Source organism: Zea mays, chromosome 7 (assembly GCF_902167145.1).
Source record: "Zea mays cultivar B73 chromosome 7, Zm-B73-REFERENCE-NAM-5.0, whole genome shotgun sequence".
NCBI lineage: Eukaryota > Viridiplantae > Streptophyta > Magnoliopsida > Poales > Poaceae > Zea > Zea mays.
Window position 1 is genome coordinate 103506144 of NC_050102.1, and position 72089 is coordinate 103578232.

Sequence of the window (72089 nt, forward strand, 5' to 3'; positions counted from 1 at the left end):
CAGGTAGAAGTTCTACAACGGTGAAAACAATCCCGGAGATAAGAACTCAAAGCGACGGCTAAAACGACGGAACAAAAGGTGAAGGTCTACGGAGTCCGAGTGTCAAGGAGACGTGGACACTCGCGATTTAGTTAGGTCTTTTATTCTCTTTTAGCCGTACTATAAAGAGGGGTTGTCGATGAGTAGTTTGACCAAGAGAGTTCTAGTGTAGTGTTGGTGCACAATCACACTCATATACAGTGCTAGGTGTCACTCTAGAACTCACACACAAGTTAGAGCGAAAACCGATTTGAAAATCAGCTGAAAAACAAGAGTTAGTGTTTCTGGCTTTGGGGCACCGGACTATCCGGTGTGCACCGGACTGTCCGGTGCACCCTCTGCCAGGTGGGGCCAGGCTGGTCCACGGCAGAGGCTTTCCCCTTTACAGAAACCCGAGAGCGCAGCTTTCAGAGTTGAATTTTAGTGGCACACCGGACACCGCACCGGACTGTCCGGTGTGCACCGGACAGTGGACTGTTCACTGTCCGGTGCGCCATGAGTCCAACGGCTCTCTGTCAGAACTAGCCGTTGGAAACGACCGTTGGCGCACCGGTGGCGCACCGGATCGTCCGGTGCGCCATCACGCAGTGAAATGCCTGTAACGGCTAGTTGGTGGGTGAGGGCTATTTATACCCCCTCCACCCACCATATTCAATGTCTTGCACTCCACATTTATTCCAGCACATTGCTAGAGCATTGCAAGCACCAAAAGCCTAGTGAGGAGATTAGAGAATCATAATCCGCGTTTGTTCCTCATTAGCGCTAGTGAGAGCCACCTAGAGCACACACCACTTGCATTAGGCTTCTCTTGGTCAAGCGAAAGTCTACGGCTTGTTACTCTTGGTGATCGGCATCACCTAGACGGCTTGGTGGCGTTGGGAGCTCGGTGATCACCGTGAAGATCTTGTTGGTGACCCGACTCAAGTTTGTAAGCGGTCTCGAGGGATCCACCGCGCCGGAGTGGCAAAGGATCATCTCGTAGTGAGCACTTGGTTCTTGCGAGGACCAAGGGGGAGCGATACCCTTGCGCGGGTGCTCCAACGAGGACTAGTGGAGAGTGCCGACTCTTTGATACCTCGGGAAAAATTGGAGGAGTCTTCTAAACTTTGCTTTACATTCCGCACTTAATTCAAGCACTTTACATTGTGTATTTGTTTAGCAAGTATTTGAAATATTGTCTTAGCTTTGTTGCATTTCTAGTATTATATTCTTAGTGCTAGTTGTTGGGGTGAAGTTGGGCTCTTGCTTAGCTCTTGCTTAGCTCTTGCTTAGGTTTTAATTAGTGTTGATTTTTAGAAAAGCCCAATTCACACCCCTCTTGGGCATCGTGATCCTTTCAATTGGTATCAGAGCCTTGTTGCTCATAGATTAGCTTAACCGCTAGAGTTACGATGTCCGGTGGGGATGGACCTCCTCCCGTTTTTGATGGTGACGATTTTCCTTATTGGAAAATTCGTATGGAAGCATACTTAGAGGCTATAGACATTGGTGTCTATAAAGCCGCCACACAAGGGTTCCCCGAACCTAGAGATCCCACAAATCTTGTAGGTGATGAGCTCAATTATGAGAAATGGAATGCTAAGGCCAAAATCACCCTTTTTAGAGGCCTTTGCAAAGATGTGTTCAATAGAGTAAGGAATCATAAAAATGCTCATGATTTGTGGATGGATATTTGTGCTCTACACGAAGGAACTAGAAGTGAACGTGAGGAAAGATACCACATAGCCATGCGAAAGTTAAATTCTTTTGAAATGCTTACTAATGAAAATGCAAATGCTATGTACTCACGACTTAATATTCTTGTAGAGGAAGTTAATGGATTGGGTCTTACTCAAATCTCACAACCGGATGTTGTGAGGAAGATTCTCAGTGTCCTCCCAATAGACAAATATGGACACATTGTCACTGTGCTACATCAAATGGATCTTTCAGTTACCACACCTACACAAATTTTGGGAAAGATCAATGCCCATGAAATGTACATGCACATCAACGACAAAGAAGAATCATCTTCCAAAAGAAAGGATTTGGCTCTCAAAGCAAATCATGAAAGAAAAGGAAAAGCAAAAATACAAGTTGAGGAAGAATCCTCAAGTGATGATGACCTTGATGCAAACATTGCCTTGATGGTAAGGAAGACCACCAAGATGTTGAAGAAGCTAAATAGAGAAGGCATCAAATTTGATTCAAGAAAGAAGAAGTTCTTTTCCAACAAAAGAAAGCCCATTTCTGAGATGGACTGCTACAACTGTGGTGAGCTTGGTCATCTTGCTCATCAATGCAACAAGCCCAAGAAGAACAAGTTCAAGGGCAAGAAAGAAGATGACAGCGATGATGAAAAGAAGGAAAAGAAATTCTTCAAGAGGAAGGATGGAAAGCAGAAGAGGTTTCACAAGAAGAAGAATGGAAAGGCATATATTGTTGGCGACTAGCTCACTGACATCGAATCATCAAGTGGGTCTTCTTCAAGTGAAGAAGAGAATGATGAAAAAGTTGCCGCCATCGCCGGGGATTTCTCCTCACCACCACCATCGCCATCATCCACTTCTCACCTATGCCTCATGGCTAGGGGTGAACGGAAGGTACAAAATGATATTAATATTGCTAATGATAGTGATAGTGATAGTGATGATGAATTTGCTTCACCTTCATATGATGAGCTAGCTGACTTGCTTAAAGAATATACTCAAATCATTAGAAAGTCAAAAGCTAAATGTGATAGGTTGAAAAATGAAAATGAATCTTTAATGCCAAATATGACATAGTTATAAAGGCTAGTGATGAAATAAAAGAAGAGAATAAAACTATGTCATCAACTATAAATGAGTTCACAAACTCCCTAAAAGATGCTAAGGAAAAATATGACAAATTAAATGAAGCTAATAGGGAGTTGCAAAATAGACTAGTAAAGATCAAGGAAGACTATACTCAAATTAAATTTGATCATGACAATCTTCTTGTTGAAAATGAACTTTTATCTTGCAAAACACATGAGGCTATTAACCCTGTTGTTAAGTTTGATGTAGCAACCTCATGTGATGATTTGATTCAAGAAGAGCAAACTAGTCTACATGCTGAATTGACTGAAAAAGTTGAAGTCCTGACTTTAGACAACCAAAAATTGAAGAATTACTTGACTGATGCAACTACTAGAGGAAAAGTTGCTATTGAGAACAATGATTTCAACAATGAGTTGGCAGTGGATAATCAAAGGCTTAAGAATGAGGTCAAGAAACTAAAAAGTGAAAATGAACATCTTGCAACAAGTGTGCAAAAGTTCAACAAGGGTCAATACCTCCAAAATGAGCTGCTTATGAACACTGTTATGAAAAATAACAAGAGTGGTATTGGATACAATGCTTTTGTGCAAAAGAAAGCTATCACTCAATACAAGCCAAAGCAGACTCACAAGCCTATCAAATGCTTTGAGTGTGGAAATGAAGGTCATTTTGCCCACAACTGCAAAGCTAAACCACCAACTCCCTTGCCTAAGCACTCAAGACCATTTGCTTTCAATGCTCACTATGTTCTAAGAAAGGTTGCAAATGGAAAGGTTAAGGTTACATTCCTAGGTCCACCAAATAAGAGTAGACCTAGACAAATCTGGGTGGCAAAGTCCTTAATTGAGAGAGTCACTGGTCCTATGCAATATAGGGCCCTCAAAACTCAAGCTTGAATTGTCTGTGAATGTAGGTGAACTACAAGACTGGTGGGAGTCATTGGGTTATTGACAGTGGATGCACACAACATATGACAGGCAACCCACAGATGTTCACCTCACTAGATGAGAATGTTGATGGTCAAGATAAAATCACATTTGGAGACAATTCAAAAGGAAAAGTACAAGGACTTGGCAAGGTGGCAATCTCAAATGATTTATCAATATCAAATGTTCTCTTAGTTGCACCTTTGAGCTTCAATTTATTATCAGTGGGTCAACTTTGTGATCTTGGACTTCAATGCTTATTCACTCCATCAGAGGTTATTGTAACAAAAATGGATGATGAATCAATGGTATTCAAGGGATTTAGATACAACAACCTCTACTTAGTGGATTTCACTTCAGAAGATGCAGACTTAAGAACTTGCCTCTTCACCAAAGCTTCTCTTGGATGGCTTTGGCATAGGAGGCTTGCACATGTTGGGATGAGCACACTCAAGATGGTATTAAAGAAAGATATGGTTAGAGGATTAAAGGATGTGGTGTTTGAAAAAGACAAGCCATGCAGTGCATGTCAAGCTGGAAAGCAAGTTGCTAATACACATCCCACTAAAGCTTTCATGTCAACATCAAGGCCACTAGAACTACTTCATATGGATTTATTTGGTCCTACAAATTATGTCAGTGCCGGTGGCAACCTCTACTGTCTAGTGATTGTTGATGACTTCTCAAGATACACTTGGGTGTTCTTTCTCCATGACAAATCTGAAGTTGCATCTATATTCAAGAAGTTTGCCAAGAAAGCACAAAATGAATTTGATTGCAAGATTAAGAAGATTAGAAGTGACAATGGCAAAGAATTTGACAACACCAACATTCATGAGTACTGTGATGAAATTGGGATCAAGCATGAAGTATCTGCCACATATACACCTCAACAAAATGGAGTTGTTGAAAGGAAAAATAGGACCTTGATCACCCTTGCAAGAACAATGATTGATGAGTATAACACACCGGAGAGGTTTTGGGCCGAAGCTGTCAACACTGCTTGTTATGCATCAAACAGGCTATTTCCTCACCGGCTACTTGCGAAGACTCCTTATGAACTGCTAAATGGGAAAAAGCCAGACGTCTCTTTCTTCCGGGTGTTTGGGTGCAAATGCTACATCTACAAGAAACGCCATCACCTAGGGAAGTTTCAAAGACGTTGTGATATTGGTTTTCTTTTGGGTTATTCATTAAAGTCCAAAGCATATCGAGTATTCAACCATGCCACTAGCGTGGTATAAGAAACATATGATGTGGAATTTGATGAAACTAATGGCTCCCAAGGAGCACTTGAAAATCTTGATGATGTAGGTGATGAGCCACTTAGGGAAGCAATGAAGAACATGCCTATTGGAGCTATCAAACCAAAAGAAGATGAAGAAGAGGTGCAAATCATTGACATGCCTTCTTCATCAAATGTACCACAAGATGATGAAAAAGATGAGAGGCATGCAAATGAAGATACATTTGTCTCTCATGAACAAGCAAGGGTACAAGCCGAAGATGTTGATGCTCCAGGATCTTCTTCCCAAGTGGTTGACAGGAGAAACTCATCACTACTTCAAGCTCATCCTCAAAACCAAATCATCGGGAGTCCTTCACAAGGGGTTATTACTCGATCACATAGACATGCTACTTTTATTGAACATCACTCTTTTGTTTCTTGTGTTGAGCCTACTTGTATAGATGAGGCGCTACAGGATCCGGACTGGGTGAATGCCATGCATGAAGAACTTAACAACTTCACCCGTAACGAAGTTTGGACCCTGGAGAAGCCCCCACAAGATGCAAGAATCATTGGAACAAAGTGGGTGTTCAGAAACAAACAAGATGATCACGGTGTGATTGTAAGAAACAAGGCAAGACTTGTCGCAAAGGGATTCTCTCAAGTTGAAGGCTTAGATTTTGGAGAGACCTTTGCACCGGTTGCTCGACTGGAAGCCATCCGTATCCTACTTGCATATGCATCATGCTATGATATAAAACTTTATCAAATGGATGTAAAAAGTGCATTTTTAAATGGCTTCATAAATGAACTTGTATATGTTGAGCAACCGCCTGGATTTGAAGACCCTAGATATCCTAACCATGCTTACAGGTTGTCCAAGGCGCTTTATGGGCTAAAGCAAGCTCCAAGGGCTTGGTATGAGCGTCTTCGCGACTTCCTCATCGAAAAGGGCTTTAAGATCGGGACCGTCGACACAACTCTCTTCACAAAGAAACATAACGGTGATATTTTCATTTGTCAAGTATATGTTGATGATATAATCTTTGGCTCGACAAATGACTATCATTGCAAGGAATTTGGTGAGTTGATGTCGAAGGAGTTCGAGATGTCAATGATTGGTGAGCTAACATACTTCCTCGGCTTTCAAGTCAAGCAAATGAAAGATGGTAACTTTCTCTCACAAGAGAAGTATACCAAAGACTTGTTTAAAAGGTTCAACATGGAGAAGTGCAAACCAATCAAGACCCCCATGCCTACAAATGGACATCTCGACTTAGATGAGGGAGGTAACCCGGTTAATCAAACTCTCTACCGTTCTATGATTGGTAGTTTACTGTACCTTACCGCATCTAGGCCCGATATTATGTTCAGTGTTTGCATGTGTGCTAGATTCCAATCTAATCCTAAGAAAGCTCATCTTAGCGCTGTTAAGAGAATTCTTAGGTATCTCAGGCACACCACAAGCGTTGGTCTGTGGTATCCCAAAGGAGCTACTTTTGATTTAATTGGCTATTCCGATTCGGATTATGCTGGTTGCAAAATTGATAGGAAAAGTACTTCTGGGGGATGCCATCTGCTTGGTAGATCACTAGTTTCATGGACATCCAAAAAGCAAAATAGTGTTGCCTTGTCAACTGCCGAAGAGGAATACATTGCCGCAGGTGCTTGTTGCACACAAATTTTATATATGAAACAAACTCTTCTAGACTATGGCGTAGTTCTAGAAAAGGTACCTTTGTTGTGTGATAATGAGAGTGCTGTTAAAATTGCTAATAATCCTATACAACACTCTCGCACCAAGCACATTGATATCCGTCATCACTTCCTTAGAGATCATGTTGCTAAAGGAGATATCATTTTAGAAGGAGTGAGGTCGGAAGATCAATTAGCGGATATTTTCACTAAGCCACTTGATAAGACCCGCTTTTGCATGTTGAGGAATGAACTAAATATTCTTGATCTCAGAAATTTTATGTAAAATGTCAAATGGTGTTGTCAAGCTTGCATTGCATGTTTAAATTCCTTGTATTGCATCTAGGACTTGTCTAACCTAGTTGAGATAACCGCCAACAAAGCGAGTGAAAAAGCTTAACTCGGGTCAAACCTGACAAGTCTTAGTTTTTAAGCTTTTAGCACTTAAATTCTTACTTTTTATGCAATTATTGGTTCTTGAAATATGCATGAGGTACTGCACTTAGGGGGAGTATTCAAAACTCAAATCACTCTTGAAAACCCCTAGTGCAAGCCAAAATGCAAATTTCACCATTTGCCTATTTTCTCTAAAAATTATCTAGCCTATGGCAAAATATTTTGAAAAGTATATGAGGGTGCCAATACCTGTCCCAACAAGTGTTATTTTGTGTGATTATAAGTTGGGATTTGGTTTGGTTGGGAGTTAGATAGAAAAATTCAAAATTTTCCAAACTCTCCTCTGTCTGGGCTCACCGGACAGTCCGGTGTGCACCGGACACTGCACTGTGGAATGTCCGGTGCACCGGCAGCCGCGCGCTAAATCCTTTTTCCTGTGCGCTGTCCGGTGTGCACCGGACAGGCACTGTAGACTGTCCGGTGCGCCCATATCGCGTTTGAAAAAAAGGCCTCCAGCCCGACCGAGCCAGAGGCTCAGTCTTTCTCCCTGCCAGCGCCCGTTTCCTCTCTGTCTCTGGCGACTCCTCCCCGTCGCCGGCGATCTCCCCCACCGGCGACCACCGTGCTCCGGCGATCGTGTGCCTGGGCTCGCCTTCTTCCTCTTGGTGAGCAGCCCATTCATCTGTCTCTTTCCCTCTGTCTCTTTCCCTGCTGTGTTACAGTAAGCACCTTTTTCCACCTCTTGCAAATTCTTCAAATTCTTGACAAATCCAATGAATCTAGTTGGTGGAATGTGTTCAATTGTCCCCATTGTGTATCCCTGCAGGTTCTTGGCTCCTTCGGGAGGGTTTTCACTCCTCATATGGCCATTTCTCCGAAACCCTAATTTCCCGCACGCCACGTGCTCGGTGAAATGCCCAAACCAGCCAAAAATGCTCCAATTTAACCCAAATTTTTCAGGAACCTTCACAACACTTCCAGCAACATCCTTGCCAAATTTCACGCCAATCCGAGATTCCAGGCTTAAATTTCACCAAATTTCCCGTTTTGAGCGATCGTTTCCGAGCCGAGTGCCCAAATCCCTTTTTCTTCGCCTAAATTCAAACCAAGCACACACTTCACTCATATTCACCTATATAAACCTATTCGTGAAGTATCGGCTCAATTCCATATCGTTTCGTGCCTCAATTCGAATTCCAAACATCCTATGACACTATTTATCCTTCAAACGTCGTTTTCACGTCATTTGACTTCTTGATCGTCTCGTCTCGTGCCATATCTCTCTGTGTATGTATTTATTCACATTTCATATGCTTATGACTATGTGACTAATACGTGCTCACCTCTTCTGTCATTTCAGTGACCTTGATTGACCGTGTGCCGTCTCCCGTCCTGCCTGGATCGTCACCTCTCGTGTGAGCTTTCCAGGTAGTCATCTCATCTTTTGCTAATCTATCGGTCATTGTTGCACTGTGCTTAGACACTCTCTCTCATTTGCAGACATCAGTTCAGGATGCCGCGTACGAAGAATGCGTCGGCGCCAGGGGGAGGCGATGATGAGGATCCTCGTCGCCCCTTCAGGCAGGTCAAGGGCAAGACTGTTTACTTGGAGCAGCAGGAAGGCCGCAAGAAGCGGCGTACGGACAGAGAAGCCCGTGCAGCGGCAGCAGCTGCAGCAGCCGCTGCGCAGGCCGAGCTTGGAGATCAGCCGCAGATTCCATCCGATCAGATTGCATTCCGTGTTCGTCGTCTCACCTCCCGGCCTCGCTCCTCCACTCACACCTCCGCTTCCACTCCGCCACCCACTCTGCCTGCTCCCGTCACTCCTATTGCTCCATCCACCTCCACAGCCATACCCGCTACCTCCACTACGCCAGCTTCCACTGCTCCTCCTCCTCCCGCTCCCGCTTCAGCTCCTCCTGTCCCTCCACCTCGATTCCGGGAGCGTGATGAGACTGAGGTTCGTCCTCTGGTTTCGGATCCTCGACTGTTTGACCTTCAGCGTGCTACCGCGGCACGGGTACGTAGGTTCAGATACGTACCCGTGGAGTCTTGGCTACCAGCTCAGAGAGACCCTACAGCAGGTGAGCTTTTCAGCACTCGTATTCAGGAGTCGTTTTTCAGAGCTCAGATGTCTGCTCAGATAGCTCTGCGAGTGCACCGGCTTTTGGATCTTCCAGCCTTTCTGCTTGCAGCCGGTGCTGACTCTGAGGCGCACCTCACCTATCTGCCTGGCCTTCAGACCCTTCTGACTATCAGCGGCAGGTATGTTGAGGAGTGGGTCCGTGTCTTTTACGCCTCTGTTTGGATAGACCCGGATCATCACTGGATGAGGTTCCGCTTTGAGCGTGAGGATGTCACAATTACTGCCAGTCAGATCCGACAGCTATTTGGATTCCCTGAGTCGACGACTCGCCTTCACAGTCTCTGCTACGGCACTTCTGACCCTCCTCGTCGCCCTCACGGCGGTGTGGCTCCGGGTACAGCTCATGTCGCGGCTCTCTTCCGCCCGCCCTTCTCAGATGGGTCACGACGTTCACCGACAGATTTTACTACAGCAGCAAAGTACTTATATGAGCTCATCAGACGGACTCTTCTGCCGAGGATGGGATACAGGGAGGCTACCACTCATATTCAGCTTTGGCTCCTTGGTGCCCTGGTCTCCCACTCTGAGTTTGACGTTGTGGACTTCCTAATTTGTGAGATCGAGGACACCGTTCTGGATGGGATTCGTGCTCGTCGGCAGTTGCCTTATGCTCACTACTTGTGCCACATCTTTGCGCAGCTGATTCAGCCCCCTCGATTTCAGAGCACCCTTGAGGCCTCACGCCTCGTTTTTGGATCCTACCGTCCCGCGCCTGAGATTCCTGTGCCAGCTTCTGCTTCTGTGTTTGACTCTCAGGCCGAGGATGCAGCTCTTCGACAGTTTGACACTCAGGGTACATCAGCTGATGATGATGATGATGATGATGATGATTTTGGGGTTCCTCCTCCGCCTCCTATGCCTCCACGCTCACATGATCATGAGGCTAGGAGTTCTAGTGCTGCCCCTGCTCCTCCTCAGGCTATGGACCCTGCTCTTGCTTCGATTCTGGCCAACCTGGCGGCCGAGCAGGCCCGGTTATCCGAGAGGATGCTCTCAATGTTTCAGAACATGCAGGACAGGCAGGATGCCCTTCAGCAGCAGCTACTTCAGGATCGGGCTGAGACTAGGGCATTCATGACTCTTATGCTTCAGCATTCTGGTATCTCAGTACCTCCGGTTCAGTCTGCTCCACCTCCTCCGCTTCATGCTCCAGTGGTGCCATCGATTTTATCTGGACCCCCTGTTGGTACCTCTCCGCTCCGGCCGGTCACTTTGGCGTTCACCTCTCTGGTTCTCAGCTCTGTCTGCCCGCAGCCGCCAGTGCCACCAGCATCTGCTGTTACCACTACCGCTGTGGCAGTATCTGTGACCGCTTCTGTTCCGATAGCTCCTGCAACGCGGCCTCAGTCCGAGTCAGTACCAGCTCCAGCTTCTACCGCAGATCCTGGATCCGAGACTGACTCTGACTCTCCGCCGGCGTTTGCTCTGCTACCTCGACCACGACCGGATGCGTCCCCGTCGCCTCCTCCCGCTTCCGATGTTTAGGTTCAGGTCCCTTTTGGTGTTTGACGCCAAAGGGGGAGAGATATGAGTTGTGAGAGCTAGGGGGAGTTAGAGAGTTAGTAGAGAGTCATTTTGATGTAATATATGTGCTTGCTACTCTCTGTACTAGCTTGATGTTTTTGGCTCACAAACTCGACATATACTCTCGTTGCTTATGTTTGACTGTGTGTATTATGTTTTCACCTTATATTTTATCACCAGTCTTCTAGCTCTTGTTTCATTGATTTAAATTCACTTTTATATGAACAAGAATCTTATGATGTGTATGCGCTCACTCTTATTATTATGGTACACGTTCTTTCTGTCAAAGATTACTGAGTATAACTAACCATTCTTTCTATTGACAGAAACTTCAAAACAAACTACTCTCACAAAACTTGTAGAGTTGTCATCAATCACCAAAAAGGGGGAGATTGAAAGCATCTAGGCCCCTGGTTGGTTTTAGTGATTAATGACAACGTAATATTATATGTGACTAACGTGTGTTTTGCAGAGACAAATGGTAAGTTAGGTCGCATGACAGGTAGAAGTTCTACAACGGTGAAAACAATCCCGGAGATAAGAACTCAAAGCGACGGCTAAAACGACGAAACAAAAGGTGAAGGTCTACGGAGTCCGAGTGTCAAGGAGATGTGGACACTCGTGATTTAGTTAGGTCTTTTATTCTCTTTTAGCCGTACTATAAAGAGGGATTGTCGATGAGTAGTTTGACCAAGAGAGTTCTAGTGTAGTGTTGGTGCACAATCACACTCATATACAGTGCTAGGTGTCACTCTAGAACTCACACACAAGTTAGAGCGAAAACCGATTTGAAAATCAGCTGAAAAACAAGAGTTAGTGTTTCTGGCTTTGGGGCACCGGACTGTCCGGTGCACCCTCTGCCAGGTGGGGCCAGGCTGGTCCACGGCAGAGGCTTTCCCCTTTACAGAAACCCGAGAGCGCAGCTTTCAGAGTTGAATTTTAGTGGCACACCGGACACCGCACCGGACTGTCCGGTGTGCACCGGACAGTGGACTGTTCACTGTCCGGTGCGCCATGAGTCCAACGGCTCTCTGTCAGAACTAGCCGTTGGAAACGACCGTTGGCGCACCGGTGGCGCACCGTTGGCGCACCGGACTGTCCGGTGCGCCATCACGCAGTGAAATGCCTGTAACAGCTAGTTGGTGGGTGAGGGCTATTTATACCCCCTCCACCCACCATATTCAATGTCTTGCACTCCACATTTATTCCAGCACATTGCTAGAGCATTGCAAGCACCAAAAGCCTAGTGAGGAGATTAGAGAATCATAATCCGCGTTTGTTCCTCATTAGCGCTAGTGAGAGCCACCTAGAGCACACACCACTTGCATTAGGCTTCTCTTGGTCAAGCGAAAGTCTACGGCTTGTTACTCTTGGTGATCGGCATCACCTAGACGGCTTGGTGGCGTTGGGAGCTCGGTGATCACCGTGAAGATCTTGTTGGTGACCCGACTCAAGTTTGTAAGCGGTCTCGAGGGATCCACCGCGCCGGAGTGGCAAAGGATCATCTCGTAGTGAGCACTTGGTTCTTGCGAGGACCAAGGGGGAGCGATACCCTTGCGCGGGTGCTCCAACGAGGACTAGTGGAGAGTGCCGACTCTCACGCAGGGCCAAGGGCCCTAGCCGCAAAGGTGATCCGTTAAGGTTTCTACTGGCCCGCATTGATCTACGCCGCAAATCGGGTCACAAGGTCCTGCGAAGCTTGCCAGAAGTTCTCCCCTCGATCAGGCAGCCCTTCGCAATTCACGAAACTAATCGCCCACACATGGCCTCTCCAGCGCTGGGGCCTGGACATTGTCGGGCCCCTACCCACGGCTCAGGGGAACCTCAAGTTCACCTTCGTCACTGTCGAGTATTTTACCAAATGGATCGAGGCGAGGGCTGTATCCACAATAACATCAAAGACTGCGCAGAAATTCTTCTGGCAAAACATCGTGTGCCGCTTCGGAGTACCGTCCGAACTCACAGTTGATAATGGCAAGAAGTTTGACAGCCAAGACTTCAAGGACTTCTGCTTCTCCATTGGCACCAAGCTCGCCTTCGCCTCAGTATACCACCCGCAGTCCAACGGAGTTGTGGAGCGCGCAAACGGAAAAATTTTCACAGCTGTCAAGAAGATGCTCCTCGACGAGAAAAAGGGCAAGTGGTCCGATTTGTTACCTGAAGCGGTCTGGGCGCTAAACACGACTGAGTGCAGGGCGACTGGGTTCACCCCCTTCCGCCTTCTATATGGATCGGAGGCCATGACCCCGCAAGAAATAAAACATGGGTCCCCACGGACAGTCTCGTCAGCTGTCCCCGACGTGGACGAACCCACTTCGAAAGAACTCATCGATGGAGACCGCGTCTTCGCCCTACAGACTCTAAATAAATACCAAGCCCAAACAAAAGCATGGCGTGACCACGCAGTCATCCCGATGGAATTTAGCGAAGGGGACCTCGTACTCGTCCGAACAGCTCGGACAGAGTCGAGGGGCAAGCTGGAGCCCAAGTGGGAGGGCCCTTTCATTGTCAAGACGAAGGCATCCCCCAGCGCATACAGGCTCGCAACGCCAAACAGCAAAGACTTGGAGCATTCCTGGAACATTGATAATCTCCGCAAATTTTTTGTTTGACTCATCAGGGTCAGCTCGCCCTTGTAATTCGCAAAAACAATTTTATTCTGGCCCGCACTCTTTTCCTCCTAGGGGGTGAGGTTTTTAACGAGGCGGAGTCATGTAATACACAAGTGAAAAATCCCCCGCAAAAATCTACGTCGAAAAAAGACCGCACCGACGGTCTTCGACATTCGACCAATACAAAGTCACCGCGAGGTCCAGCGCTAGCTACCCTCGCGTGCGACACTCCGCGCAAAAGTCGCCCAAGGGTGCAGCCGGACTAGCACAACAAGTGCGAAAAATCGAAGTCTTCCTCAAAAAGACTATTCGTGCAAAAGTCGCCTAAGGGTGCAGCCGGACTAGCACAACAAGTGCGAAAAATCGAAGTCTTCCTCAAAAAGACTATCCGTGCAAAAGTCGCCTAAGGGTGCAGCCGGACTAGCACAACAAGTGTGAAAAATCGAAGTCTTCCTCAAAAAGACTATCCGTGCAAAAGTCGCCTAAGGGTGCAGCCGGATTAGCACAACAAGTGCGAAAATTCGAAGTCTTCCTCAAAAAGACTATCCGTGCAAAAGTCGCCTAAGGGTGTAGCCGGACCAAGCATGACAAGTGCGAAAATTTGAAGTCTTCCTCCAAAAACTACACCAAACTGTCCGCGCAAAGACCGACTACATGCGCGTCGGACAGACATAACGACTACACCAGACCAAGTGCGCAACGCCTTTGTGAGGATAGCCGAATGTGCGAAGGCACACAACATCATCATACAAGCCATTACATAGGTACAACGAGGGCATCACACCTTACATCGGTTCAACCTTCGGAATAATTCCCATCTTCCTATAGTTAAATAGCATTATCCTCAGCTCCTCACCCTCAAAAAGACTTCGCAGCTCCCCCTCACCTACACTCGCAACGGCCGGCGAGGACAACAGTTCTCGCCTTCCAGCCCTGCCCACGCGAAGCCGACCACCGTCCGCCTCACTCACTCTACGCTTCGCAACCGCCCTTCGCCGCCTACGCCCAGCACTCGGACCAGGCACAACTTCAGCATCCGCAGCACGCGGCGAAGCCTCCGCCGCTGCCACATCCAAGGCCGCAAAATAATCCAAGTCCTCATCCAACGACTCTTCCGTCCACTCAACCGAACTCCCAGAGTCACCAAAATCAGTAAACTTAGACGCAGACTCATCTGATTCATTCCCAGCATCCACGGTCGAAGCCGGCAAAACATTAGCAGTAGCGGTTGCGTGCACAGGCCCAAAATCTTGAAACTGCGCAGCAACCAAGGTTCAGCAACATATACAAAATTTCCTAACTACCCACACCCACTAAGCCACCTGTGAAGACCCAGCCGCCGTGGGATCCTCCGCTGCCAGCTCCGTCGCCGTCTTCGGGGGATCCTCAGCCCTCGGCAGAGCGGTTGGCGATATACCACCACCGGTCGCGGTGGCCGCGGGGGCAGCGAGGGAGCCTTCGACGGTTTCTGGGGGCGCCGCCGGGGCGACCTCAGACACAGCCGCCACCGGGTTCGACTCCGCCTCAGGCTGCACGCTGTTCAAAGCCCCGAAGTCCTCCACTTTCTCGTTACGCGCCGCCTGAGACACAACACACAGATTCAGCAAGCCCACATATAACCCACATTCAACAACACTAAACAAAAGTCAAACATTACCTGACCCCTCGTCGTGTCGGACCGCTCCCTGACCACCTCCCGACCGTGGGGGCCCCACATCCGGTCGAAGAGGGCTCCCGCAGATTCCTTCACCACAGGGTCCTCAACCTTGTAAATCTCGCGCTCGAAATCCTCATCAGATCGGTCGAAGACCTCATAGTGACGGCACCCTTCGCGGGACAGCGCGTTCATCGCCCCTTCGCAGGTGACCAGGGAGGCATAAGACATAAACCCCTCCATAATGGCGGGGAGCGCCAGCAACTCCTCCTGCAGCCACTCGAGACAGCGAAGTCCGGGCTCTTGGTCTGGCACTTCGAAGTCAGCGGTTCGCGCGCCCAGCTCGTGGTATGAGTCCATAAGCTGTTTGCGCGTCCGCTCAGCCTCCGAGCGCGTCGAAGCCTCGGCCCTCTCCACACGGGTCTGCAGAGCGTTGAACCGCTCCTCCCATTCCTCGGCGCGCTGTCTGGCAAGGCTACCCTCCACCCGCGCCAAATTGGCCTCCGCCTGCGCAGACTACGCCTTGGCGAGGGCCTCATTAGCCTCCCTTCTCTCCTCCACCAGTTGGCGCCGGAGGTCAGTCCTCTCGCCCTCCAGCGCGGCCACCTTCTCCGCCAGCTTGCGGCACTTGCTGTCGGCGGCCGACTTTTCCCGGACGGCGTCAGCATGTTGCGCCCGAAGTCTCTCGACTTCGGTAGACACAACCGCCGTAAGGGCCCCCGACGCCACGCGGTCAGCGAAGTCAGCCGCCTACAAAACACACATAAGACCACAATCCCAACGAAACTGATAAAAACCGAAGTCTAGCTCAACTAACCTAACTTAATGCCTCCTTCAGCCGGCGGGACACAACGCCCGCCTCGTCCTTGACGGCAGTGAGCACCGGAATCTCACCACCGACGCTGAGAGCGCTACCCTTCGCCATAGGCACCACGGAAGCCGCCGCGGCCGCCACCGTGGGCGGAACAACAACAAGTTGCCCCTCGCCCGACCCTGCAATGTATCAACAGTAAAAAAAAACATCGGGCTAACGACTTACCAACGAGATAATCGTCCACGCTAATATCGGTGACGAAGTCGGCTACGCGCTTGCCTGGCGGAGGCAATTCTCGGGCCTTCGCGACTCCGGCCGGGGCAGACTTGGTTCCGCCGGTGCCAGCCGCCTTCACAGCCTCCGGCACCCTGCTGGACCCAGGGGCGGCCGACTTCGCCACCAGCGTCGGCTGGATGCCGCCGGGGGCAGCAGCCTTCGCAGTCCCCCGCGACCTCTTCGGACTAGCCTCAGGCAGCCTGATGACCGCCTGGCGCTTCTGCGCAGCTCCCTGACGATCCTTGTCCATCACTGCCGACACAACAGCAACAATATTCCGTCCATAAGGAAACACTCTCAAGTCGCAAACCATGCGAGATGTAAAAAAGTTTTCGCCGGCCGCGTGGGGGATAGGAACGTTCTTAGGCCACCAACCCCCGGTAGCCTTCAGCATCCGCGCCGAAGACTCTCGGAGCTCGGGCGAAGACATCCTTCCCCCGAGGGCCGCGCATGTCCCCATCAATTCCATAGCAAAACCATCGGAAACCCCCAGTCCTCCCGTAGCAATACCTAGCTTCCTCTTCTTAGAGGATGGGGCGGCCGTCGGCGCCGGGTCGTCTCTAGTCTCTGCCGCCGGCTTCTTCCCGCGACGATCCACATCGTCTTGCCCGGGATAACCGCCATACGGCAGACGGTTCAACTCGAAGACCCTGTTCAAGCGATCGTTGGACCCGCGTATATCCCAGCTACGCTGGCCCTCCGTCTTCGGCACGTACCGACAAACGATCCGCACCGCCCCATCCTCCGCCTCACACACGAATGCAGCGGGATCGCGGCTATGCAAATCCAGTGCGAAGGCGGGACTTCGCACCAGCATCCCACCACAGGAAGGCATCTGGCGAGGGCATACTTTGCCCAGCGCCCAGCCATGCGCCAAGGGCCACACCCCATACGCGACAAACTCCTCAACCAAATCGCGCCCGCTACTCAGTCCGGCCGCGCACCGCAGGGCCCCTTCGTCTGCATCCTCCTCCTCCACTTCAAACCGCGGGTATGCTGAGTAATAATGCAAGCACATCTCGGCCACGGGGAGCCCCGGATGGTCTTCGACTGTGCCCTCCGCAACGTAGAATCAAAACTCATACCAGTTGCCCCATTTATTGCGGGCGCAAGGAACCAACTCAACGACCTCCATCGAAGTCTTGCTGGTCTTCGGCGTAAATGTACAAGATCCAAACTGAGCAATCTTATTTCCGATCATCCTTTTCTGCCAGTGCAGACAATAATACTTTGCGAAGACTTCGACCGATGGCTGCCCGTCGTACAAAGTCGTTGCCTAGACATATTTTGACAGGGCCGCCACGGCATTCGGCGTCAGCTGGTGGACCTGGACGTTGAATCTGCGCAGGACTTCTCCCACGAATCGATGCACGGGCAGGCGAAGACCAGCGGCGAAGAATGCCTCGAAGACAACCAACTCACCTTCTGGCTCGAGGACCTCCTCCGCCCCCGGGACACGAGCCACTCCGCCGCCAAAATAACCAAGCTGCTGCATGTCTTGCACGCGAACCGAGGACATCCATGATACGCCAAAATCCACCGAGTCGCCGGCGCGCAACTCCTCCGCCGCCACAGTGCTCAGCGTCTCCTCAGACGACGCGCCGGCCGGCGGCGTAGCGACAGCAGAAGAAGAAGAGGACGACATCGCTACGTACCGTCGGCGGCGGCGGGCGGTCTGCTTCACACGGGCCAGATCTCCGACGAGCTCGAGCAAGGAGGGTAGACGAGCAGCGAGCGGTTTGAGAAGGCAGTTAGGGTTTTCGCGGAGCGCGGAAAGATAAAGTTCAAAACGCGCCGCCCCCCGTCCCCTTTTATACATAGGGCGTGGCGCTTCGGGAAACCTGCAATCCAACAGTACGACGTCAATCAACGGTCATGTCAAAAACCCCCGCGGAACCACTTCGAGCGATGGCAGCGTCTCCGCCATCTAGCGACGTCTTCGGCACCAGATGACTTAGTCGAACTGGTCCCTCGAAGGGCAAATGTTGGGGCGAAGGCGAAGACGCCACCCTTCGCTCGATGCCCTCGCCGTCCTCGCTGCACCAACGGAGACAAGGCAACGGGCAGACTTACCCTTCGTCCCATACGGCACTGGATGAAGACCTGTGACGAGGTCGTCTCATCTTGCGACCTCGTTCGGCATTGAGGCCCACGTGTGATCCGGCCCGTTGTAACAGGCCCTGCGTGGCCGCTGCGCGTTACGGGCTTAATTTGTAAAGGCCTCCCTGTAATTACGGTCTGTAACCCCGCATTATGGGAATATTCCGGGGATAACCTAGGTGTCTGAGGGCACATGCATCCTTAACACAGGACGTTGGGCACTCAGATACCTATAAATACCCCCGCACAGTGCCCTTGAGAGGCTAGATTAACAGAGCTATTGCCATCTCGTGCAAAAACCCTGTCTACGTCGCTACACTCCCCCGTTAGATCAACTTGCACCGGAGAGCAAGTTCCAACAGGAAACACACGTTTATTCGGACTACACGCTATCGTCGTCATGCTGCATCCATTTAAGACAGGATAGTAATCATTGTTTTCAAGTCATCCGATCAATCGAGATTGGTCATGATTAATCGTCAAAGTCGGTCAGCCAAAATGACCGACAACTCGTCCGACTTGAAAACAATGATAGTAATTACCATTGTTGTTGATCTTTGCATTCATATGGGGTTGTGTCCAATCATCCCCTTCCCCAGCGTCACTGATAGTATCCTCAGTCGCAGTAGCCATGTTCCTTGAAATGGATGCTTCAAATTGCCGATTTCGACGGGCTAAGATAGCTTGTCTTCCACCACGTGGCACATGTTGTTTACGTCTTAGTGGTCCAGTAGACATATGCAGTGGATCGACATCCTCAGTCTGTGTTGAAGCTAGTAGGAATGGGTTACTGGCGATTTCAGGGATAACCCATCGCAGGGGTAACTGCGGATCCATCAGGTTCAATTGCATCTGTTGTAGGGTGTACAACCTCAAGGGTATATGTTGGGTACTCCATGGCGATGGACTCCTGACTCAATGTGTCAGCCAACAGTGCTCTACGTTTTCTTATGTACTCTATCTTTGACCCTTTCCGCTTTGGTGTATTATTATACAACCTAAGGCGTTCACGCCTAAACTCCCTCTCGGCGGGAGTTAAGTTTTTGTACCGCTCTCTAAAGTAGGCGACCCTTTCCAAATTATGGTTAGGCGTGTTACCAACAGTTTCATGCACACCGCCTGGAATTAGGCATGTATACATTAAACCGCCTGAAATCAGATGTTTTGCAAATTTAGTTGAGTGAACAGTCATGTACCTGGTGTCAGAAGGTCTCTCGTTGTGAAAACATCGTCTGCCTTGAATGTCTCATTCCTATGCAACCAATCGATACCATCATCTTGATTCACATTTACGTTTTCGTCTCCATCTAAAAAGCAATGAACGCATTACTTTCTAAGTGTAGGTTTATGCACAGAAACATTAATTTAAATTTGACGTGTTTCATCACCTCCTGACAAAGTGGACATCATATGTTGTCCCTTGTTTTGTTGTCACGCCTCATGACACTTCTTATTCAACTCGTTCCTTTGGTCTACTGACATTTTTACACGTCTTTCTCTATGCCTTTGCCTTTCTCGTTCGATAAAATTATCGATCGGTGAAGTGTTATTATTTGGAACTACCAAATCAACAGTGGCAAAATGATTTCCATGACTACAAATCTGTATTATAAAACGATGGGTGAAAAAAATTGTGATTGGTATATCCGCAATACCTTGTGTTGCAAAGTTTGTGAAATAGCCATCTGAAAGACTAACTGTGAAACACAATGAAAACCAAAAATAAGATTAATAGATATTCACTAATCCACAAGAGGATCTATTAAAATAATTGTTACAATGATCATATACCTGAACCAAGATGGACATCTCCACTTATTTCAAAGTTAACCATCTCACATGTCTTCATATTAATGTCTTCTTTGTATATCACCCATATACAAAAGAATACACGTCAACTTTATATAAGATACATGTGGGTATAATAACAATTAGGAATTTAACTTTTTCATCACCTCTAGATGCCTCTGGCTGTATAGGAGGTCCTTTATTTTGTTGGCTTACTTCACGACGCTTTCTACTTTTCTCGTTTTTTTGTTCAACGGCCATCGCGGCATATCTTTCCCTTTCCCTTTGCCTCTTACGTTCCTTAGCATCGACATTTGGACCAAGTTATTTAGATCCATTTTCAGCAGCTACAATATAACTTTGTGTATTAGTGTTCCCCTACATACTACGTTTCAAACGTTAATCGACACGCGTGTAATAACCTTTACCTATAGTAATGGTATTTGAGATGTTTGTCAATGGTGTGCGACCATCATTATGTTCCATCTGATCCGTTTCTATTGGTTCTCCGTTCTCCATAAAGAAACCCTATTATGGACAGTGTAATGGCTTAGTTAATTGTTGGGGACTTGTTCTCAAATGCTAAGAATTAAGAACAAGGCAACACAAAAAATGTTAAGTGTTAAGGTCCTTCGTCCTCCATAACGATATATCCCTTCGGGATATAAAGCATCTCGGACGAAGGTTACGAAGGACATACCTTCATAAGCATAACAACGAAGAATGAAGCATTCACATAAATCATAGAATATGAAATAAACATTTAAATATTGTCATAGAATTATCCCTACTTGTATTAATGAATATAAATGACTTTGAATTACAAATGTACCTTCGGTCCTGCGGAAGGCAAAAGTACAAGCGTGATGCGAAAGCAAATGACAGGTTCACGTGAACAGTACAGAGGTACTGTTCATCTATTTATAGGCACAGGTCGCAGCCTGTGACAAATTACAATTATGCCCCTTGCGAAAGTTTACAGCATTGACTCAGACCTATATGTATAAAAAGGTCATTCTATCTCTATGTCGGTTTAAAACGCCGAAGCTCCATGAAAAGGGACCTTCGGCCATCTCTTGGAGACGACTTCAGCCGAAGCTGCTTCTTCGTGTGAGACCTTCGGCGCACCGAAGCACGACCCCAACAGTAGCCCCTTTCGCGGTGCTAGATCGTTCTTCGTAACGAGCTTGACCCGTGAAAAAAGCCTCTTCAGCTTCGGGAAGCCGAAGGTCCCAAAAAACACCTTCCCTGAGCTCGTTGCGGAGAAACGATCCGACTTCCGAGCGCGTGTCGGTCCCACCTTGCAGAGTTACTGTTTGATCCTTGCGGTCCACTGCGCAGCGGGTACAAGTTACTGCGCGCCTGGTGTAACAATTCCGCCGCTTCGCCTTCTTACCTGCAGCACTATATAAACTGACAAGTAGTTGTGAAGTTACCACAGCATTCATTGCTATTTGCACTGTTTTGCTGCCGAAATTTTCCATCATAGCCGAAGCTTAAGTCCCAAAATCGAACGAAGGTGCTTCTCAACGTCCGCTTCGTCAGAAAGAAGAGCTTCGGAGAAAAGAAAAAAGTAAAAAGTTTTTGACTTCCCAAACTTAGAATCAAATGGCGAGAATACGATCTACTGCCAAAGTTGTACGTGAGGGAGACGAAGCCGAAGGTTCAGACACTGTGCCCATCTCCGAAGCAATGCAGCGTTCCGGTCTACTGACTACAGAAGAAATGCCTGCTGCTGAAGCAGGCCCAACAACTGCCGAAGGAGAAGAAAACATTGAAGGGACTGACTCCGAAGATGACTATCACCTTGCTACGCCCAGCAAGCCCAGTCACCTGGATTTTGGGAAATCAACTGTTTCAAAAGCTGACCTTTCGAAGATGGTGAAAGCAGGTTATTTCAATGAGGACCAGAAGAAGCTACTCCGCTTCGGGGAAGAAGAAACCACCCCGAAGCCAAGGAAGGATGAGATTGTTATTTTCAAGAGTTTTTTAAAAGCCGGGCTTAGATTCCCTCTCCACGGTATTGTTGCGGAGATACTAAGGAGGTTTGGTATCTACTTTCATCAATTGACTCCTAACGCCATCGTTAGGCTCAATGTTTATATCTGGGCCCTCCGAAGCCAAGCTGTGGAACCATTTGCTGACAGCTTCTGCCGAGCTCATGAATTACATTACCAAACAAAGGCCAGAAAAGATGGGCTACATGACAATTTCGGTTGCTATAATTTTGCCTACCGGAAGACAACAAAGTGTCCTGTCATCAGCTACCGAAGCAAATGGCCAGCAGGTTGGAAATCTGAGTGGTTTTATGTAAAAGTCGATGAAGACAAAGAAAAATTGGTACAAAGCCCTCTGGAGTTAATCTTCGGAGAGACAAGGCCACAATGCCGCATTGGCGACCTAAAAGGTCCCACCTGGGCTGCTCTGGGTGAATTTGAAATTATCTCAGAACATATTGGCACCAGGGATCTAGTTCAAGAGTTCTTGGCATTCAGAGTTTTCCCTACTCTAAAAGAGTGGGAGATGCCGAAGCTGGAGGGAGAGAAGAAGAAGGGGGAGCTTGTCCGGCTTCCCTATTACTTCAAGTTCAAGAAGTTCTTCAAAAAACCCTGCAAAGAATGGTTAGAGACTGTTGAAGTGATGTGCAACGAAATCCTGGGGAACTACTCCAAAAAAGAGGATCAACTAATGACAGCAGCCTTCGGTGCCCGACCGAAACGAAGGTTGAACCGAATGCTTGACGCCCTAGGCTTCGAATACCCAGACTATGAACAATTGAACAAGGGTGCCGAGGGCCTTAAAAGAAAAAGAATAGCCGAAACTCCGATCACGGATGAAGAAAGACCAGCAAAGGAGAAGAAAATTCTCAAAAAAGGAAAAATATCTGCTCCGAAGCGCAAATCACCCGAAGAAGAGGGGACCCCCACACCGCCTTCTACCAGCGACGTGGAGGAAATTTTAAAGGTAATGACTGAACCCATGCCTACGAAGCTAAGTCCATTAGGGCTCCAACTGACGAAGCTTTTTGAAAAGGTGGACGAGCCGGATCAATCGAAGATAAACAAACCCAAACGGCAAAGAATCATTGCGGTAACTGAGGTTATCGACCAAACTCCACCTAGGTTATCAATTCAGAAAACGGCAGCTGCTGAAGGTAGAGCTTCGGAAGTCGCGGCTACCGAAGCTGCCACACCCGAAGATGTAAATTTAGAAACTACTCTTGAAAATATTGACAAAATTTTGACGGAAAACATTGAAGAGGCTGCCACCGTTACTGAAGAAATCCTGGCCACAGTGCCAGGGAAAGGAAAAGAAATAGCCGAAGACCCTTCGGACGACGAAGCCTACTCTTTCCAGAACTTAGTTGGGCAAAAACTGACGAAGGACGAAATAGAAGAACTTAAAGACTACGCCAAGTCTTGCGGCTACAAGTCAGGTGCCCTCCTATTTGGGGGTGTAGATGATGAAAAACTAGGCTGTATTCGAGACCAGACTGGAGCTAAGGTAATCGGTACTCTATCGAAGAGTATCGGTTTTCCGAAGCTAGAGACAGACATCAGCCGCTACCGACGACAACATATCGTCGGCAGCTTGTTTTATTCTAACTTCAAGGTAAACAACCTTTTTCTCTGGTTTTTATTGCCGTTAACAATGAAAATATTACTTAACATAAGTTGTTTCTGTTCAGAGCATGCTACTGAGCAAAGCTCTGAAGATGCAACAAGACTTGGAGGACAAAAAGCACGAAGCTATAATTGAAAACTTGGAAAGCAAAATAAAAGAGCAATCTGCCATCATTGAAAAGAAAGACTTCGAGCTCCAATCGACCGAAGGCTTGCTGGCTGAAAGTGAGGCTAAAATATTAGAGTTAAATTCGAAGCTTATCAATCAATCAAAACAATTTGATCAGGAGAAGCTAGAACTGAATTCGAAGCTTAAAGCCGAAGTCCAGACCAGCTCAGAATTGAAGAAAGCATTAACAAGCCTTCAAGACAAATGCTTGAACTTTGGCAATAATTGTATTGGTCGATTAAAGAAGATATTTTACTCTGTTGGAGCCAGCAGTGGGAAATTTAACCCTTCGGCGGAAAATTTACCCCAGGCCTTCGATCATATTGAAGCTGAAATCGAAGAGCTTGACGAAGTTATAGCCGGGCACGGCGACTTCTGTGCCTGGGTAGCTTCTCAGGGTACCGCTGCTGCATTTCTGAAGGCCGGCTGCGAACATGGAAAGGTTGTCAACAGGCCCAACTTCACCTTATCTTCATCAATCCTGGATGATATGCCCGACCTCGCCCGAAGTATCTCCAATAGATTTATAAAAATGGTATGGACAAAGGGCGGGCGAGAGAAGGCTGGAGATGAAGCACGAAGTCATCTTGAACCAGTAAGAAATAATACTTCGTACTTACCTTTTTCTTTGCACTTGATTTTTACTCACGATTCCTTGATTTATGTAGGATGACGAAGGTGAAGATGATGCCTAAGTTATGTCGCCGAAACTGTCGCCGAAGCTGAAGCTTAGTGAAGATCAGTAGAAATGTACTATAGGAAAAAACTCAGGATACTTTTGTAACAAGTTTTGTAAATACAATTGAACTGTTCTCAAGGAACTTTGTACATACCTTGTAATATATTCTTACCCTTCGATTGAGTCGCTTTGATGTGGACGAAATCAGTATTTTGAGCCGAAGGCGAAAAAACACCTTCCCTTCTTTTCGTACACAACAAAGCCTAAACGGTCGCTTCCTCTTTTTGCCAAAGCTTTTCTTCACATAGCAAAACATAAAAAACTACTTCTTCTTTCTGCCGAAGCTTTTACATAGCAAAACATAAAAGACTACTTCTTCCTTCTGCCGAAGCTTTTACATAGCAAAACATAAAAGACTACTTCTTCTTTCTGCCGAAGCTTTTACATAGCAAAACATAAAAGACTACTTCTTCCTTCTGCCGAAGCTTTTACATAGCAAAACATAAAAGACTACTTCTTCTTTCTGCCGAAGCTTTTACTTTTACACAACGATTCATAAAAAACCAATTCTCTTTTTTTGCCGAAGCAACCACTTTGGTACATAAATGCTATGAATGAATGCTTATGTATGCAAATGCCATGATGTAATGTAATGTGCAAATGAATGTCCGAAGCGTATATCCGAAGCCACACTCATCCATCATTTTCTTAGGAGCAAAACACACGTCAGCTCTGCATTCCCTTAGGAACGACTTTGGAGCATCTTTGCCTTTTACTTAGGCAGCATCAGCGTTGACTTTTCGCTGTAAGCTCTGCATCCCCCTAGGGACGACTTTGGAGCTTCTTCGCCTTTTACTTAGACGGTATAAGCTCTGCATTCCCTTGGGAACGACTTTGGAGCTTCTTCGCCTTTTACTTTCGGCGGAATCAGCGTTGACTTTTCGCTGTGAGCTCTGCATCCCCTTAGGGACGTCTTCGGAGCTTTTTTCTCTTTTTCAGTTTCGGCACTCGATGGTGCTCTCTCAGCTTTTACATTTACATTCTTTGGGGGATTTTGCTCTTATAAAACTAAAAAGGGAAATTACATATGATAGCCCCATTAAAAACCTTTCTCCCCCTTTAGAAAGGAAAAGGGTGCCATGAAAAGAAAAGAAAAGATAAAATTACATCGAGTTATACATAAAACCGCCGAAGCTCATCTGCATTCCGAGATCTTGGAATTTCGTTGCCATCCATGTCCTTTAATCTGGACTTTTTGTTGCTTCGACGGTTTTTTAATAATTCGAAGGTTCACCTTGTTGCCACGAGTTCTTAAGCTTGAGCAACTTAAGCCTGTGGAGAAGATAGGTTTTGCTCTTAATCGACCATGAAACTATTATATGAAAACTGAAATATTCTTTATTTCACAGAAAATAGAATTTAAACGGAAAAAATTGTTATCAAGGTAGGATATTTGTCAATAAATGTGCTTCGACTCTGGCACAGTACTGTTGACTGTGCGAGCTTCAGATTGCTCTCTGAGATCCCTTTGGTGCGAAACATATTGGCTCCCTTCTGGCTGTTGAACTTGTTGCAGCAGAAGTGGAGGCGAGGGCCGTTGTCATGAAGCTTGAGATTGACTTGCCGAAGCTACAGAAACTGCAGGATGGTTGCCCACATATTTCGGGATGTAAGGCTGATGGTATGAAGCAGTATGCATGACCTGCTTCGGCTGTCCCTGTTGCGCTGCAGCTTCTGCTAGCTCTTTTTGTTTTTGGATGGTGACGTGGCACATCCTGGTGGTATGGCCCTTGTTCTCACCACAGAATAAGCAAAATGTCCTTCTTGGTTGATCTTCAACCCTTCCGCCGAAGCCCCTAGCGCCTCTGCCTCTTGGAGCTGGTGGCCGAAAGAAAGTTTGCTGTTGCCCCGAAGCCTGTGAGAAGCACTGCGGCCTACTCTGCTGGCTCCCCTTATCATCATTTTTGAGTGTTGTGGAAGGACCTGACATGCCTCGGATAGAATCTTCCCCCGAAGCCCCTGGTCATCTCAAAGAATCTGAAGGCTTCCTCCCTTCTTTGGCGAAAGTCATTATCAGCACGAATGTACTCGTCCATTTTTTGGAGCAGCTTCTCCAGAGCCTGAGGAGGCTTCCTAGCAAAGTATTGGGTTGCAGGTCCAGGACGAAGCCCCTTGATCATGGCTTCGGTGCCATAGCGATGGTCTATAGCTTTTTTGGGCGGCATGACGAAGGTGATGTTTGCCGAAGCTCAAGAAATGGAAGTGAGTTCACCGGAGGTGGGCGCCAATGTTGGGGACTTGTTCTCAAATGCTAAGAATTAAGAACAAGGCAACACAAAAAATGTTAAGTGTTAAGGTCCTTCGTCCTCCATAACGATATATCCCTTCGGGATATAAAGCATCTCGGACGAAGGTTACGAAGGACATACCTTCATAAGCATAACAACGAAGAATGAAGCATTCACATAAATCATAGAATATGAAATAAACATTTAAATATTGTCATAGAATTATCCCTACTTGTATTAATGAATATAAATGACTTTGAATTACAAATGTACCTTCGGTCCTGCGGAAGGCAAAAGTACAAGCGTGATGCGAAAGCAAATGACAGGTTCACGTGAACAGTACAGAGGTACTGTTCATCTATTTATAGGCACAGGTCGCAGCCTGTGACAAATTACAATTATGCCCCTTGCGAAAGTTTACAGCATTGACTCAGACCTATATGTATAAAAAGGTCATTCTATCTCTATGTCGGTTTAAAACGCCGAAGCTCCATGAAAAGGGACCTTCGGCCATCTCTTGGAGACGACTTCAGCCGAAGCTGCTTCTTCGTGTGAGACCTTCGGCGCACCGAAGCACGACCCCAACATTAATTTTTCACACAATACTCTGTGTACAACCACAATTTAGTTCAATATATATAATTTTTAAGACACATCGTTTGTCTATTGTGTACAAGTATCAATTTGCACACATTTTACACAGCGATCTGTTCAGTACACACAGAAACATATTTGTTGTTGTCACACAGTATAAACGGTACACATAGTTCTCAAACACACCAAGGTTCACAGAATATTCGAACAAACATGTTCACAGACAGCCATTTGCATTAAGCAAACCAGAATGTATGGGCAAGGGTTGACAACAGGGATATCATCACAAGGGAGGAGATCAAGGAAAAGCTCGTGCAAGCATCAGAGGAGGATCCTCTTAGGCGAACTTGATCAAACTTTTGAATATGGTAGACGAAGAAGTGAAGAACAGTGTTCCAGTATTTAGACTCAGGTGAGGCGTAAAGTTTTGGTGTGATATTGTAGGGTTTGGTTATGTGACTAATCATTTGCATTGTCAGTATCTAAATATGTGTAACCCATAAAGCCCTTCTTTCATAATTTGGAGGTGATCATGCCTGTCCAATAAAATGCATTAATTTTGTTCATGTTATTCTTCAGGAATTCCACGCATGTTAGACAAAATACAAAGTTTATATTTTTCTCATAATATAATACAGATTTGGAGACTGTTTGCATTATCTAAATATGTGTAACCCATAGAGATTAGTACGAGAATTCAATTTTTTGCAAAAAATATTTATTAATCATGGGAACAAAAAAATTTCACAAACTATCTCTTATTAACCCATGTCATAGGTATTACAAACAAAATTCATAGACATACAATTCAGCCTCATGTTGCTTTTGGTTGATCAATAACAATACGACATGTATTCTATCATTATAGAATCTATCTACGCCTAAACATAGTCCCAATTATTGCTCTTTGTGAAATTGTAGAATCTATCTACGCCTTTGTTCTTCAAGAAATGTAATAGCAAATTGACGGTTGTTCCGCGCCACCAAAGTTTTTTGAATTGCTGTAATGAATGCCACAATTAATCACATCTACACGTAGTTCATGATATAATGAGAACAATCACGATTTAAATGTAACTAATTTTTTAGAATATACTTAAGTCCAAAATAATGGGTGTTGTGATGGAACATATTGAAGTGTATTGCGGTATGATCCGAAGACTCGAGGCACTCTAGAATTACACATTTAATTCTCCGTTACAAATCATTATAAAGCAAAACTTAGTGACGTATGTGTTTGCAAGGCGTAAAGACATGTTGTACCTTGTCTTCTGAACCGCCTAAACATAGTCCCAATTATTACATAATCCTCCTTAGTCAACGACCAGCGGAGTGCATTTTTGTTTAGTAGGTCACCCCAAACTTTAATGATATGTAAAGACCACCTAGGACATTGATTTTGGTAAGAATAGGTCAGTAATATATAGATTTGATATATACAATTAATGGAATATATACCTAGCATCCATTATAACAATGTTTCTGAATGGGCCCCACATTGTGCGATGAATTGTATCCAAGTGGACTACAATAGCCATAATGTCTACAAAAATAACAATTTATAAATGGATTAATACTGAATTTTGTGTAAATTATATTTTAATAATTTTAAGAGATCGATATATTCTTACCGACTAAAGTCCTATTTGGCAACTCGGCAATATCAGCAAGGTTCAAGAATATATGTTTTGGGAATGGCGCCATTTGAATTGGAACAATGTATGGCTACACGATAGTTTGTTGGTTAAGATACAATTCCATGGGACCATTTAGATGTCGAAAATTAAATTCACCCGGATGAAGACCAAACTTTACATTATGCATCTTATAAACATGCTTTTCATGGAGCAAATTGTCGAAATGTTTGACTGTCTCATACAAATATGTTATGGCCTCGATCTTGGCTCCCTAATAGTATTTCAGTAAGAGAAGAGGCGATGGTATGAAGATCGTGTAACTTTGAAAATGAAACTTAAAGAATTGTTGGCTTACATTGATGTCAGATAAAATGAAATGTTGTTTGTCACGATAACGTGGTTCAATCGGGATTAACTTCTACCCGAGCGACAATACTGTATTTTCGCGGTAGCCCATAAAAAATTTCATCACGGTAGTCATCGAACAACCTGAAGCTATATTAAACATACGACTAAATAACGGTCATAACTTTGATAGACAAATTTTATGTAAATATATTTATATAATAACTTACATAGACATCCGTTTTAGGCGGTCCGCTGCGGCTCTTTCATGGTTCAATACGACCGGTTCCATCAAAACCTTGTAGCCTTTAACATAATTTAAAATTTAAATTTAAATGGAACACATGTCTTTTGGTAATAAATTATTTTTAGTAATTGATAATGCAAGAGAAACTAATGATCAAAGAATACCTTGGAGAACTTCCTCAAATCCTGTTACACCTTGGGAAATTCGTATATGTATTTAATATTGTATAATCATAACTTCAGTTTGTTAAATAGCCATATAACGACATTCTTCGCGATACAAATGTTGAGAAGATGAAATAGTTCACTTGATGTTGGTGTTGACGTCTTGTGCTAAATTTAGGGGTGGGGGTGGGGGAGGACATCCTTGTTGTCTTTACGTTATTTGAGTATGTTAAGAATGTAAGGAGGAAATAACTAATCACAAGAATATATGTAATAATAAATATGTACTATATGAGATGTTGAAACACACTTGCTTTTTCCTGCATAAAGGGTTGCCTTATTTTTTTTCTTAATTTACTTGTATTTTTTAATGGTTTATGCCAGTCTGTAATTGACAAGGAGGAGGCAAGCAGATCATTTGCTGGAGTTAAACTCCACCAGCAGTCAACTAAGAGAAGTCTGCTTTGAACTTTCACACTGTCTTGTTAATACATTCAGTAAGTATGTGGACCTTATCTGCTATCACTACACCAAAATAGTAAACTTCCTAGAGCCTAAACCCTAGGAAGTTAGGCCTAAACTCTAGGAAGTTAGCTAAACTCTCGGAAGTTAAGCCATCCCGTCGGAAGTTTGGCTCTCGGAATTTTTTTGTCGGAAGTTAGCTTAACTTCCTAGAGCCCTCTAGGAAGTTAACTAACTTCCTACAGCCAAAAAAGCCTCTCGGAAATTAGTAGCTTCACGTCGTCAGCTGACTAACTTTCTATGACTAATTTCCTACGGCTGGCTGTAGCCTAACTTCCTACAACTTACTGTAGCCCCTAGGAAGTTAGCTGGCTAACTTCCTACGACTTAATAAGCCTCTAGGAAGTTAATTTGACCAGCATTACAAATGTTGTTTATTTTTATTTTACACTATATTCCATAACATAACAAATATATCAATAGCTATATAGCACAACATATTTTCACATAAAACATCTCACACACAATCACATAACAATATTTAAATGCATGGTCTCATCAATTACATCACAAAAGTCTCATCCATAGTCTCATTAATTACATCACAAAAGTCTCATCCATAGTCATAATAAGACACATCTCATCATCCAGTACTAATAAGAGACAATATCTCATACATAGTCATAATAAAAGTCTCAAGTAATAGAACGCAATAACATTTAAGCTCACGGTCGCTGATCACCATCGGGTTACAGTGACGAGTGATGGTCGATACCTCCACTAGTGAAGAGGGTTTCGACAAAGTTTAACCCGTCTTCTTGTTCATGCGTCGGCAAGGTAGCTGGAGGGGTTTAATATACATGTATAAATGACATTTGCTAAGTTACATCATAATATAACTAACAACAAGTAAATGATGATGAATTTGCATACCTGATGTTCGGTAGATGGAGATGTAGGTATAGGTGGTGACGAGTGATGAATTTACATCATAATATCAACTCAAATTTGCGTCGCAAATTTCCAAAAAAGGGAAACCTGCACCATATATCACACGATACATGGTCAGGAAGTCAGTGTAACAAAAGTTTCTAGGTGTATTTAGTATACAATTTCAGCTCATACTTCTCTTCCTCGACTTCAAAGGTAATGGTATTGTTCTCTGAGCGAATGCTATTTGGAACAGTCTTCAAACCCTTATTATGTGAAGCATCAACATTCTTTTGATATTTTGTCCTACAGAATAAAAAACAACCAACTTAGAAAGATTTAAGCTGCTACCTGGTCTGCAGCTGTAAAGCCGAGCTGTTCAGCAGACCATGCAGCGCAAGCAAAAAGTGCAACCGTCTGTCCTTCGTGCTACGCTTGGTTGCAACCACTGTTGGTTACTGGTGTGGATGCTGCCGCTGTAGCCACTTATCCGCAGCACCCCTAAAGAACATTGTTTGGTCAAGCACATTGCACACTAAATTTGTACTGAAGAAATTAAAGTTTACTTGCAATGAAGAATAAATGCTAGCCTATATAATTTACTTGGTTGGCGGATGGCCACAAAAGCTTAGAAGATAATTTCTTTTGGAGGAGAAAAAGAGAAGACGTTAGGACATAAGAACGAAATTCTCAAAGCATAACTATCTTTCGAAAAGTATAAAATATAAAGATTAGCAAAGCTCACAAGATATCATATTCTACAGTTCTAGAGAACAACCAACTCGCCTGCAAGTGCTACATACAGCAAACTATATCTACTTGGATGCCCTTTTCCTGCACTTGAGCTTCAAAACCATCCTGCCATGAAATTGTAACGCACACCAATTATCAGCTCGAAAGACTGCGTGCCAGTGCCTTAGCGCATTTGTTTGTGTTGGAAGGCATAGAGGGAGAGTCTACATCAGAAGGATCCAACTCGATGAATTCAGCAGTGAAAGGTTTCCTCCTGTTCTCCCATAGCTCACGGGCATAGTTGACACCCGATGCAGAGGCACCTGTTATAGAAATAATCAAATTAATTTGTTGAGAGTGTAACCAATAGACCATAGAGGGCTGAGGCTAGTGAAAGGCAGCCTACTGATGCCTATGTAGTGGCCAACCTGGGAATCACACCACTTGTCTGTATCCATTCCACCGTCGCAATATAGGCCACATACCTTAGGCATTTGGCAACCAATAAATGTAAAATTACTTTCAGGATTCTGCTCCGGAGTTTCTCGCTAATTTGGAATGAATTTAAGATCATAAAAGAGAGGAGCATATAGCAGACCGTAGCATAAGGAAAGGCAAAAAAATTTATGATGGCACTCTTGGCAAAATCATATAGATGAAGATGTGGAGATTGTGGTGGCACCGCTACATTCATCTCTGCAATTACATGTGAGCAGATTACCAGCGGCGAGGTCGAGACAGAACACGGGCGGATTAGTAGAGGGATGGGTGTACATGCACACCAATTGCTTTTGCAAAAAGTTACTAGGAATCGAATAGCCAGATAGCTTGAGGTAGTTTGCGAACTCGGTTTCGCACAGCTAACAGGGAATACCTGCTGGGCGCTCTTCGCCGGCGAAGAGGTCGGCGAAGGCCTTGGCACCTGGTGTAGGGAGGCGGTGGCGGGAGCCCAAGTAGAACCCGATTTGGGAAGGGGGAAGCTCGATCTGGGCTGAGAGTTGTCGGGATGTCGACGGTGAGAGACAGGCGGCGGCTACGACGTATGGACGAGAGAGTTGCGAGGAGGAGAACGAGGTCGGGGGCGGCGGTGGCCACGGCGGACGGGGCCAGAGGCGGGGACGGGACCGGGGGCGGGCGCGGGCGGCCGCGGCGTGGCGTGGGCGGCGGGGGCGGCTCCAAGAGATAGACGCGAGAGAGACGAGTTGTGAAAGGTTAGAGAAGAGCCAGCCGTAGGAAGTTAGCTTTTCGTTTGACTGGTCAACAGCTGAAACCTAACTTTCTAGAGGAGGCCATAGAAAGTTAGCTGGGCAGCTAACTTCCATGAGTCAGCCGTAGGAAGTTAGCTTTTCGTTTGACTGGTCAACAACTGAAACCTAACTTCCTAGAGAAGGACGTAGGAAGTTAGCTTCCTAGAGCCAGCCGTAGGAAGTTAGCTTTTCGTTTGACTGGTCAACAACTGAAACCTAACTTCCTAGGGGAGGCCGTAGGAAGTTAGCTGGGTAGCTAACTTCCTAGAGCCAGCCGTAGGAAGTTAGCTTTTCGTTTGACTGGTCAACAGCTGAAACCTAACTTCCTAGAGGAGGCCGTAGGAAGTTATGTTTATTTCCTAGAGCTATCAGTTGCCTCTTGGAAGTTATTTATTTCCTACGGTTTGTTATAAAAGCTGTAGGAAGTTCAAAAACCGTACGAAGTGTATGATTTTGGTGTAGTGTATGTGGTGAACTTCATGAGGTCTTCTGGTAAATTGATGGATGACACAAATATGATGGACATACTGATTGCTCTAAACATGTTTTGTCCAACCACACAAACAACAAGGCATATTATGCTCTATATAAGTACGTTATTTTAATGTTTTGCTTCATTTCGAATACTCAAAACTTCTTTGGATTAGCAAAATTTATACCATTTTGAAGGTTGACCTGTATCTACATATTGCCACATGTATATCAAAGACATGTAATATTGCTCATTAACTTGCATTTTTTGCATAGTTAGATAAAATGTAGCTTATTTTTCTTTATTAAATGAAATATGTATTATTTAAAAGTAATATTTATATATAGAATACAACCTTATCTTTATATTTTCTTGGTTCACCATGGAAGTCATCAATCTCCTTGGATTGTGTATTTCCATCCATAGTAAAATGGAAACTTAATGGCACCTTTCCTTTTCCTATGGTGAAACAACAATACACACAGATGTTATTATATGAAATTCAAAGAGTTGCCTTTTGATTTGTGGCAAATCCTAACCGCTTTTTAATTGCTCTTTACAGAAGGCTCATATTCCAAATGCTCCTTTGGAAATTAAGACGGATGATATGGATGTCAGTCAGTTTTTGCATCAGCTAGCCATTGCATGCCATGCTTTATCTGATTGTGTTAAGGACTGTAATGATCTCAAAAAAACATTGATGAGCATGACTTTTCAGTTGAACAGAAAGCAACCGAGCTATTTGATGTTATGTCCACCTTAAAGACTAGGTTTACTTCTCAGCATAATGAGTTGGAATCTTTGAGAGCGAAATTTGTTGAACTACAGTAAGAGATGAAATAAAGAGACAAGGAGATTGTATTTGAACAAAGGAGTATGAGCTTGCTATATGAAGCATGCACAAGTTCAGTTGCTGAGATTGAAGGAATTAGTGATATATATCCTGGTAAACACAGCTATGTTGTTGAACATTCTGCAGATGAATGTATAAAATTAATCGTTGAACAGTTAGTTATGGCTGTAAAAACTTCTCAGAACAGTAATGAAGGTAGCACAAAGGAGCTGAAGGCTATTGTTCTTGAGTTGCAGCATGAGCTTCAAGCTAAAGATGTCCAAATTAGCACAATCAGTTTTGATCTATCATGTCAGTTAAGGGCGGTTGAATCTTCTGCAAAGCAGTTCTTAGTTGATCTTGAAGATGCAAGAATGGAGCTCCAAAATTTGGAGAAACAAGTTGGTGTGTTGCTAAATCAGAAGAAGAATTTAGAGACTCAATTAAATGAGCTTAAAAATATGGAATCAATGGCAAGTGAGCAACGTGGAAGAATTGAGAAATTGACTGATGAATTAAGCAGAAAAGATCAAGGTGAGCTGTCAGAACATTTTGGTTCAATTACTTGTGTTTTGGTCACTGCTACACATTTTCATGTAATTTTAAATAACAAAAAAACATTTGTTCCTTTGATTTATATGCTTTTTATATGTTCTGCAGAAATTGAATGTTTGGTGCAAGCACTCGATGAAGAAGAAAAAGAGCTTGAAATCTTGGAGAATAAAAGCCTTCAGTTGGAGCAAATGCTACAAGAGAAAGAATTTGCCTTGAAGACCTCAGAAGTTTCTAGGACCAAAGCTTTGTCAAAACTTGCAACGACTGTTGACAAATTTGATGAGCTACATAGCTTGTCTGAGAACCCACTACAGGAAACACCTAAATTTTCGTGGGCCAAAAACCCACGAAAATAAGCGTAAACCGACGAAAATAGCCGCCGAAAATTTGTTCGACGAAAATAGGCAACTATTTCGTCGGTACCGACGAAAATGACCTATTTTCGTCGGCTTCCCCAAGGCCGACGAAAATAGGTGCTCACCTGGGTATTTGCGTCGGCCTCGGTGGCCGACGAAAATAGGAGCTTTATTTTCGTCGGCCCCGGTGGCCCACGAAAATAGCTTGCGGCCTGCATGTATTTTCGTCGACCTCCAAACAGGCCGACGAAAATTCATGATACCCCCCCCATAATAGATTTTTCTGCACCTTTTAATTCACAGCAAAATGCACATAATCCACAATCACATATGCAGATTTCACAAGCAATACAGATTTCACAAACCACATTCACAAGCAATACCATATATATAGTCCATAGTCCATACATAGTCCATAGTCCATACATAGTTTTAATACCATAATCACATCCATAATAAAGTCTATACATAGTCCATACATAGTCCATAAACAAACTCACTACTCACTCCTGCGGGCTGTGGGAGTTTTGGCCACACCCTCCTCCGCCACCAGGAAGGTGGCCACTCCCTCCAGAACCATGGACGAGGAAGTCTTGGACGTTGACAGCACCCTCCGATCCCTGAGCATGTGACACTGAACCCTGCAATTCATCAATCATTCAAATAAGGCTGTGTTTTGCTATCCCTATACCTATACATTGCTATGTTTGGTCACTATTTGCATAAAACTAAACATGGTACGTCACCTATGATCCATGGTGATGAGGAGGCTGTGCATGCATCCACGGGTAGTGTTGTGCTGGCCACCCCTGAGGTGGTGGCACCCACCCCGTCGGTGACGGTGCCATCCACGCTTGAAATGGCTGAGAGCCCGCCAGTGGCTGGGAGACCGATGGCACCCATCCCGGGACTGGCTGCGATCCTTGGGGTGGTGGAGCTGTCCAAGTGCCTGGAGGTGCCTACGTCCACCCAACACCGGTCCACAGTGGCTGCGACGCTGGAGCTTGTCCTGGCCACTGTCCCCATCCTTGTGCCAGCGAGCCATTTTTGATAATAAAAAAAGAGTTGCTATGGAATTGAAGTGTTCAGATAGTGTTACCTGGGGAGGGCGAAAAACGGGCAAGTTCATATCAGGGCCGAGTCGAGTAGTCATTTCCTGCAAATGGATGAAACGTTAGAATCACAACATTATACTTTGAATTCAATGACACGTGATGAGATAGACGAATTACCTGAAAATAAGAAGCCATATACTGCGTCAGCTGTCCGACCTGCTCCTGCGCTGCTCGAGCCTGCTCCTGTGGTGCCCGAGTCTCCTCCTCCAGCTGAGCCTCTCGAGCAGACCTGGAGGAGCGAGAACTCCCTGCCGAAGACGATGCCTTCCCTTGACCTATTGTCCTGTTATACTCCACAACGCCGGTGCCAAAGGCAAACCTACATGATACACATAGTTGAGCCATTAAGTGGACACATTCTTGTTAATGAAATTGTCGAATCAAACACAAACACCTCACCTGCCATGCTTTCTACCCCCACCACTGTGGTACAACGCCGAGGCATCTAAGTCTGAATGCATCCAGTCGAAGTCAAGCCCATGGCGTTGAGTCATTTCCTCCCCATATGCATTTTGCAAAGAAAGTTAGAGTTGGAGTTAGACACAAAACATGCAATTTATTTCGTAAATACAAACTTGTTTACCATTTTCTCCCTTGCCGCCTCGCTGCATAGCACATCAGGGTTCGCCGAATCAGGGCCACGGTGACCACGGACGTAAACCTCCATAAAACTTGGAGCAACTCCACTTTCAGCTTCCTGCATGAAAAAGAAGAGTTAAACCATAGAATTTTCATAGATGTAACATACAAGTTTGATTTATATACTTACCATGCGGCGTGCGGTACCAAGGTGTCCATCGGCGTCGTACCTGTGCCTCAGACCTTCAGTGCCACGGTTGGCACGGTGCTTCTGGGACTCTGCAATCCACTCAGGCGACGCCCATCTCTTAGCCAACCACCTCTAGGCTTCCATGTCCTTCGCAAGCCAATCCACAATGCTCTCCAGGTACTGCTCCTCTGTGAGGTAGATCTCTTTGGCCCCTTTTGATTTGCTCATGTTCTGCCCCTTTATCTTCTTGTAGTAGTAGTTGTCGGCCGCGATGCGAGCATTATACATGGCATCCTTGATGACCTTATCAGCGCACTTCCGAAAGTGCCTCTTCACACGTGCCCACTGAGCCTGATCCTCCTCGATCTCATTCGGCAATTGGAACCTCTCCTACATATCAACAGAGATGTTAAGTTAAAGTAAGATTAGGAGAAGCAATAATTTAGTGAATTGCTTATATACGAAAGCAAACTCACCTAGAACTCGTCCCACACAGCCACCTGACAAGTCCTTCGTCTTTGTTTCGAACTTCCCCCTCCGCTACTGCTTTCCCCTGGCTCCCCTGGCTGGACATAGTCCTTCAGACCCAGTCGGCCCACTGCATAGCAGCGAACCTCTCGCCATTGAGCTCCACCATGCCAGGGTAGTAGAAGCGACAGAGGCTACCCAACACCGCGTTCACCTTGGGACGTCTGCATGTACCATCCCAAGTCAAGTCTTCCCATGACCTACAAACATTAATAAAACAAGTAAACCAGTGCAATCACATTGTTGGGGCGAAGGCAAAGACGCCACCCTTCGCTCGAGGCCTTCGCTGCAGTCGCTGGTCTAACAGAGACAAAACGGGCAGGGACACCCTTCGCTCTATTCGGCACCAGACGAAGGCCTGCGACGGCGTCATCCCACAGTGCAGCCTCGCCCAGCTCAGAGGCCCACGTGCGATCCGGCCCATTGTAACGGGCCCTGCGTGGCCGCCGCGTGTTACGGGCCTAATTTGTGAAGGCATCCCTGTAATTACAGTCTGTAACCCTGCTTTATGGGAATATTCTGGGGATAACCTAGGTAGCTGAGGGCACATGCATCCTTAACACAAGGCGCTGGGCGCTCAGGTACCTATAAATACCCCCGCACAGTGCCCGTGAGAGGCCAGATTAATAGAGCTATTGCCATATTGCGCGTAACCCTGTTGACGTCATTGTTCACCCTTGTTGGCCCCCCTTGCGACCGAGAGCAAGTGCCAACATTTGGCGCCCACCGTTCGTGCTACGAGAAAACCACCCGCGATGGCACCCAAGAGAGCTAACCCGAAGGCTGACGAGGCTGCGAAGGCAGCACTGCTAGCCGCAAGAAAGGGCAAGGCCCTCGCCCTCACCCAATTCACCCACCAAGAGGCCACTGAAGACGACACCCTCCGCACCTGTGGCCCCGAAGGACAATCACAGCCACCCCCAGGCTTCGCCCCGCTGGAGGGCGCGGACCTCACCGAGGACGGTGAAGTCCTCGGCGTCTCAGCGGAAGAACAGCTACAACTGCGCGCCCTGCGCCTCAAGAACCGCAATCTCCAGAGGCAGAAAGAGATACTGGAGGCCAAGCGCCAGCGCGTGTCTGCACTAGCCAAAGTGCGGCAAATGATACGTGACGAAGAGCAGAAGGCCCAGGACCTCGAACGGGAGATCGCGCTGATGCAGCGCGATGGCCACCTTGGCCTGCAGCATGAGCCACCCCTCCAACAGCACGCACAACTGGAAGACGCGCGCGAAGGCCACCTCGGCCTGCAGCATGAACCACCCCTGCAACAGCGCGCACAACCGGAAGGCCCGCGTTTCCCCCAGCGCGACCACACCTTCCCGCACGCCGCGCCATTCCAAGGGGTCAACTACCTCGACGAGCGAAGTCCCCTGGTGCCACACCTGCAAGTGACGCCTTGGCCAGCTAACTTCCGGGCAGGGGCATATCCCAAGTACAACGGCAGCACCGACCCATCACAATATATAATGAGTTATCAGGTAGCCATTGCATCTTCCGGAGGGGACGACGCCACAATGGCAAAGTCTTTCATCATCGCCCTAGAGGGCCCAGCTCTCACCTGGTTCACCAGGTTGCCTCCGCTGTCCATTGATTCCTGGAGAAGCCTCCGGGATAAGTTCCTACTCAACTTCTAAGGGTACCGCCCAGACACCGACGCCTTGGCCGAGCTCTCGCTTTGCAAGCAGCTGGAAAAGGAGACTCTGCGGAAGTATTACCGCAAATTTTTAACACTCAAGTCACAGCTGCCCTTAGTCGATAATCAGATCGCTATCCACTATGCTATCAGTGGCCTTCGTGCCGGCGTCCTCTACAGCCACTGTATCAGAGATCCGCCCAAGAACCTCCAGGAGCTATATCAGCTCTTTGAAAAATATGCCAAATCCGAAGAGCTCCACCAGCGCAAGGTTGAGTCGCAGCGGAAACCCAAAGATGCTCCACAGTCCAGCCGCACGTGGACGAGGACTCCGCAGCCAGACTCCGGTCGAGACGGCCGCAATCAGCAGCAAGTGCACAACATCGCCAACCAGCACCCCGCTGCTGACCCCCCTCGTCGCCAGGAATATCCCCCCCAGGGCCGCGGAAATGGAACTCGTGGTAGGGGTCGAGGGCGTGTGCAGCCGCCGCGCCGATTCTACTGCCTCTTCCATGACGAAGACTGCGCCCACCAAACCAAAGACTGCCTCGAAACGAAGGCCACCAGAGACAGAATGGCACGGGCGCAGCCAGCCGACAACCCCAGAGTTGTCGCACACACTTACCAGCAACCCCCTCCACCATATATCCACGCCCCCGCCCCGCATCCACCGCACCACGCTTACCAACACCATCAGGAAGTACAAATCGTACCTCCCCCACCCCCACCACCACACCAGCAACATCAAAACATCCCCCACGCCCCAAAGCAGGAAGACTTCGCCGATCAACCATATCGCGGAGTCATTCACATGATAACTGGGGGGTCCAGCACTGACTTCGACACCAAGCGGCAGAAGCGGGACCACTACCGCAGCATCAACCATGTTGCCGTCACTGGCCCAGTCGTGCAGACAAAGTGGTCCCACATACCGCTAACCTTCGACGCACGAGACGTCGACCTGCGCAGCGCCCCCCACATCGACGCTATGGTTATCAATTGCAGCGTGGCAGGCTGGGACCTACACAAAGTCCTAGTCGACAATGGCAGTCAGGCGGACATCATCTTCCTCCACGCCTTCGACCGCATGGGTATAAGCCACAGCCTGCTCAAGCCTTCGGACAACCCGTTGTATGGCTTCGGTGGCAAGGGCACCTTTCCCATCGGCAAAATAGAGTTCCCCTCTCCTTCGGTGTAGCACCCAATGCCCGAAGTGAGCAAGTAACTTTCGATATCGTGGATATGGTATATCCATACAACGCCATCATGGGTCGGGGCTCCATCAATAAGTTCGAAGCCGCCATTCACAGACTGTACCTATGTATGAAGATACCAGGTCCGTTAGGCGTCATTACGGTCTACGGCAACCAACAGACGGCGCGCAACATAGAGCGGGACTTCGTGCCTGGTCAGAGAAACGTGCATTGCCTCACGGCCCAGCGCGAGGTCCCCGCGCCCGCCAGCCCAACCGATAAACAACATGACAAGGCACAGCTGCAGAGCCAAGACGGGACCAAGACTGTCCCCCTCAATCAGGCCACGCCCAAGCAGACAGTCACTATCAGCGAAGACCTCACCTCGCATGAAGAAGAGAAACTCCTCTGCTGCCTGTCCAAGAATAAAGATGTCTTCGCCTGGTCTGCCCTCGACCTGGTCGGAGTCAGCCGATCCATAATTAAGCACAGCTTGGGAATTGACCCTTCGGTGCGACCAAAAAAGCAGAGGCTTCGCAAAATGTCCGACGAAAAGACAGAGGCCGCCAAGGCGGAGGTGCACCGTCTCCTGGAGGCAAAATTCATTGAGCCAGTGGCTTACCCCACGTGGCTCTCCAATGTTGTAATGGTGCAGAAAAAAGCGGGAAGTGGCGAATGTGCATAGACTTCACCAGTCTCAACAAGGCCTGCCCAAAGGACAATTTCCCGTTGTCGCGGATCGACAAAATAGTCGATAGCGCGGCCGGATGCGAGGTCATGTCACTCCTCGACTGCTTCTCCGGTTACCACCAGATATACATGAAGGAGGAAGACAAGGCAAGCACCAGCTTCATAACACCCTTCGGCACATATTGCTTCATCAGAATGCCGGAGGGACTCAAGAACGCCGGGTCCACCTTCTCCAGACTCACCAAAACAGTGCTCGAAGGGCAAGTTGGCAGAAATATATTTACATATGTGGACGACATCGTCGTCGCCAGCAAGAGCAAGGAGGACCATCTCGCCGACCTCGCCGAGACATTCGCGAACATGTGAGACGCACGACTCCGCCTAAACCCGGAAAAGTGCGTCTTCGGCGTTCGCCAAGGCAAAATATTGGGCTACCTGGTATCACACCGCGGCATCGAGGCCAACCCAACCAAGATCCAGGCCATCGTAAACATGACGCCTCCGCAGTCCGCCAGGGACGTCCAGCGCCTGACAGGCAGATTGGCCGCTCTCAACAGATTCATCTCCAGGTCCACTGAGCGAAGTCTCCCCTTCCTCAAAACACTCCGCGGTGCAAAAGACTTCGCCTGGGGACCGGAGCAGGCAGCGGCCTTCGCCTCACTAAAACAGTACCTGTCGGAGTTGGCCGTCCTCACAAGCCCCGACTCCTCGCTCCCCCTATTGCTCTACGTCGCGGCTTCGCCGCATGCGGTCAGCGTGGCACTAGTGCAGGAGCAGACAGTTGAGGGCATGGTCAGGCAGTGCCCTGTTTACTATGTCTCTGAAGTACTGACACCGTCCAAGTGCAACATGACAGAGCTGGAGAAGATTGCCTACGCAGTCGTTATGTCTTCGCGCAAACTGCGCCACTACTTCGAAGCATTCAAGGTCCGAGTTACCTCAGACAGGGGACTCGACGAATTGTTCAGAAACCCGGAGGCATCGGTGAGGATTGTCAAGTGGGCAGCCGAACTATCCGGCTACCACATCAGCTTCGAGCCCAGGACAGCCATCAAGTCACAAGTCCTGGCAGACTTCGTCGTCGACTGGACTGGGCCTATAACACAGCCAGACCCGTCCACAGAAAAGGTTTGGACGATCCATTGCGACGGCGCATGGTGCCATGCGGGGGCAGGCGCCGCTGTAGTCATCACCTCACCAGCCGGGGTCAAGCACAGATATGCAGCACGCCTCAGCTTCGCTCTGGAATCCGACAGATGCACTAATAATATAGCAGAATATGAAGCAGTCATCCTCGGCCTCCGCAAGCTAAGGGCCCTCGGAGTCACCACCTGCATCATCAAAACAGACTCCAAGGTAGTTGCCGGCCAGGTCGAGAAAGACTATGCAGCAAAGGACCCCGCACTTATGCAATACCTGGCGGCCATCCGAAGTCTCGAGAGACAATTCAAGGGATTCACCCTACAGCATGTGGATCAGGCCAAGAATGAAGAGGCCGACGCATTGGCCAAGGCCGCCGCCAGGGGCGAGTCCTTGCCCTCCGACGTGTTCTTTCACATCATCGGCACGCCAGCCGTCCGGAGCCCCGAAGGGCTCCAAATAACTAATGACAGCGAGGGCCACCGCATAGTCAACCTAATCATGACCGAAGACTGGCGGGCACCAATAACCTTGTTCCTACAGGGGTACTATCATCCAACCGACATCAGCGAGGCCAAGCGCCTCAGACATCGAAGCCGGGACTTCGCACTGATTGAAGGCCAACTCTACAAGAAAGGGGTCAGTCAGCCAATGCTTAATTGCGTCACCGAAACCGAAGGCATCCAGATCCTACGCGAAGTCCACAGTGGCACGTGCGGCTCACACGCAGGGCCAAGGGCCCTAGCTGCTAAGGTGATCCGCCAAGGCTTTTACTGGCCCGCAATGATCTGCGCCGCAAATCGGGTCACAAGGTCCTGCGAAGCCTACCAGAAGTTTTCTCCTTGGTCAGGCAGCCCCTCGCAGTATATAAAGCTGATCGCCCACACATGGCCTCTCCAGCGCTGGGGCCTGGACATTGTCGGGCCCCTGCCCACCGCTCAGGGGAACCTTAAGTTCGCCTTCATCGCTGTCGAGTACTTCACCAAATGGATCGAGGCAAGGGCTGTTTCCACAATAACATCAAAGACTGCCCAAAAATTCTTCTGGCAAAACATTGTTTGCCGCTTCGGAGTACCGTCCGAACTAACAGTTGACAACGGCAAGCAGTTTGACAGCCAAGACTTCAAGGATTTTTGTTTCTCCATTGGCACCATGCTTGCCTTCGCTTCAGTTTATCACCCGCAGTCCAACGGAGTTGTGGAGCGCGCCAATGGAAAAATCTTCACAGCCGTCAAAAAGATGCTCCTCGACGAAAAGAAGGGCAGATGGACCGAATTATTACCCGAGGTGGTCTGGGCACTAAACACGACTGAGTGCAGGGCGACCGGGTTCACTCCTTTCCGCCTTCTATACGGATCAGAGGCCATGACCCCACAAGAAATAAAACATGGGTCCTCACGAATGGCTCCGTCAGCCGTCCCCGACGTGGACGAGCCAACTTCAAAGGATCTCATCGACGGAGACCGAGTCTTCGCCTTACAGGCACTAAACAAATACCGAGCCCAGACAAAAGCATGGCGCGACCACTCAGTCATCCCGAGGGAGTTCAGCGAAGGAGACCTCGTACTCGTCCGAACAGCTCGCACAGAGTCCCGGGGCAAGCTAGAGCCCAAGTGGGAGGGCCCCTTCATTGTCAAGACGAAAGCTTCCCCCAGCGCTTACAGGCTCGCGACGCCAAACGGCGAAGACCTGGAGCACTCCTGGAATATTGACAACCTCCGCAAATTTTTTGTTTGACTCATCAGGGCCGATTCGCCCTTGTAATTTGTAAAAACAATTTTATTCTGGCCTGCACTCTTTTCCTCCCGGGGGGTGAGGTTTTTAACGAGGCGGAGCCATGTAATATACAAGTGAAAAATCCCCCACAAAAACATGCGTCGAAAAAAGACCGCGACGATGGTCTTCGACATTCGACCAACACGAGGTCACCGCGAGGCTCAGCGCTAGCCACCCTCGCGTGCGACAAATCCGCGCAGAAGTCGCCTAAGGGTGCAGCCGGACTAGCACAACAAGTGCGAAAAAACCGAAGTCTACCGCGAAGACTATCCGCGCAGAAGTCACCTAAGGGTGCAGCCGGACCAGCACAACAAGTGCGAAAAAACCGAAGTCTACCGCGAAGACTATCCGCGCAGAAGTCGCCCAAGGGTGCAGCCGGACTAGCACAACAAGTGCGAAAAAAACCGAAGTCTACCGCGAAGACTATCCGCGCAGAAGTCGCCTAAGGGTGCAGCCGGACTAGCACAACAAGTTCGAAAAAACCGAAGTCTACCGCGAAGACTATCCGCGCACATGTCGCCTAAGGGTGCAGCCGGACTAGCACAACAAGTGCGAAAAAACCGAAGTCTACCGCGAAGACTATCCGCGCAGAAGTCGCCTAAGGGTGCAGCCGGACTAGCACAACAAGTGCGAAAAACTCAGTCTACCGCGAAGACTATCCGTGCAGAAGCCACCTAAGGGTGCAGCCGGACTAACACAACAAAAGCAAAATCGACAACACCAAACTGCCCGCGCCAAGACCGACTATATGCGCACCAGCACACCATAACAAAACACACCAGACCAAGTACATAACGCCTTCGCAAGCATAGCCAAGTGTGCGGGGGCACACAACCTCATCATAAAAGCCTTTACACATGTACAAGCGAGGGCACCACACTCTACATCGGCTCAACCTTAGGAATGATTCCCATCTCCCTATAATTAAATAACATTATCCTAAGCTCCTCACCCGCAAAAAGACTTCGCAATTCCCCTTCACCAGTACTTGCGGCGGCTGGCAAAGACAACAGTTCCTGCCGGCCAGCCCTACTCACACGAAGCCGACCTCCCTCCGCTTCACTCACTCTGCGCTTCGCAACCGCCCTTCGTTGCCGGCGCCCGGTACTAGGACCAGGCACATCTTCCGAGTCCGCAGCGTGCGGTGAAGCCTCCGCCGCAGCCACATCCAAGGCCGCAAAGTAGTCCAAGTCCTCCTCCGACGACTCCTCAGTCCACTCAACCGAGCTCCCAGAGTCAGCAAAATCAGAAAACTCAGATGCAGAACCATCACATTTATTACCACCATCCACGGTCGAAGCCGCCAAAAATTTAGTAGTGGCGGTTGCGTGCGCAGGCCCAAAATCTTGAACCTGCGCAGCAACCAAAATTCAGCAACATATCCAAAATTCCCCAACTATCTACACCCACTACGCCACCTACGAAGACCCAGCCATTGCGGGAGCCTCCGCCGTTGCCTCCGCTGTCGCCTCCGCTGTCGCCTCCGCCGCCACCGTCGCAGGATCCTCAGCACTCGGCGCAGCGGCTGCGGGGGCATCTGGCGCGCCTTCGGCGGTCTCTGGGGGAAGGTCTCCGACGGCCGCAGCAGCTGCGGGGGCATCCAGAGCGCCTTCCGCGGTCTCCGGGGGCGGATCCAGGCGGCCCCGGACACGGCCTCCGCCGGGATCGGCTCTGGGTCAGGCAGCGCACTGTTCAACGCCCCAAAGTCATCCACCCTCTCGCCACGCGCCGCCTAAGACACAACACACAAATTCAGCAAACCCACACATAGCCCACATGCAGCAAATGCCAAACAAATGCCAAACGTTACCTGAGCCCTCGCAGTCTCGGCCCGCTCCCTGACCACCTCGCGACCGTGCGGACCCCACATCCGGTCGTAGATGGCTCCAGCGGAGTCCTTCACTATGGGGTCCTCAACCTTGTAGATATCTCGCTCAAAATCTTCATCGGCTTGGTTGAAGACCTCGAAGTGCCGGCACCCTTCGCGGGAGAGCGCGTTCATCGCCCCCTCGCAGGTGACCAGGGAGGCATACGACATAAACCCCTCCACGACAGTGGGGAATGTCTGCAACTCCTCCTGCACCCACTCCAGGCAGCGAAGTCTGGGCTCTCGGTCCGGCACTTCGAAGTCACCGGTCCGCGCGACCAGCTCATGGTATGTATCCATAAGCTGTTTGCGCGTCCGCTCTGCCTCCGCGCGCGACGCGGCCTCGGCCCTCTCCACGCGGCTCTCCAGGGCGGTGAGCCGCTCCTGCAACTGCTCGGTGCGCTCCCTGGCAATATTGCCCTCCGCCCGTGCCAATTTGGCCTCCGCCTGCGCAGCCTGCTCCTTGGCGAGGGCCTCTTTGGTCTCCCTCCTCTCCCCCGCCAGTTGGCGCCGGAGGTCAGTCTTCTCCCTCTCCAGTGCGGCCACCTTGTCCGCCAGCTTGCGACACTTACTGTCGGCGGCTGATTTTTCACGGACGGCGTCAGCATGTTGCGTCTAAAGTCTCTCGACTTCGGCAGACACAACTGCCGTGAGCGCCCCCGACGCTGTGCGGTCGACGAAGTCAGCCGCCTGCAAAACACACGTAAGACCGTGGCCCCCGCAAAGCCGACATATAAAAAAAACACCGAAGTCTAGCTCAACGGACCTGACTTAGTGCCTCCTTCACCTCCTTCAGCCGGCGGGACACAGCGCCCGCCTCATCCCTGACAGCCGCGAGGGCCAACAGCTCGCCTCCGGCGCTAAGAGCCCCGCCCTTCGCCTTCGGCACTACGACAGCCGTCGTGGTCGCCGTGGCAGGCGCAACTATAGCAAGTTGGCCTTCGTCCGACCCTGCGACGTATCAACGAATAAAAAAAACGAGCCAATGACTTACCACCAAGATAGTCGTCCACACTAATATCGGTGACGAAGTCGGCGACACGCTTGCCTGACGACGGCAACGCTCGGACCGCCTTCGCGACCTCCTGCACTCTGCTGGACGGCGGCACAGCCTTCGTCGATTTGGAGCCTCCGGCGCCTTGCTAGATGCAGGGACGCCCGACTTCGCCGCCAGCGGCGGCTTGCCTCCGCCGGGGGCCACAACCTTCGCAGCCCCCCCGCTGCCTCTTCGGCCTGGCTTCAATGAGCCTGACAACCGCCTGGCGCTTTTGTGCAGCTCCCTGGCGATCCTTGTCCATCACTGCCGACACAACAGCAGCAATATTCCGCCCGTAAGGAAAAACTCTCCATTCACGAACCATGGGAGATGTAAAAAAGTCCTCGCCAGCCGCGCGGGGGATAGGAACATTCCTAGGCCAACAACCCCCGGTAACCCTCAGCATCCGAGCCGAAGACTCCCGGAGCTCGGGCGAAGACATCCTTCCCCCCGGGGCCGCGCATGTCCTCATCAACTCTCTAGCAAAACCATCGGAAACCCCAAGTCCTCCCATGGCAGTACCTAGTTTCCTCTTCTTAGAGGATGGGGCGGCCGCCGGCGCAGGGCCGTCTCTAGTCTCCACCACCGGCTTCTTCCCACGGTGGTCCACATCGTCTTGACCGGGATAGCCGTCATACGACAGTTGATTCAATTCAAAAACCCTGTTCAGACGGTCATTCGACCCGCGGATTTCCCAGCTGCGCTGGCCCTCTGTCCTCGGCACGTAACGACCAACGAGCCGCACCGCCCCATCCTCCGCCTCACGCACAAAGGCGGCCGGATCGCGGCTTTGCAGATTCAGCGCGAAGGCGGGACTTCGCACCACCCTCCCACCGTGGAAAGGCATCTGGCGAGGGCACACTTCGCCCAACGCCCAGCCATGCGCCAAGGGCCATACCCCGTACGCCACAAATTCTTCAACCAAATCGCGCCCATTGCTCAGGCCGGCGGCGCACCGAAGGGCCCCTTCGTCCGCATCCTCCTCCGCCACCTCAAAGGGCGGGTACGCTGAGTAAAAATGAGAACACATCTCGGACACGGGGAGTCCCTCATGGTCTTCGACGGTACCCTCAGCAACGTAAAACCAAAACTCATTCCAGTTGCCCCACTTGTTGCGGGCGCAAGGAACCAACTCGACTACCTGCATCGTGGTCTTGCCGGTCTTCGGCGTAAACGTGCAGGACCCAAACTGAGCAACTTCATCTCCAATCATCCTCTTCTGCCAGTGCAAGCAATAATACTTCGCAAAGACTTCGACCGATGGCTGTCCGCCGTACGAAGTCGTCGCCCAGACATACTTCGACAGAGCCACCACGGCGTTCGGTGTCAGCTGATGTATCTGAACGTTAAACCTGCGCAGGACTTCGCCAACAAATCGGTGCGCAGGCAGGCGGAGACCGGCGGCGAAGAACGCCTCGAACACAACCAACTCGCCCTCCGGCTCGGGGACTTCCTCCGTCCCCGGGACACGAGCAACTCCGCTGCCGAAGTAACCCAACCGCTGCATATCTTGCACGCGGACCGACGACATCCGCGACACACCAAAATCCACAGAATCGCCGGCGCGCAACTCCTCCGCCATCAAACTACTCAGCGTCTCCTCAGACGAGGCGTTGGCCGGCGGCGAGGCATCGGCCGGCGGCGTAGCGGCAGCGGAAGAAGAGGAGGTCGGCATCGCTACGTACCGTCGGCGGCGGCGGGCGGTCTGCTTCACTAGAGCCAGATCTCCGGCGAACAAGAGCACGGCGGGCAGACGAGCAACAAGACGGTGAAAAAAGGCGGCTAGGGTTTTCACGGAGCACGGAAAGTGAAGTTCAAAAAGCACCGACCCCCGCCCCCTTTTATAGACAGGGCGCGGCTCTTCGGGAAACCCGCAATCCAACAGGGCGCGGCGCTTCGGGAAACCCGCAATCCAACAGTACGCTGTCAATCAACGGTCATGTCAAAAACCCCCGCGGAACCACTTCGAGCGAGGGCAGCGTCTCCGCCATCTAGCGACGTCTTCGGCACCAGGTGACTTTGTCGAACTGGTCCCTCGAAGGGCAAATGTTGGGGCGAAGGCAAAGACGCCACCCTTCGCTCGAGGCCTTCGCTGCAGTCGCTGGTCTGACAGAGACAAAACGGGCAGGGACACCCTTCGCTCTATTCGGCACCAGACGAAGGCCTGCGACGGCGTCATCCCACAGTGCAGCCTCGCCCAGCTCAGAGGCCCACGTGCGATCCGGCCCATTGTAACGGGCCCTGCGTGGCCGCCGCGTGTTACGGGCCTAATTTGTGAAGGCATCCCTGTAATTACAGTCTGTAACCTTGCTTTATGGGAATATTCTGGGGATAACCTAGGTAGCTGAGGGCACATGCGTCCTTAACACAAGGCGCTGGGCGCTCAGGTACCTATAAATACCCCCGCACAGTGCCCGTGAGAGGCTAGATTAACAGAGCTATTGCCATCTTGCGCGTAACCCTGTTGACGTCATTGTTCACCCTTGTTGGCCCCCCTTGCGACCGAGAGCAAGTGCCAACACACGTTCACATTAAAAAATTAACACAACAGAAATAAGCCCCACCATTCTCCATGCGGCCGGATGAGCCTCCTCTCGGCAGGTCTCGGACCAAGCGCATTGCTCTTCTTATACCTAAGTATATACAAGTAAATTCAATATGATGAAATGATCAAAAACTAATATGCATAAGTAAGTTGAATCAACATTAATTAATAATACCTGAAGGACGTAGAACCATCCGACGCGTCACCCACGCCACCTGCCCCCATAGGGTCAACCTCCTCATCCTGCACATGAGCCTCCTGCTCACCCTCCTCACCCTGCACATGAGCATCCTGCTGAGGAGCCTCCTGCTCACCCTCCTCACCCTGCACTTCGTCTAGACAGTCGAGAAGCTACTGCTGCCTCTGTCGGCTCTGTGAGGTGCCCTGAAAAAGCCCACTGCCCGAGCTGTCCTCGCTGCCCCCACTCCTCCTCGATCTCCTATGCTTGAACATGTTCAACTGTAGATAAATTAATGTCAAACCACAATATATGAAACAAATAATATAAAAATTAATAATGTGAAAATTGCAATACATAGCTTAATTGATTAACTAAAAGAAACATACTAATCAAAAGTCATCCGCATATACTTAGGCATCAAAGAATGACACTTTCCCACCATGCTTCAATCTGAAGGCATCAAAGAATGACACTTTCCCACCATGCTTCAATCTGAATGCATCTGTATCATTCATACATATGGGACAGCACAACCGACCATGAACACACCATCCAAACCAATCTCCATACGCTAGCAGATCATGCACTGACCACAAATAAACAGCGCGCATGGTAAACTCCTTTTCAGTATGGCTGTCATAAACCTTCACACCTCTCCACAATTGTTTCAGCTCTTCAATTAAAGGGCAAACAAACATATTCAGCTTTGGCCCTGGATGCTCGGGGCCTGGGATGACTAGTGCAAGGAACATGAACTCTTCTTTATTGACCAACTCAGGAGGAAGATTATATGGCACAATGAAGATAGGCCAACACGAGTAAGGGCTTGCACTGCTATTGAAAGGTGTGAATCCGTTCGTCGATAGACCAAGCCGTACACTCATAGGGTCGTTTGCAAATTCGGGATCAAACCCGTCAAATGCCTTCCACGCATCACCGTCCGATGGATGGACCATTATGTCTGGATCAGTGACGAGACGTACACCATTCTTTGGCCACGTCATATGCAGATGGGGCAAGGGGCGGCGCGGCGATGGGGCACAGCGAGGGCTGGGCGCGGCGAGGGGCGACGCGGTGATGGGGCTCGGCAAGGAGGCAGGCATGGTGAGGGCCGGGCGCGCTAATGGGGCATGGCGAGGGGCGGCGTGGCAATGGGGCACGGCGAGGGGCGGCGCGGCGATGGGGCACGACGAGGAGGCGGGCACAGCGAGGGGAGTGCGTGCGGCGTGGCGCGGGCGTGCGGGAGGCACGGCGAGGGGAGTGCGGGCGGCGCGGCGTGCAGCGGCGCACCGATTCAAAATAGCGAAACGAGCGAGAGAGAAGCTGCGGGCGCGCGACCGGGACGATTTAGGGCCTCTATTTTCGTCGGCCTCACTGAGGCCGACGAAAATAGTGGTCGGTCAATGACTTATTTTCGTCGGTATGGCCCCGGCCCACGAAAATACTCCACATTTTTGTCGGTCACGAGGTCGACGAAAATAACTTCCATATTTTCGTGGGCCTGCCGACGAAAATAACTTTCGTATTTTCGTGGGCCTGCCGACGAAAATATTCCCTGGCCCACGAAAATACTCCACATTTTCGTCGATCATGAGGCCGACGAAAATAACTTCCGTATTTTTGTGGGCCGGCCGACGAAAATATCCCGGCCCACGAAAATTTATGCGTTTTCTGTAGTGACCTTCTTGCTGATGTGGAAAACCTTCAGTTGCAATTGCAAGAAAGAGATTCTGAGACCTCTTTCTTGCGAAAAGAAGTTACAAAAAAGCACTAATGAACTGCTAACCACTTAAGAGAGCAACAAAAATTACTCATCTCAGCTAAATGGTTTCATGAAGTGGTTAGAAAGAGAACTGTTGCAGTTCGGCATGCATCTAGTTAGTATGCTCTCTGCAATATACAAGTGTTGAGTTGTCTTACAGGCTAGGTTAGTATTGATGAACTTTGCCACTCATGTATTTCTTATGATTAATATGCTTTGATTCAATATTTTCAATGTTTACAAATTATTAAATAACTTTCTCCTGTTTGTGTGGTTCTGGTCATGTTTCCATCTCTATCTTATCCTCGCTTTGGATTAAATACTTTGTTGCCATACAAATTGAATGGTAATTATTGTGGAGCGGATGCATCTGTTCCTTCTCACAGATTAGAATAAAAATTATTCTCATGTGACTTTTCATCTCTCCCTTTTCTAATCTCTTTTTTAGATAGTCACTGGTGACATGTCAGGGTTCACTTCGGATTTCCCGCTGTGTGTTGGGCATCTTGTAGTAGTTTCCTTGTATTATTTACTGGAACACATATTCTTTTGCATATATTTCTATTCAATCTTGTTAACGCTTTCTCCGCCATACCTTTTAGATTAAAGTACTTCTTATGGCGGTGATGCTTCTTACACTATGGGCATTGTGGATTTATTACTGGAATGTGTTGAGCTGTCTTACAGGCCTGGTTAGTATTGATGAACTTTGCCACTCATGTGTTGGGCATCTTGTAGCAGTTTCCTGTGAAGCCGAACTCCTTCTCATGCAAAAGGAATGGGGCACAACATAAGCCGAACTACTTCTGCCGAGATTTTATTTGGAGACGAGCAGCAAAATAAGGCCTTCGACTCTACAGAGAGAATGTCTAATGCCTCCCCACGCACAATTTTATCTATAAATTAGCATCAACCGATATATACCGGAAGAATGCATATAAACTTTATACCCCAATAAAACCCCCCAATACACACAAGCTCGACATTGTATTACTTAACATATGTCATATATAAAAGTTATATTAGGGGAAGCATTGAAAAGAAGTCAGTTCATTTTATGTTTGAGCGACAAATTCACTAACATATCGCAGGCTATTAAAGAACAGTTGCAGCGACAAATTCGCTTGAAAGCTTACCTTGGCCTAAGAAGCTGCGGAAGCCGTCGCTGCATTGCAGCGAAACCTCGGTGGTGTCTTGACATTCGGTCCGGGTCAACCAAGCGCCTCTCCCTTCCTTCTTCCGCACCCCCTCGCTAGCCGAAACAACAGGCTACTAAAGAATGAACAGAAAAAGGCATAAAATCTACCACATCAGGTGTGTAAACAGTGGACATTGAAAAGAAGTCAGTTCCTTTTAATTTAAAATATGCCCTTGCATATATACATTTGAAATCATGAAAGGAAGATGACCTCTCGAACAAGACAATGATACTTAGATGGTTTATGATTTAAATGATGCTCAAATAAGTACAAGGGGCAACTAGATAAAAGTGTTGGGCATCTTCTAGAACACTTTTATCCACAAAAGGTGCCATAAAATCCCAAATAGTCAGCAGAAGCAATGTTAGGTATGTGAGTAAACTGAACCAATGCCAATATGTCATTGTGACTGAGAGCGGATTGTTTATAGCAATTTCAGATATTAATGACAATGCATGTCTGACTTCAAGTTGGTCAAAAAATTCAATCCTATAGCTATATCAAGTCAAATGACAAGAAAATGAATGTGAAATAGTATGTTCATACATATCTAAATTTTATAGACATCTACCTGTTGTTTCATAAAACAGGTAGATGTTTGATAATATTGTTGATCATTGAATCCAGAAATATGAAAAAAAGAAGCGATGAATTAAAAACATTTTCTGACCAAGTTGCAGTCAGCAGAAGCAATGTTAGATGTGTGAAAACTTGACCAATGCCAATATGCCATTGTGACTGAGAATTAGATCCATATCTACATACAGAAAGTATTTCTTGACCCTAACACACAGTTACTTGCTTATGAAGAATGTTGAAAATATCCAGTTGTCATAGTTTGTTAAATCAGCAAAATTTGCAAGACCTGAGCACCTTGGGTTGCATGCTACCATTTGATAGAGGTATACAAAATACATACCAGATAATTTAAAGATTGTAGATACCTGCCATGTCAAGATTCTAGTGTACATAATACCTAGTGTGTTACTGCTACTATCGAATGATTTAGTCAGTGATCTGGATGCCCCCGTCTGTTCTCACATTAGGTAGTCATGGGACCATGAGCAGCTGCTGATAACAATGCTAGACTTTATAGTTGGTTACTTTCAAGTTTGTCCCTGATTCTCTTTTTTCTTGCTTTTTGCTGGCTTGTAGTTAATGGATGTTATCTTGTTGTGTAGAAAATGGATCACAAAGTGATTAGTCTACCATTTCAAAGCACTCATAATCCGATTTCTGCCAATAGATGTTAATTGAGTCAAGGACAACTCCTACTGTTTTGGATTCGATCCATCAAGACTTCAAGAGGCAATGCATATGATGGCTCTCATGTTGCCAATTTTAGTACATATGGGGTTGTGAGATAGCCTAGCAGTCAGCATATCATCCAACAAACATCTCTACAAGCTTCAAGCTATGAGAGACATGCAAACAACTAAACAAAGTAGCAAGATGAGGTAGTAGAGGTACGCACCAGAGATCAATTGAGGACAATCACAGATGATAATGTTGTTGAAGAGAGGATACTAAATGCTAATCAAATCCTTTTGTATATTTTTGTTCCTACTTGCTAGGACCCCTTCTATTGTTGGAATGATCTTCTTGGTAGCTTTTCTTTCTCAGATCTAATTGTACTATTGATTTACATAAGTGGCATATGCACACTATGTATGCCATCTGAATTTGCGCATTGTCAGCAGAGGAAACCTCTGTTTTATTCATTGGTCAAACTTAAGGAAGAAAAAAATATTATCAAAGGAAACCTCTGCATTGTTTACATATGTGGCATATACAATGTTCTTTTGATCTTTTTTCAAAGTAGCACCATCTTTCCTCTAACAGTACAAACCATCCAAGTCATAATAATTCGAAGTCTGGAATCAGGTGCAAATCAAAAGAACAAACAAGAACTAAATTATCCCTCAAAAGAACAGTACAAACAATCATGCATATTTCAAGTAAAGGTAAACATATGAAGCGAAAAATAAACAAAATCACTGAAAGATAATAGTTGTTCTGCTGCTCGATCAAAAGTGTCGCTAGATGACTATTGCAATCAAAGTGACCTCAATTAAAAAGAACTATCTACTGCTCGTTCACAAGCTCAAACTCCAAAAGAATAATTTCAGTGGAACCAGGCACAATGAAATTTCTAGGTTATGCAGTCGCTCTTGACTTGGACAATAATTTCACATTTAGTAGAAGGGATTGGACGCACCTTCTTCGTAGCCGGCAGCGGCACACCTCCGATGTGCACGCACGTGGAGTGCACGCGGAGATAGGAAGGGGCAGATGTGGTGTGCGGAGGGAGGGAGAGAGGAGGGGGAGCGGAGGCGGGAAGGCAGAAATAGACACGGTGGCCTAAGATCTTTGAGGGAGAGGATTTCCCCGCAATCAACGCCATCCGGATGGAAGATTTTCCAATGCCATTAGAGGGAGCCGCTACGGGGCTGGCCGTCAAAGGAAGGGGCGCCATAGAAGGAATCCACGACTGCTTGATTTTTGGATGGAAGGAAGCCTCCGCTGCTCGATTCAAGGATGGAAGGAACCGCTGCTGCTTGATTCGAGGATGGAGCGTGGGATTCGTCGCCATAGAAGGAAGCCTCCGTGGGCAGGATTCGTCGCCATAGATGGAAGCCTTCGAGGATGGAGCGCAGAGGACGGATGGAGCGCGGAGGGAGGCGGATGGAGAGCGGAAGGAGCACTAGATTCGAGGATGGAGCGTGGTTTGCGGAGGGAGGCGGAGGGAGTGCGGGAGGGGGCGCGCTGGCGATGGTAGAACCGTGCACCATAGAGAAATATAGACGCCTACGATAATAACATAAGGATTAGTAGAGATTGAAGGCTTTGAAGATAAAATTAAAAAACTTGAAGATTCCTTAAAGAAAAAAAAGGCAGCCCGCTGCATTAAGCCGAAGGCTCACTCGCCGAAGCGCGATCTCAAAATGAAAAACTGAGCAGAGAGCTATACGAAGCTCGAGGAACTTTGGAAAAGATATTAGAGCACTTCGACCGCGAGTCCAAGGAATTGAATGCAAAAGTTGATGCAGAAGCTAAAAAGAACGCGAAATTGAGCGAAACTATCACAAATCTTCAGGATAAATGCTTCGGCTTTGCCACCCAATGCATTGGCTGGTTGAAGGGGATATTCAATTCCGTCGGAGCTGCATCTGAAGAAATCACCCCTTCTACCGAAGACATTCTCGAAGCCCTCGAGCATATTGAGAAAGAAGTTGAGGCCCTCGACGAAGTCATAACTGGACACAGAGATTTCTGTGCTCTGGTGGCTTCTCGTGGCACAACTGCAACATTCATGAAGGCTGGATGCAATCACATGAGTGCCATAAATAGGCCAAACTTTGGCTTGTCACCGTCTGATCTGGTTGATATTACAACCGAAGCCCGGAGTATAGGTAACAGATTCATCACTCAAATCTGGGCAAAGGGTGGCCACGAGCTGGTTGGAGACAAAGCTCGAAATCTGCTTAGCAAAGTATAGAAAATCTCTTTACCATTAGGCCTTTATTTTATATTTTCCCTTACCATGTTCCTTATTACCCTTGCTTTTGTCCTTTTTCAGGATGATGATGCCAAAGGTCAATGAGCCTGTTGGGGACTCGTTCTCAAATGCTATGAATTAAGAACAAGGCAACATAAAATGTTAAATGTTAATGCCCTTCGTCCGCTGAAGCATTATTTCCTTAAGGATTTAATGAACTTCGGACGAAGGTTAAAGACGGTACAATTACGAAGGTTGAATCTTCATAATTGAACTCTCAGAGATTGTATAAAATAATTCGAGATATGAAGCATTAACGACAAGTAAATTATAAATAAACAACATCATTCTCATATTATACAAGCTTGATGTATTCAAATGTTAGATACATTTATACCTCTGCCTTGGCAAAGAATAATTTCCGAGTGATGCGATTGCAATTGGAAGAATCCGTGAACAGTAAAGGAATATTGTTCACTATTTATAGGCACAGGACACAGCCTGTGAGCAATTACAATCATACCCCTCATAAAAGTTTACAACAACAACTCAAACACTTATGGACTAAAAGGTCATTCTACTTTTAAGTCGGTTTGTAATTCCGAAGCTTCATGAACGGCACCCTTCGGCATCACGTGTAGACAGCTTCAGCCGAAGCTGTTTCTTCCTGCAGGACCTTCGGCGACGAAGCATGGTCCCAACAGTAGCCCCTTCACGGTGCTAGATCATTTTTCGTAACGAGCTTGATTCGTGAAAAAAGTCTCTTAGGCTTCAGGAAGCCGAAGGTCCAAAAAACACCTTCCCTGAGCTCGTTGTCGAGAAACGATTCAGTTGCCGAGCGCGTAGCGGTCCCACCCTGCAGGGTTACTATTTGGTCTCTGCGGTCCACCGCGCAGTGGGTGTGAGCAGCTGTTTGCCTGGTGTAAAAATCCTGACGATTCACCTTCTTACCTGCAGTACTATATAAACAGACGGGTAGGTGTGAAGTTACCACAACATTCATTGCTATTGCACTGTTTTGCTGCCAAAATTTTTAACCATAGCCGAAGCTTGACTCTCGCAATCAGACGAAGCTCCAGTTTAAAGCCTACTTCGTCAGAAGAAAAAACTTCGGAAGAAAAAGTTTTTTAGTTCCCAAGAAATTCAGAATTAAATGGCCAGAGTGCGCTCTACCGCTAGAGTTGAGCGTGAGGGAGGCGAAGCCGAAGGAGCATGGACTGTTGCTATCTCCGAAGCGATGCAACGATCCGGACTGGTGACCTCGGAAGGAATCCGTACTGCCGAGACAGAGCATACTGCCAAGCAAGCCCAGCCATTTGAACTTCGGAAAGTCGACTGTCTCCAAGGCTGATTTCTCCAAAATGGTGAAGTCGGGCTATTTTAGTGAGAATGAGAAGAAGCTGCTTCGCTTTGGGGGGGAAGAAACTACCCCGAAGCCAGAAAAAGATGAAATAGTTATTTTCAAGAGCTTTCTAAAAGCTGGGTTAAGATTCCCCTTAAATAGGATGATTTCTGATGTGCTGCAAAGATTTGGTATCTACTTTCACCAACTAACTCCCAACGCAATTGTCAGGCTCAGCGTCTATATCTGGGCTCTCCGAAGCCAGGCGGTGGAGCCGTTTGCCGACAGCTTCTGTCGAGTTCATGAGCTACATTATCAAACTAAGGCCAGAAAAGATGGATTGCACGAAAATTTTGGTTGCTATAATTTTGCTTATCGGAAAACCACGAAGTTTCCCGTGATCAGCTACCGAAGCAAATGGCCGACAGGCTGGAAATCAGAATGGTTTTATGTCAAAGTTGATGAAGATAAAGAGAAGCTGGTTGAGAGCCCTCTTGAACTAATCTTCGGAGAAACAAGACCCCGATGCAAAATGGCAGTAGAAGGTCCAACTTGGGCTGCACTGGGCAAATTCAAAATTATAGCAGAACATATTGGCACTAGAGATTTAGTGCAGGAATTCCTGGCCTTCAGAGTTTTTCCAACTATGAAAGAGTGGACAATGCCGAAGCTTAAAGGGGAAAAGAAAGAGGGGGAACTCGTCCGACTGCCCTACTATTATAAGTTCAAGAAATATTTTAAAGTACCCTGCCAAGAATGGCCTGATACAATTGAAACAATGAGTAATGAAATTCTTGGGAATTACTCTAAAAAGGAGGACCAACTGATGACAGCGGCCTTCGGCACTCGGCCGAAACGAAGGCTGAACAGGGTGCTTGATGCCATAAGATTTGAATATGCTTACTACGGCCGACTGGGCGGAGATGCTGGAGGCCCGAAGCGAAAAAGGATTGCCAGCGCTACTGACGAAGAAGTCGTCAAGGTAGCCAAAAAGAAAAAGAAAGATTCTGAAAATCTAAGCGCTGAAGAGTTAAATCCTGAGCCGAAGGTGGCCACTACAAGGAAGAGAAAAAGTGCATCCCCAGAGCCAGAAACGCTGGTCCGAGAAGAAGATACTCCTGCTTCTCCTTCTGCTGTTGAAGTAGAAGAGATTATGAAGGTAATGACTGAACCCTTGCCTATCAGGCTAAGTCCGCTGACACTGGAACTGACGAAGTTTTTTCAGAGGGACAAGGCAGCTTCGGTAGCAAAAAGTCCTGTGAAGCCGAAAAAACGGAGAATTATTCAAGTGACAGATGTGATCCATCAGACACCGCCACCGGCGACGGTGTCAAAAATTGTCTTTGTCGAGACTGCCGAAGCCGAAGGCGCTGCAGCCGAAGCTACTGGAGTGGAAACCACTGAAGCTGATACCGGCGAAGCCAAAGCTACCGGGGCCGAAGCCGGGACCACTGAAGAGTCGAACCTGGAAACCACACTTGAGGTTATTGACAATATACTCCTGAAAATGGCTGAAGAAGAAACTACTGCAGCTGCGGTGAGCACAGCAACTGAAAAGGGGAAAGAGCAAATTGATGAAATTTCTGAAGAAGAAGATTTTAACTTTCAAGATCTACTTGGACAGGAGTTAACAGACGCTGAGAAAGAGTAGTTGAAAAAATATGCCATATCTTGCGGATATAAATCAGGGGCTATGCTATTTGGTGGGGTGAACGAAGGGAAACTAAGATGCCTTCGGAACCGTACCGAGGCCAAAATTGTTAGAACCCTCTCCAAAAGCATTGGCTTGCCGAAGCTGGAAACTGACTTGTGCCGTTATCAACGACACCACATCGCCGGAAGCTTGCTTTATGCTAACTTCAAGGTAACGGATATTTTTGCTATTTTATTACTATTATTACTATCTTTTAGGTCGCGTTCTAACGAAGATCGTTTCGACAAGCATATTATTAAGCAAGGTTCTAAAAATGCAACAAGATCTGGAAGAAGAGAAAAACAAAGCCGTCATTCAAGATTTGGCTGAAAAAGTTGAAAATCACGAAGCCAATTTGAAAAAGAAAGACTTCATAATCCAAGACCTTGAAATCATGGTCAAAGAGCACGAAGGTGCATTAGAAAAGAAGGATTTTGTTATTCAGACCATGGAGGGCTCTTTGACTGAAGTCCAAACTGAGAATGACAAATTAAAGAATGAATTGCTCCGACAATCAGAAAAATTCGAGCAAGAAAAGAAATATCTTGAAGCAAGCCTGAAAACTGAAGTGGATAAATACTCAAATTTGCAGAAATCCTTTAAAGAACTTCAGGAGAAATGCTTAAGCTTCGACAGCCGATGTGTGCAGCGGCTGAAGGACGTGTTTCACTCTGTCGGAGCTAGCTGTTCGAAATTTACACCTTCAGCTGAAAATCTGCCAAGAACATTAGAATATATTGAAGGCGAAGTTGACGCCCTTGACGAAGTTATTGGTGGGCACGCCGACTTCTGCGCCCTGGTAGCTTCTCGGGGCACAGCTACGGCTTTTTTGAAGGCTGGCTGCACGCATGGAAACATTGTGAACAGACCAAACTTCAGCTTGTCAGCTTCAGATTTGATAGATATCCCAAGCTTAGCCAGAAGCATCGGAAATAGATTCATGACCCAGATCTGGGTAAGTGGCGGACGGAAAATGGCAGGCGACGAAGCTCGAAGCCATCTTAAGCCGGTAAGAAACTTATGTTTGTTACTTTTACCTTCTCCTTTGAAATTTGTACCTTCCTTACTGTGCTATTTGGTATATACAGGATGACGAAGCTGAAGATTGACAATGCTGAAGTTTGACAAAACTGAAGACGAAGCCTTAGCTGAAGCTTAAAATTGCTTATAATGTGCTTTCCTGCAAAAATTCTTGGAGAAACTCTTGTAATATAGATATGGAATAACTTATGTAAATTTGTACATACCTTGTAATATATCCTGTCTCCCTTATCCGCATTCAGTCTGCTTTGCTGTGGACGAAACTTCTCTTTTGAGCCGAAGGCGAAAAACACCTTCCCTTCTTTACGTACACAACGAAGCATAGAAAATTTTTCCTTCGAATCTTTTCCTTATTTTCTGAAGCACCTGTCTTTTTGTGTAGCATGATGATGATTCTATATATGTCTAAATGGATGTTTATGAATGCAAATGACATGATGACATGTAATGTGCAAATGAATATTAGGACACATGTTCAAAAAACCATAAGCACGGCCCTTCGTCCCCTCAAGAATGATAAAAATCTTTTTGCCGTTTACTTTTCGGCTTCACCGTTTACTTTTCGGTGTATCAACGTTGACTTTTCGCTGTAAGCCTCCCTTAGGAGCTTCTTCGCCTTTTACTTTCGGCGGAATCAGCGTTTATTTTTCGCTGTAAGCCTCCCTTAGGAGCTTCTTCGCCTTTTACTTTCGGCGGAATCAGCGTTTATTTTTCGCTGTAAGCTCTGCATTCCCTTAGGAACAACTTTTGAGCTTCTCCTTGTTTTCTTTTCTTTTTCTTTGCACTCGAAGGTGCGTTCTCAGCTTTTACATTTACATTTTTGGGGGATATCGCTCTTATAGAATTGAAATAAGGAAAAGAAAAATTACATGTTGTGGCCCCATTAAAAACCTTTCTCCCCCTTTGGAAAGGAAAAGGGTGCCACAAAAAAGAATATAAAAAATTACATCAAACTAAACATAATATCGCCGAAGCTCATCCGCATTCCACGATCTAGGAATGTCATTGCCGTCCAAATCCTTCAATCTGTAAGAACCGGGTCTTGACGAAGATACTACCAAAAAGGGGCCTTCCCACTTCAGCTGTAATTTGCCTACTGTTTCAGGGTTAGCTACTCTTCGAAGTACCAAGTGCCCTGGTTCAATGTTCTTCAGCTTGACCTTTCTATCACGCCATTTTATTGTTTCAGCTTGATATTTATTGATGTTTTCCACAACTTGAAGTTTGATCCCTTCAATAGCATCTTTTTCTACAGAGCAATCAGCTTCGTTTTCGCCCTCTGCCGAAGCTATTGTCCTTATTGATCCTGTTTTAGCCTCTTTTGGGGTTATTGCTTCGTCACCAAACAATAGCTTAAAGGGTGTAAAGCCTGTCGATCTTGACATGGTTGTGTTATGACTCCACACCACTTTGATTAACTCGTCTGGCCACTTTCCCCTCGGCTGATTGAAGATTGACTTCATTATTCCTGTCATTATGATCCCATTGGCTCTTTCAACAAGTCCATTTGATTCTGGGTGTCGGACTGATGCAAAATGGATCTTCGTGCCGATTTGATTACAAAATCTCTGAAGGCTTCAGAATCAAACTGTGTCCCATTATCCACAGTGATAGCCTTCGGCACTCCGAAGCGACAAACAATGTTTTGCCAGAAAAACTTTTGAATAGTAAACGAAGTTATTGTGGCTAAGGGCTTCGCCTCAATCCATTTGGAAAAATATTCCACTGCCACCACCACATATCTTAAGTTCCCCTGTGCTGGTGGTAATGGACCTAGCAAATCCAGACCCCACCTTTGCAACGGCCAAGTGGGTTGTATTAATTGAGTTAAAGACGAAGGTTGTTTTTGATCTCTTGCACATTTCTGACAACCTTCGCACTTTTGAACTAAATCCGCTGCATTCGAAGCTGCCTTTGGCCAATAAAATCCTTGGCGAAAAACTTTCCCAAGCAAGGGCCTAGATCCAATGTGAGATCCACACAGACCTGCATGTATGTCCTTCATTAATTCTATACCTTCGGATCTGGATAAGCACTTGAGCAATGGGGAACAGACCCCGCGCTTGTATAACTCCCCTTCTATTATGACATATGGTCGAGCTCTTGCTTCTATTCTCCTGTTATAAGCTTCGTCGTCTGAAAGAAAATTACCCTGAAGGAAAGAGATGATTTCAGTTCTCCAATCTTCACTATAAACAGGGGATATGTTGAGGATTGCTCTTTCAAGAAGCTCGACCGAAGGTGCTTTTATTGTTTCAAAAAATACTTCCGAAGGTATAGGCAGCCCCTGGGCTGCTGACTTAGCCAATAGATCAGCGTATTCATTTTCTCCACGAGGAATATTTTTGATAGAGAAACCTTCGAAGGAAGCCTCAATCCTTCGGACTGTATCTAGATACTTTTCAAGCTTCGGGTCTCTTGCTTTGTAACTTTTGTCAATATGACCAGAAATAACTTGAGAATCAGTTTTAAGAATGGCCCTCTTGATTCCCATTGCCTTTAATTTCCGAAGGCCCAAAAGCAGAGCTTCATACTCGGCGATGTTATTTGTGCAATTAAAATCAAGTCTTGCCGCATAACAAGTTTTAACTTTGGAAGGTGAAACCAACACAGCAGCCGCTCCCGCTCCGAAGGTTCCCCAAGACCCATCGCAAAACACTGTCCATGCTTCGGCGTCTTTATTTGTTTCTTCCTCCTGAGCCCCTGGCGTCCAGTCAGCAATGAAGTCTGCTAACGCCTGGGACTGAATCGAAGATCTATGAACATAATCAATACAAAATTCATTGAGCTCTGCAGCCCATTTTCCAATCCTTCCAGTAGCTTCTCGGTTCCTCATAATATCCTTCAGAGGTTGTGAAGAAGGAACAATTATGTTGTAAGCTTGAAAATAGTGCCGAAGCTTCCTGGCGGCCATCAAGACAGCATACAATACCTTCTCCAACTCTGTATAATTTTTCTTTGATAAACTAAGAACCTCGGATACAAAATATATTGGGGCCTGCCTCTTAACTTGGCCTTCAAGCTTCTCCTGAACAAGTGCTGCACTTACCGCTGAGTGCGAAGCTGCCACATATAATAACAAAGGAGCCCCTAGCGTAGGTGGAGTTAATGTTGTTAGATCTAACCAATACTGTTTCAGCTCTTCAAAGGCCTTCTGCTGGATTGGTCCCCATTGAAAGACTTCGGCTGACTTCAGCACTTCGAAGAATGGTAAATTTCTCTCTGCTGATCTGGATATGAATCTATTGAGAGATGCCAGCCTTCCTGTCAATCTTTGAGCCCCCTTTTTTGTACTTGGTGGCTCCATTCGAAGTATAGCTTCGATTTTACTTGGGTTGGCCTCAATTCCCTTTGTTGAAACTAGGCAACCAAGAAATTTCCCCTTCTTTACTCCGAAGACACATTTTTCTGGATTCAGCTTTAGACCAGCCTGTCTAAAATTAGCGAAGGTCTCCTGTAAATCAGCAATGTGGTTATCCTGCTTCGTGCTTTTTACAATGATATCATCAACATAAGTTAGTACATTCCTGCCTATCTGAGAATGGAGAACCTTTGCTGTCATTCTGCTGAAGCTTCCTCCAGCATTCTTAAGCCCTTCAGGCATCCGAAGGTAACAGTATGTCCCACTAGGGGTTATGAAACTGGTTTTTGGTTCATCCTCCTTCTTCATCCAGATTTGATGATAGCCTGAATAGCAATCCAGCAAACTCATAAGTTCTGATGAAGCTGCTGCATCGACTAAAGAATCTATCCTTGGCAATGGAAACTCATCCTTCGGACAGGCCTTATTGAGATCAGTAAAATCGATGCACATTCTCCATTTACCATTGGCCTTCTTCACCATAACAGTGTTAGCCAACCATTCTGGGTATTTTACCTCTCTAATAACTCCGGCACTGAGGAGTCTTTTCACTTCATTCCGAGCACCTTCGGCCTTGTCATCAGACATCTTCCGAAGCCTCTGTTTCCTGGGTCTGAAGGATGGATCAACATTGAGCGAGTGCTCAATAACATCCCTGTTAACTCCGCAAAGATCATTAGCTGACCAAGCAAAAACATCTTTATTGTTGAACAAAAACCTTATCAAGGTTTTCTCCTGGTCTTCGGACAATTGAGATCCTAATAGCACCTTCTGCTCTGCTATATCTTCACATAAGAGCATGGGTTTCGGCTGGTCAGCCGAAGCAGCTTTTTCCCTTCTGAACTTGTATTGCTCACAAGCTTCAGTTCCATCTATATTATGGATTGCTTTTGAGTCTGTCCAATTTCCTTCGGCCCTTCTGGCAGCTTCTTGACTTCCATGAATAGCAATGGGCCCTTGATCCGAAGGTATCTTCATGCAAAGATAAGCTGGATGCAGAATTGCTTCGAAGGCATTAAGAGTACCACGACCAATGATTGCATTGTAAGGGTACTCCATGTCAACGATATCAAACATAACTTGTTCAGTCCTTGTGTTGTTGATGAATCCGAAGGCCACTGACATTGAGATTTTGCCGAGTGCTACAATCTGCCTTCCTCCGAAGCCATAGAGGGGACGTGTGGCATCAAGAATTTTATCTTCGGGCTCTTGCATCTGTCTGAAGGCCTTAGCAAATATGATATCAGCTGCACTGCCTGTATCAACCAAAACATTGTGGACCAGAAATCCTTTGATAACACAAGAGATAACCATAGCATCATTGTGTGGGTAATCCTTGAGTTGAAGGTCCTCTTGGGAGAAGGTAATAGGAATGTGAGACCATCTTGACTTGATGAAGGGTCCTTGCACCCCGACATGCTGTACCCTTCTCTGTGCTTTCTTCTTCTGCTTCTTGTTGGCTGGTTCTGAACATGAACCGCCTGTTATCGGGAGTACCAGCTTCGAAACTGAAGCAACTCCAGCTTGAATATTGAATGAGGCCATCAGCTCAGAAAAGTGGAAGTGAGTTCACCGGAGGTGGGCGCCAATGTTTGGGACTCGTTCTCAAATGCTATGAATTAAGAACAAGGCAACATAAAATGTTAAATGTTAATGCCCTTCGTCCGCTGAAGCATTATTTCCTTAAGGATTTAATGAACTTCGGACGAAGGTTAAAGATGGTACAATTACAAAGGTTCAATCTTCATAATTGAACTCTCAGAGATTGTATAAAATAATTCGAGATATGAAGCATTAGCGACAAGTAAATTATAAATAAACAACATCATTCTCATATTATACAAGCTTGATGTATTCAAATGTTAGATACATTTATACCTCTGCCTTGGCAAAGAATAATTTCCGAGTGATGCGATTGCAATTGGAAGAATCCGTGAACAGTAAAGGAATATTGTTCACTATTTATAGGCACAGGACACAGCCTGTGAGCAATTACAATCATACCCCTCATAAAAGTTTACAACAACGACTCAAACACTTATGGACTAAAAGGTCATTCTACTTTTAAGTCGGTTTGTAATTCCGAAGCTTCATGAACGGCACCCTTCGGCATCACGTGTAGACAGCTTCAGCCGAAGCTGTTTCTTCCTGCAGGACCTTCGGCGACGAAGCATGGTCCCAACAGAGCCGAAGCTGGTTTTGAAGCGTTGAGGGCCTTTAGAAATTCCTTTTGCTGATATCTGTAGAAACACTTGGAAACTATTTGTACAAGGAAATGTATTATTTGACAAAAGAGTTGTTATTGAAAGCAAACAAATTATTGTAAATGTTTGTAAATGCTTTGTAATACTATTTACCTTTCGTTTATACATCATCTGCTTTGGTGTAGACGAAACCGACACTTATAGCTTTTGAGATGAAGGCGAAAAACCCCTTCCCTTCTTTTCGTTCACATCGAAGCACCTTTCGTATGAAACGAAGTTTCCTTTGAGATGAAGCACCTTCGTATAAAATGAAGTGTTTTCTCATTGAAGGCAGGAATCCCCGCTTTTCCTGTTAATGCTTCATGCTTTATGTGATGATGATGAACCTACGAATGCCTAATGTATGGTTGTATGAATGCAAAAGATGATGTGATGAAGTGTGCAAATGTATACCGAAGGTGAAAATCTCACACGAATACACACCCAGACTCTGCATCCCCTTAGGAACGACTTTGGAGTCTCTTCACCTTTGACTTAGGTGGTATTTCAGCTCTGCATTCCCTTAGGAATGTCTTTGGAGCTAAGCTCTGCATCCCCTTAGGAACGACTTTAGAGCTTCTTCACCTTTTAATTAGGTGGCATCTTGGCTCTGCATCCCCTTAGGGACGACTTTGGAGCTTCTTTATACTTTCTTACACTCGATGGTGTAATCCCAGATTTTACATTTTACATGTGGGGGATTTGGCCCTTGTATTGCACAGGGTTGCGCAAGAAAAATGAAAATTACAACCTATGGTCCCATTAAAAACTTTTTCCCCTATTGAAAGGAAAAGGGTGCCATAGGGAAAAATAAGAAAATTACATAGTTTACACATAATATCTCTGAAGCTCGTCTGCATTCCAAGATCTTGGAATGTCATTACCGTTCATGTCTTTCAACCTATATGATCCAGGCCTCGGTGAAGATATCACCAAGAAGGGACCTTCCCACTTAAGCTGATGCTTCCCCACTGTGTCTGGATTGGCCACCCTCCGAAGCACTAGGTGCTCTGGCCTTATGTTCTTCAGTTTTACCTTCCGATCATGCCATTTAATTATTTCGGCCTGATACTTATTGATGTGGTCTACTGCTTGGAGCCTGGTCTCTTCTATGGTGTCTTTTGTTGTTTTGCAATTCTCTTCATCTTCTGACGAAGCCAAGGTCCTGATTGAGCCCCTTCTTGCTTCTTCCAGTGTTATTGCTTCGTCACCAAATAGAAGCTTGAATGGGGTAAAACCCGTTGACCTTGAAATAGCAGTATTGTGTTTCCACACCACCTTTATTAATTCGTCTAGCCACTTTCCTTTGGGCTGGTTGAAGATTGACTTCATTATTCTTGTTTTTATAATTCCATTTGCTCTTTCTACCAGTCCATTTGACTCCGGATGTCTCACTGATGCAAAGTGTATTTTTGTACCAATCTGGTCACAAAAGGGTTTGAATGTTTCGGCATCAAATTGAGTTTCGTTATCAACTGTGATAGCCTTCGGCACACTGAAGCAGCAAACAATATTCTGCCAAAAGAACTTTAGAACTGTGGTTGAAGTTATTGTAGCTAGGGGCTTAGCTTTGATCCACTTCGAGAAGTACTCCACTGCTACCATAACATATTTCAACTTACCTTGTGCTGGTGGAAGTGAGCCTAGCAAATCTAGGCCCCACCTTTGCAGTGGCCAGGTGGGCTGTATTAGTTGGGTTAAAGACGAAGGTTGTTTCTAGTCTCTGGCACATCTCTAACATTTTTCACATTTTGAACCAAGTCTGCTGCATCCGAAGCTTCCTTCGGTCAATAAAATCCTTGTCTGAAAACCTTCCCTAGCAAAGGCCTAGACCCAATATGAGCTCCACACAGTCCTGCATGTATCTCCTTCATCAATTTTTGACCTTCGGTTCTAGACAAACATTTTAGTAATGGAGAGCAAACTCCTTGTTTGTACAACTCTCCCTCTATGATTACATACGGTCTTGCTCTTGCTTTCATTATTTTGTTGTAAACTTCGTCATCCGAAAGACAATTACCTTGGAGGAAAGATACAATCTTTGTCCTCCAATCTTCGCTGTGTACTGGCGAGATTATAAGCACTGCTCTCTCCATGAGCTCGATTGAAGGTGCTTTTATTGTTTCGAAAAATACCTTCGAAGGTAACGAAAGCCCCTGTGCCGCTGACTTAGCTAACAAATCTGCATGTTCATTTTCTCCTCTTGGGATGTTTTTATAGAGAAACCTTCGAAAGAGGCTTCCATCCTTCGGACTGCGTCTAGATATTTCTCTAGCTTTGGGTCCTTTGCTTTACTACTCTTGTCAACGTGACCGGAAATGACTTGTGAGTCGGATTTGACCCTTCTTATTCCCATTGCCTTAAGTTTTCGAAGCCCCAAGAGAAGGGCCTCATACTCTGCAATGTTATTTGTGCAGTTGAAGTCAAACCTTGCTGCATAGCAGGTTTTGATTTTAGATGGTGAAATTAAGACGGAAGCTGCTCCTGCGCCGAAGGTTCCCCATGACCCATCACAAAATACTGTCCAGGCTTCGGCATCGTTTGTTTTCTCTTTGTCATGAGCCACTGACGTCTAATCAGCAATAAAGTATGCTAACGCTTGGGATTGGATCGAAGATCTATGAATGTAATCAATAGTGAATTCATTCAACTCTGCAGCACATTTTCCAACTCTTTCTGTGGCTTCTCTGTTTCTCATTATATCCTTGAGAGGTTGTGAAGAAGGTACCATGATATGGTATGTTTGAAAGTAATGCCGAAGCTTTCTAGAGGCCATCAATACAACATATAGTACTTTTTCCAATTTTGTGTAATTTTTCTTTGATGAACTAAGTACTTCAGAGACAAAGTACACATGCACCTGCTTCTTTGCCTGGCCATCTTGGTTTTCTTGTACCAGTGCCGCACTAACCGTAGCGTGGGAAGCAGCTACATATAACAGCAATGGAGTTCCTGGCGAAGGTGGGGTTAAGGTTGTTAATTCTATCAAATACTGCTTCAGTTCTTCGAAGGCTTTTTGCTGACTTGGTCCCCATTGGAAGACTTTGGCTGACTTCAGCACTTCGAAGAATGGAAAGTTCCTTTCTGCTGATCTTGAAATAAATCTATTTAACGATGCCAGCCTTCCTGTTAACCTCTAGGCACCTTTTTGTGACTTCGGTGGCTCCATCCGAAGTATAGCTTCTATCTTACTTGGATTGGCTTCGATCCCTTTTGTTGATACCAAACAACCAAGAAATTTTCCCTTCTTCACTCCAAAGACACATTTTTCTGGATTTAGCTTGAGACCAGCTCTTCTAAAAATAGCAAATGTTTCTTGCAAATCAGCAATGTGATTTTCTTGCTTCGTGCTTTTTACTATGTGTTGGAACTTGCTATCTGGTGCAAGGGGATCCAACGGGGGTGAGTATTGACGTAAACAGGGTTCTCACACGGGATGGCAAAAGTTCTGTTAATCTAGCCTCTCAAGGGCACTATGCAGGGGTATTTATAGGTATCTGAGTGCCCGACGTCCTGTGTTAAGGACGCATGTGCCCTCAGACACCTAGGTTAAACCCGGAATATTCCCATAAAGCGGGGTTACAGACCGTAATTACATGGATGCCTTTACAAATTAGGCCAGTAATGCGCAGCGGCCACGCAGGGCCTGTTACAATGGGCCGGATCACACGTGGGCCTCCATGCTGGACGAGGTCGCAAGATGTGACGACCTCGTCGCAGGTCTTCGTCCGGTGACGTATGGGACGAAGGGTGAGCCTGCCCGTTGTCTTGTCTCCGTTGGTCCAGCGATTACAGCGAAGGCATCGAGCGAAGGGTGGCGTCTTCGCCTTCGCCCCAACACTATGATACCATCAACATATGTCAGCACACTCCTGCCAATTTGTGAGTGAAGGACTTTGGCAGTCATCCTGCTAAAGCTTCCTCCTGCGTTCTTGAGCCCCTCAGGCATCCGAAGGTAGCAATAGGTTCCACTAGGGGATATGAAGCTTGTCTTGGGTTCATCTTCTTTCTTCATCCAAATTTGATGATAGCCTGAATAACAATCCAATAGACTCATTAGCTCCGAAGTAGCTGCTGCATCCACCAGAGAGTCTATTCTGGGTAAAGGGAACTCATCCTTCGGACATGCTTTATTAAGATTTGTGAACTCAATGCACATTCTCCACTTTCCATTAGCCTTCTTCACCATTACAGTATTGGCTAGCCACTCTGGATATGTTACCTCTCTGATTACTCCAGCACTTAGAAGCCTTTTGACTTTGTTTCGTGCGCCTTCAACTTTGTCTTCAGACATCTTCTGAAGCTTCTGCCTTCTTGTCCTGATAACGAGATCTACATTAAGTGAATGCTCGATGACATCTCTGTTGACACCACAGAGATCATTGGCTGACCAGGCAAAGACATCCTTGTTATTGAATAAAAACTTCAACATGATTTTTTCTTGTTCACTAGACAGTTGTGACCCCAGCAGCACCTTCTGCTCGGCTATGTCCTCACATAAAAGCATATGCTTTGGCTGGTCTGCTGAGGCAGCCTTATCTCTTTTATGTTTGTACTGCTGATGAGCTTCGACTTCATCTATGTAACACCCTGAATTTGGGGGTATAAAATTTCTTTGCTCATATCCACAAATTCAGGTGTTATTCCTCTCATCTCATCTTCCCCAATCTCTGTTTTTCTCTTTTCTATTGAAGAGGAGTGGTTATTTTATTTATAAATGCAATTATAATCTAGTGGGTTAAAAACCCTAAGGGAAACAATGGTTGTTGCGTCATATTGGAGAACATTTATTTTGTTTGTTTGTTGTTTGATGAATGGATTGCTTGATCTTTCAATTAATCATTTGCTTGTGCATAGAGTTAAACTGAAATAAATAGAAAAGAGAAAGGAAAAAGAAAAGAAAAGGAGAAAACAGATTTCAGCCCAGCCCCCTTCCCTGGCCCATTTCGGCCAGCCCACCCGCGCCCCCCTCCCCCTCTCTTTCTCCCCCCTCGGCCCACCGCGCCAATCCTCTCTCTCGTGGGCCAGCTCCGCGGCGGCCCAGCTCGCGAATTTTTCCCCCGCCAGCCCTCCGCGCGAGCTCCTTCCCCCGCGGGCCTGCGCGCGCCTCGGCGGCCCAGCCAGCGCCACGCCCCCCCCAGCCCAGCTCGCAGCGCCGCCAGCCCACCCCCCCCCCCCCCCCCCCCCCCCGCGCGCGCGCAAGGCAGCCATCCCAGCCCAGCCGCGCGGCCTGCCAGCGCCAGGGCGCGCGCCCCAGCCCAGCGCGTAGCGCTTCCCTGCGCGCAGGCGCAGCTGCTCGCCCGCGTGGAGGCCGCCGCCGCCGCCTGCTGCGCTCGCTCGTCTGCGCGTCGCCCGCGTGCGTCTGCATGCACGCCCACGTCCGCACGACCGCGCAGGGGCAGTTCCGCGCCCGTGGCCGCCTGTTCAGCTGGGCCCGCACGCCAGGAAGCCAAGCAACTACTGTATGTCTTCCCCAACCGCCTGTGCGAACTTCCCGTGGAGCAATCGCGCACGCCGTTTCCAAAACCAATCAATCCCGCACCCGTTGTCCAGTTTCTTCGCCTTGACCTCGCTAGGAATCGCCCCGCCCTGCTGCGCTCGCCGAAGCCGGCTCGCTGTCCTCGCCCCGCCCTGCTGTGCCGTTCGCCGGAGCCCGCGGTCCGCGCAGCCCGCCCGTGCAGCAGCGCCGCGTCGCGTCCCCGTTGGTCGTCGAGGTGAGCTCTCTCCTACTTCTTCCCTCTCCTCTCCCGGTGTAACTTGTGGCGTGGCTGTTCGCGTCTCAGCTCGGGCACGGCAAACGCGGCCAACGCCCAGCTGCTTAGCGTGCCATCTGCTGTCCGATATCGGATCGCCGCCGACGCCGCTCTTCCCCGCTCGTTGCGCAGTAGCAGTGGTAGACTCGTGGCGTCGTGTGTTGGCGAGCTGTCCCGCACCTTCGTTGCTCGGGCGAGGCCGCGCCACCGGCGTCACTGCTCTTGGCCGCTGGCGCGTGCGCCCCTTCTCTGGCGTGATTAGCTCCCATCCGAGCCCCCTGCCATGCCCGCTACGAAGGGAGAACCGTCGTGTAGACCCCCTCAGCATACATCATGCAATACCCCAAACATAATCTCATCAGTACCGCGTAGCTAGTGGCTGAAATTAGAATCGCCCCGCCTCGTGTCGCAAA

General features: G+C 47.3%; 3 protein-coding genes across 3 annotated transcripts; 1 reads left to right on the forward strand and 2 right to left on the reverse strand.

Moving 5' to 3' along the window:
* Window positions 1-31841: 31841 nt before the first annotated feature.
* On the reverse strand, window positions 31842-32970 carry LOC103632650 (mRNA cap guanine-N7 methyltransferase 2). The gene is made up of 5 exons (XM_023300618.1): window positions 32723-32970; window positions 32447-32544; window positions 32255-32333; window positions 32077-32171; window positions 31842-31974 (listed from the first exon to the last, which is right to left on the reverse strand). Exons 2-5 carry the CDS (start codon window positions 32540-32542, stop codon window positions 31912-31914), a joined length of 333 nt encoding a protein of 110 aa, XP_023156386.1. The 5' UTR covers window positions 32543-32544; window positions 32723-32970; the 3' UTR covers window positions 31842-31911.
* Window positions 32971-34443: 1473 nt separating this feature from the next.
* LOC109941124 (centrosome-associated protein CEP250-like) lies at window positions 34444-51693 on the forward strand. Its single transcript, XM_020541620.2, is given in 5 exon segments — window positions 34444-34933; window positions 35060-35249; window positions 42166-42171; window positions 51461-51545; window positions 51547-51693. Coding segments are annotated over 5 exon segments (918 nt in total).
* Window positions 51694-52673: 980 nt separating this feature from the next.
* Window positions 52674-55528, reverse strand: LOC109940970 (uncharacterized). Its single transcript, XM_020541384.2, has 2 exons — window positions 54963-55528; window positions 52674-52817 (listed from the first exon to the last, which is right to left on the reverse strand). Exons 1-2 carry the CDS (start codon window positions 55335-55337, stop codon window positions 52815-52817), a joined length of 378 nt encoding a protein of 125 aa, XP_020396973.1. The 5' UTR covers window positions 55338-55528; the 3' UTR covers window positions 52674-52814.
* Between the last annotated feature and the right edge of the window lie 16561 nt (window positions 55529-72089).

What these genes read in the sequence shown, in the direction of transcription:
- LOC103632650 (XM_023300618.1), bottom strand. Translation starts at nt 32,542, where the DNA reads ATGAATGTAGCGGTGCCACCACAATCTCCACATCTTCATCTATATGAT. An exon ending in TTGCCTTTCCTTATGCTACG is followed by an intron (nt 32,334 to 32,446) that starts GTCTGCTATATG and finishes CAAATGCCTAAG; the next exon opens with GTATGTGGCCTATATTGCGA. An exon ending in TCGAGTTGGATCCTTCTGAT is followed by an intron (nt 31,975 to 32,076) that starts GTAGACTCTCCC and finishes ATTTCATGGCAG; the next exon opens with GATGGTTTTGAAGCTCAAGT.
- LOC109940970 (XM_020541384.2), bottom strand. Translation starts at nt 55,337, where the DNA reads ATGGCGACGAATCCCACGCTCCATCCTCGAATCAAGCAGCAGCGGTTC.